This window comes from Microchirus variegatus (genome assembly GCF_963457635.1).
Source record: "Microchirus variegatus genome assembly, chromosome: 14".
Classification (NCBI taxonomy): Eukaryota; Metazoa; Chordata; class Actinopteri; order Pleuronectiformes; family Soleidae; genus Microchirus; species Microchirus variegatus.
This window is the reverse complement of record NC_139815.1, coordinates 12,903,081-12,961,449: the sequence shown is the minus strand read 5'-3', so window position 1 is coordinate 12,961,449 and position 58,369 is coordinate 12,903,081. Positions and strand designations below refer to the sequence as shown.

Here is a 58,369-nt window from a genome sequence, read left to right as displayed (position 1 = left end):
AACACTGAATTTTTTTGCATTGAAATTAGACTTAAAAACCATACAATTTCAAGCACTGTTTTTTTTTTGCCATTGATTTTTTTTCAACGTTGAAATAAATTCAGTGTAAAAAAAATTAAATGTCTCAAAAAATTCTGTTGCAAAAAATTTGATGTCTCAAAAAATTCAGTTGCAAAAGATTTTATGTCTCAAAAAATTCAGTTGCAAAAAATTTGATGTCTCAAAAAATTCAGTCTCAAAAAATTCACTTGCAAAAATTCAGCTGCAAAAACGTCAGTTAATATCCGGGTCACCAGAGAGAAGCAATCGATCCCTGTCTCAATTCATCCAACACCAAGCCAATCATCTTACGCTCCATTGGCCATACATGAATTACAGTTTAATACTAAACCTCATAACTTGATTTGTGGCGCCACCACTGGCGGCTCCTTGTTGTCTATCAGACGAACTGAGTAAATGCAATAAGCGCCTGGCTGACTGCAAAATGTCATCATGCTGACTACCCTGTCATCACAAACAGCACAGCAAAAATTAGGATATTACAAACCAGTAGCAAAAATGTTATGATGTTTTAAACAGCTAAAAGTTACTGGTCTTTAATTAGGGTGATCATATTTAGAAAGGAGGCCACTTGGCTCTGCTTCGAGATACTTAAATTATACTTGGATGAATTGAGACAGGGATCGATTGCCTCTCTCTGGTGACCCGGATATTAACTTTTCGTTTTCGCAAGTGAATTTTTTGAGACTGAATTTTTTGAGACATCGAATTTTTTGCAACTGATTTTTTTGCAACTGAATTTTTTGAGACATCGGATTTTTTTACACTGAATTTATTTCAACGTTGAATAAAAATCAATGGCAAAAAAAAACAGTGCTTGAAATTTGATGGTTTTTAAAATTCAAAGTCTAATTTTGATGCAAAAAATGTATTAAAGCATCATTTGTCAGCCTTTAGGATAAGGCACTCATTCAGTCATGGGTTTACGGTGACGTCATCCACTATTCTCTAAAGCACTGATTAGCTTATAAACGCGATATACGTGATTGCCTTTTTCAACAGATGACTGTAGGTGTTGCGAATCAGTGCTTAGAAGCGGATGTGAAAGCAAGACCAGCTCAAGCACTCATAATTTTGTCAATTACTGCCAGTGCTGATTTTGACGAAAACACTTCATCATGGGGGATATTACCACCACAACCATTCTTGTTAACGACAACATAGAGATGTGCACATTTAGAGTGGATTACTCACTTTACCCTTGTTTATGTGCAGAATAATTGGATATGATTCATCTTCAAAACATGTCCTCCAATTTAAGAAGGAGAAAGAAGGTTTTTTTTTTTTTATCCCATTCACACATCGCTTCATTAACATCGTGCCAAAAGGTTGTTATGGAATTATTGGCTAATAATGTCAAGAAATTCTGCCTATTGTACCTTGAAAGAAAAGAAAATGCATATGTGTACTGTATGTTGCAGAGTTGAACACATTGTGCCCCTGCTTTGCCAGTTTGTCAGTAAATGAACACAACGAAACATTATTCAAGGCATATTCAAGGCAACTTTCAATGTTTTATTTACATAACCGTGAATTTATTATAAATTATTATTATTATAAATGAGTTAAGAGTAAAAAAAAAACATAAATTGACCATAGATGCATTTTAATTCTGCCTCTGTCTCTTTTCGCAGCTATTTCAACCTCTTCTTATACTGCAACGAACATGATCTGTGTGTGTGTGTGTTGCATTAGCTTGTGCAAGAGTGTGTGTCTCTCTGTGTGTGTGTTTGTTTGGACTTCTGCCTTGTCCTCAAATGAACTGTTGAGATGATCTCCAGCACATCGATTTCAGAACAGGTCATCTTACACTTGGCTTATGTTTCGAGCCAAACATTGGCACCGTCCAAACCCTTGTTTAGTTTAGTTTATCCCCCCAGCAGTTGTCATTATTCAACACATTGGAGTCAGAGCTCTGTTCTTCAGGTTTGTGCTAGGTCCTTATCTTGCTGACCTCTGACCTTTCCTTACATACTTTTCCTACCTACCACAATACCTGAACATCAAGAAAGAAATGGTTTGTCTTTCAGATGATCCTCACTGTAATCTCTAAAATGTTTTGTTTTGTGGTCATGAGGTTTTATTTATTTTCAGCATCATTTAATGACTGACAAATACAAATATCGTGCTTGGTTGCTTGTAATGTCGCTTTTGTATTGTGCTATTTTGCAGCGTGATGATGTCATCCTCCTATTACGGGAATCAAGATGCATGTGTCCACATTCCTAAGCTTCACGAGCACAATCCATCCTCAGGATGTATCAGAGACCCTCCTCTCATATTTATTTTTTCTTTTACACTAACCAGGGCTCATACATCCATTTATTTGTATCTACATGGTCAGAACAAGGGTCTGGGAGTTTGTATGTTCTCCCCATGTGTGTGCGTGGTTAATTGGACACTGTAAATAGGTGTAAATGTGAGAGTTGTTCGTTGTTAATAAATGGTTGGATGGACTGGTCACCCTGTGTCAGCTGGGATTGGCTCCAGTGACCCGCAAACCCTCATGTGGAGGATAAAGCAGTAGATGATGGAGGGATGATTTCACATGATTTCTTTTTCTACTGGTATTTCATGCTTTGATTCACTGGAGCTTCTCTTACAGACATTAAGACATAACTACTAGTGGCCTAACTCTAACTCCAACCCTAACCCCAACCCTAACTCCAACCCTAACCCCAACCCCAACCATATGGCATGACATTAAAATGTAATCATTAACATTATGGGGACTTGACTTTTGTCCCCGATAAGAAGACAAATCCCCACAATGTGACTGTTGAAAGAGATTTAAGTCCTCACAACATACCTGGAAGTCGTATACATACAGACACACACAAAGCCAGATCTGATCATATGTAGTTACACGCATCCAGAAAGCATTTTGATACTGTGACCGGTTGTACTTGACTGAGGATGTTACCTGAACGGGACCTCGTTGGCAAAAACCACGGTGCACATTGAGCCATGTTGAAACAGCCAAGCAAAACTGATTCTCAGAATTCATGCTGATCAACAGGATTAGCTCTTACAAACACCTGAGCTGTGTTGTACTTCCCCCCAAGCCGGAAGACAAGGCTGGCGAATAACAACATGCTTTGGGGTCAGCGCGTTCCGTTCTTTCCTGGCTGTAACATGAACAACACATACAAGTAAAGTGGAACCAGGGAAATTAATCCATCATAATGAATCAAAACAGATCCTGTAACAAGCAAACAAGGACATGACAAAGAGAGAGAACCTAGCAGCAAGGACACATTGGATGGATATTAGTTTCTTAAAATTCAGGAATGTTGGATATTGTTTTATTTGCATTAGCACTTTTCTAAGTGCAGATTTTTATATATTTTTTTACATACAGTTACAGAATATCCTGTTCGAGGGTGAAATGAAAAAAATGTCATTACAGGCTCAACCCAAGGTACTGGACTCAACAAACAATCCAGTGTTGGTAGCAAAGATGAAGTTTCCTCTGATTCAGCATGTTAATTCGTCACCTTATAGGCAAACACTCCATACCTCACTGTTGTGTGCCTCTTATAATTCTGCTGAATCACATTATTTAAGCCCCAGTGCATAATTCAGCTATACTGCCAGTGCCTGTAGTGCATGTCTGATGTCTCACCACCCAGTTGCAAGAAGTATTTATCCTGGGAAAATGCTGAATATCCTGTTTTAGAATTCTTTTCTGAGGCACCTTGTGGGACCAATCATGATGTCACTCAATCTGATTTCCCATAACTGAAAGTTCAGAGGGGTGAAATGTTATTTCACGCTGTAAATCAAGTGAGAAATAGACACATTTTCCCTTGGACTGGTTATTAAGTATATTCTTACTTATTGAATGACATTTTATGACCATAATCTGTTGCTGTTGTTTCCTCCTTCAGTCTTGGCTTAAAACAAATCACGTAACTGCAGGAATGTTGTAGGCGCCAAGATATATAAAAAACACAAAAAAACACTATACAGATACAAAGAGAGTTGCTTAGAGCTGATAAGCTTGCATTCTCAATATCCTGAATGACTCATCCGCCGACCAACAGCCTGTAAATCTCACGGCACATACCAAAGACTCAACGTGAAAACTTCAATAACTAAGGCATTATTTGACTGAGTTGAGCAGACAGTACCAGTCACTCTGTACATACTATGACACACTGTGACATACAACACCCACAACATAATCATTGTTCTGCACACAGAAAACAAGTTGGCGCTGTCTGTCTGATGCTATACTGACTGCAATTTGAAGGTCTTGAATCTCCAAGATCTCCTGCTAACTTTTCATCGTTGTTGTGTTTAGCACAAATTGACACCTTTTTTAAAATGTTGGTTCAATGAATGTGCTCAGTTGAGTTTTTTCACGTTTACAAAACATTCAATGGGTGCCAAATTCAAAATGGCCAACTTCCTGTTGAGTTGAGGTCATGGTCTCAATAGACATTTTTGTTCGTCTTGGGCTATGGCATGTTTCCACCAAGTTTCGTGAAATTTTGAGCAACTTCTGGGGGCACTACTGAGCCCTTTTTTTTAATCCCAGTTCTGAATTGCGTGCCAATGTCTGTTTTCACCAACATTCAGTACCTCAAAAATGCGATCTTTTTGGAAGGAAGAAAAATATCCAGGAATTCCAATAGGCCCTTGGGCCACTGTGTGAGCACTCGGGCCCTAATTACTTATCAGAATAAGATCACAGTCCAGCACATATACCAATACACTCATTCAGGTAGGACTGACTCAAACATGTGGGTGTATTTGTAAAGACATAACAAACCAAACTAATTTTTCATTTATAAACATAAGATAACAAGTTTTGCATGTGGTATAATTAAGTATAACCTGACTGATTCACTGATTCACTCTCATAACAGTAAATAATAATGCATCCTCCTCCTAAAAATGACTTCCAGTGTATGTCTATACTGTGACAGCTCCTGGCCAACAAGGAGACTTGTGTGTAATGCCTCTTAAACTTACATATAAGTTTAAGGGGCTTTACACACCAGTCTATATTACTTATTACTTCTATAACGTATAATATATATGTATATTAATCCACAACGAGGTAACTGAGTAACATGAACATTCATAAACATGAGTGTAACCCACAGTAAGTGTGGAGTGGGAAGTTTACATTAGAATATATTTATTTATCTTTGAGAACAGATATATTTATATATGCATTATTCTTACAGAAGAGAGCAGACAGTTCCATATGTATATATTATATATATATATAAATGTGTGTGTGTGTATTCTTCTATTATTTATTTTAAGAAAGAGAGTGTTGTGTTATGTTTTCAGCTACCTGTCTATCTCTTCAGTCTTCAGTGTTTAAACAACTACAATATGGACCCCAGGAAGACTAGCTTGTCTAACTTTGGTGACAGCTAATGGGGATCCTTTTAAATAAACAAATAAACAAATAAACAAATAAACTGTATGTAACATTATATTTATGGGGGAGTTCACTCAGCATAAGCATCAGATTGATTCTTCTGTCTTGGTAGCAGTTATTTGGTCATGTTTTCTTTTTTCTTTTCTTTTATAACATGTCAGTGACTGGGTAGTGACGACAGACCACACCCCGGCGCTTTTTGTATGTTACGCGGCTGTGATTGGTATGCAGACCAAAGTGAAGAGGACGCAGAGCGCAGAGCGCACAGAGACAGAGCGCAGAGCGCACAGAGCGCGCACAGGACGCGCTGGATGACAGGAGGTGTGTATGTTTTCATCCTCTGACCTGCTGCTGTGATTCCTCGACCTCAATCACTTGTGGTCTCGTCAACATCCATTGCAAAAATAAAGTAAGTTTGTTTATTTCTTCATTCTTAGGCCTAAGTGGCTCATGCGCATGATTTAAAACTGTTACCGTGTGCGTGGTATTGGTGCATGGGTCTCATATTGAACCGAGCAATTAACAACATGAACTCGGCAAAGACTCGGTGTCTCTCAGTCTGTGGTGTTATTTAATTATTTATTTATTTATTTTTTTAATTGTTGGGATGTTCGGTTTGATCTGACATTAAGAATTAATTTAAATGTCCACATATTTGAGACTTATAACAATACGTTTCTAACACAGAGCAGTGCATGACTGTATGTCTGTGCCATGTTTTTTGTAATGAAATGTGTAATGAAATTTAAAACCTTATTTTAAACTTTCAGGACTTTATGGCCAGACAAAGGCAAAAACAACATAATTTTCTATTGTTGTTGTTATTATTATTTATAATAATATCATTTATATCATTGATATGTTATGTGCCAGCTACTCTTTCAACACACCCCTTATTTCTTTGTGAGAAGCACATGTTGATTTTTCTCAGTGTGGCCACTTGAGCAAATCTGTGCTTGTAAAAAAATATGATTAATTCTTGGCCTCACACACTTAAAGTCCATTATAAGGTGACCATGGCAACTGGAGAAATAATGTTATTATTTTTGGTGTATTATAACATGCACTTTTGGAAACATGTGCTCAAGTCCGTAGGTTGTAATAATCGCTAAATGTGACTAAACATATTCCACAGTGTGTTTCCTCATTAAAAGTAAACATGATGCTTATGTAAACATTTTTATACATTTCAGATGATCCGCACCTTCATGGCTTCTGACTCCCTATCTTTGTTTTCCTCTCACTTGCAGAGAATGTTTTATCCTCTGCGAGCCTCTGAAAATGAACTCCACTCCCTGTGACTCTGCTGTGACCATTTATCACCTGATGACAGACCACCAACTGAATGCCAATTGCAACTGCTCCTCTCCCCCTTCCAACTGGACAGCAGAGGGCGACATCCTGCAGCTGCCCACATTTACCACAGCGGCCAAAGTCAGAGTGATCATCACCTTCATCCTCTGCGCCACATCTGCCTTTTGCAACCTGGCCGTGCTTTGGGCGGCGCACGGCGAAGGCAAACGTAAATCCCATGTCAGAGTGCTGATAATCAACCTGACTGTCGCCGATCTGCTCGTGACCTTCATCGTGATGCCTGTGGACGCAGTGTGGAACATCACAGTCCAGTGGCTTGCTGGGGACTTTGCCTGCAGGCTACTGATGTTTCTTAAACTGCAGGCCATGTACTCCTGCGCATTTGTCACCGTGGTGATCAGCCTGGACAGGCAGTCAGCTATTCTCGACCCTCTGGCTATCAGTAAAGCCCGCAAGAGAAACAAAGTCATGCTGTCCGTGGCGTGGGCCATGAGTGTCATGCTGTCAGTACCTCAGGTAAAGCTTTTAAAGCAACTACAATGTGGGTCAGGAGACAGGACTTTTGACTATTACAAGTCGTTTTGATCCAAAGACAGACCATCATGGCAAAAAATAGCTCAAGTGAGTGGAGACAGATGCCCTCGCCTCCTCCTCCTCAGTTCAGAGCAGCTTCTTGCCAGCATTTATTGGCCTGAAGCTCTCGTGTTTTATACAGACATCACTGGAGGCACAGAGAAAGAACATGAAGCTCTAGTGACGCAATTAGTTGCATTAATTTAGTTTTGATGTAAACATTGAAGCTAACATCAGCAAAATATTAATAATAAAACAAAAACGTGGTCCAGGAGGAGCAGCAGCTTGTGGCCTAATACAAATAAAGGAAGAAAAAAATATTGTATGTATTGATTTAAAGGAGACATATTATACCCTATTTCTCCAAGTTAACCTTGTTCCCTGGTGTCCTAATGAACATGTCTGTGACATGCTTTGGTCAAAATACCTTAAGGATGAAGCACCACAGCAGTTCAATCACCCTGCCAAAACAGCCCTGTCAGAACGCTCGCTTTTGAGTGCCTGTCTCTTTAAATGCAAATGAGACACAGGAAACTACGTCAGCGGTTCCGGCAGCTAACAGGAAGTTAGCATTTGGAATGTCTCATTGTGACGTAGCAATGAGGCGAACCACAAAAACACGAGCGAGTCCTCCAGATATGATAGGACCCCCAGAGTTTCCTTTAAACGTATTTATTTGTATAGCACCAATTCATCACATACGTTATCACTTTACATATTAAGACCTTGCAATCGTCATAGAGCAGGGGTCTCAATCTCGAATAATCAAGTGTCTAGTATGGACAGTGGAGAAAATAAAAAGGCCAACTTTTTGAGAAAATACATTGAAATAATAATATTTATGACGACATTTCACATCATTTATCAATAAAAGTGTTTGTTTTGATATGGAGCGATAAATAGTAAACGTGTTTATGATGCGAAATTAATCTATGAATAAAAAAAACATACAGAAATAACTAATTCACGAGCAAAACACTTGGCAACAGTAGAGAAAAATCTCTGACAGAACCATACGTCCGTCTGTCTCGACTGTTGTAGTAGAGAGAGGAGATAAACATTTGTATCCTGAATGATGTCAAACACATTCATACTTTCATATGCATGAACGATAACGTTGTTTCCCCCCCCTACTTAGATATTTCTTTTTCACAACTTGACCATCGTTCACCCCGAGGACTTCACTCAGTGCACGACGCGCGGAAGCTTTGCCTCTCGCTGGCACGAAACCGCCTACAACATGTTCACCTTTTCCTGCCTGTTCCTGCTGCCGCTGGTCATCATGGTCACCTGTTACACGAGGATCTTCTGCGAGATCTCCAAACGACTGAAGACCAACAACTGTGAGTGTAAACAGGGGCTGACGCTCAGTGGCTCGGTTAACGTCACCGAGTAAGTGTTATGTAACATAACAGCTGTGTGGCCTGAAATATAGGCTGTGATTGCTTTAAAGCTTTGGATGTTTTGAACGTTTCCCTTCTATAGGATGAAACATAGACTGTTTATAAAATGTCCTCCAGGTTGGCTGGTTGTACAAATAACTTCATTTGAATTTGGAAAATAAGCTTACTTCTACTTATTTATAGAGTCGGTAAGCATTTTCCTATGGTCTCAATTGCTAGTTACTGGGCTTCTTCAGTAGAACGTGATGTCATTTTTTTTTTTTTTAAATGTAGTTCCCATTTAGAGGAAAATAGACAATAAAGCATGCATTCTGGTTTTAAAAAAACTGACACGGTGCTGAAAATTACAATAAGGGTTAGTCTTGCAGCAGGAAGACTACGTCCACTCCAAAATAATAATAATAATAATAATGCATTATATTTAAGGCGCCTTTCAAGACACTCAAGGTCGCCGAGACACTCAAGGTCGCTGAGTGACCTTGAGTGTCACTCGGCGACACTGCCTCCTCCTATTATTTAGATCCTGGATTTTTTACCTCAGTTCTACCATGATGTTGACATTTTTGCGAGGTGGAAAAAGTACTAAAATATTGTACTCAAGTAAAAGTACCAATACTTTAATGAAATATTACTCAGGTAGAAGTACAAGTAGTCATCTGAAAATGTACTCAAGTAGAAGTAAAAGGTAGTTCATTTGAAATGTACTTTAAGTGGGGCAGCGTTGGCTCAGTTAGTTGCTGCAGGTGACCCTGGTTCAAATCCCGCACCAAGCGCTCTTTCCTGCGTGTCATTCCCCATCTCTCTGCCTCCCATTTCTATCATATACTATCATTAAAAAGGCAAAAAAAAGGCCCAAAATATATATATAAAAAAAGAAATGTACTTTAAGTAAAAGTTACTTAGTTACTTTGCATGGGTGTGAGGGTAGTAGAAATATGACAAGGGCTCAGAAATCGTATCCTAACTATTTTGGAGCTCACATGTCCGGCGCGACACAGGATATTACGTCACTTTTGGTGCTGGTGCTAATCACATCATCATTCGTCTGGTTCTGGAGTATATTTTCCCCCTGTAGGTCTTCATTGTGCTGAATTTTTATTTTTACTCAGTAATAGATAGGATTTATAAAGTAACTAAGTACAATACTTGAGTCAATACGTACGCAAGTAAAATACAAAATCCTGATTTTAAATTGTACTTAAAAAATACACAAAAAAAGTATTCAATACAGTAACTGGAGCAAATGTATTTTGTTACTTTCCACCTCTGCGATTTAGTAATATGTTTTCATAGCTTTTGTTTGAATATCTCAGACGACGAAGTTCAATCTATCAACATTGAGGATCTCCTCACACTGATCTAATGCTGCTTTTCCACTACATGGTACAGGCACGACTCAACTCGCCTCAGCACGGCACTTTTTCTTTGCTTTTCCATTAGCAAAAGTACCTGGTACTTTTTTAGTACCTGCTCTTGTCATCGACGTCATCTACTACTGTCTGATCCGTAGTGTTGTCACTGAAAGAAGAAGAAGAATCAAAGCAAACAATGTCGAACTGTAGATCAGTTAAAATAAAACATTTAGCAAGGAAATGTCTAAAATCTCATCATGCTGTATTTCAGTCAGACAGAGAAGTACTGAACGACTCTGTGAACAAATCTTTTCAATTAACTGGTTCTAATGATTCAGTTTCCTCGAAAAAACAACTGCTTTTGTGTCACGTGTTCAATGGAAAAGCAACTAAACCGTGTAGAGTCGAGCCGAGGTGAGGCGTGGCGGGTACTGGAGTACTGGAAAAGTGCCATAAGGTAACCATATAACACTCGTTACAGTGACAACTCTAACCTACAGTTTAAGGGTTAGTGGAAAATGCCGACAGTGTGACTGAAGACTTGGTTTAATTGCCATTTATAATAAGTAGTTATTGTAGAGTTTGATTGTGCTCATTCCATCAGTTTGTGTTACAAACTAAAATGGAAAACTTTTGCAAGATGGGACAAAGAGCAATAGTCTTTTTCCACAAAATCTGACCACTCTCTGTCCTGCGTAAGCCCGGTCTAATAAGTGCTTTGTTTTGTGTGTTTGATCTGCCTCCAGTGCCCTCCAGTGAAGTGCATTTGCGATGTTCAAAGAACAACATCCCCAGAGCTCGGATGAGAACATTAAAAATGAGCATTGTGATAGTGTTGTCTTTCATCATCTGCTGGACTCCATACTACCTGCTGGGTCTGTGGTACTGGTTCTTCCCTGATGACCTCGAGGGGAAGGTTTCTCACTCCCTGACCCACATCATGTTCATCTTTGGTCTCGTTAACGCCTGCTTGGACCCGGTCATCTACGGCCTGTTCACCATTCACTTCCGGAAGGGGCTGCGGAGGTTTTACTGCAACGCTGCCACGGCATCCGACCTGGATAATAACACAGTTATGACTGCATCTTTCACCTGTGCTGCCAATTTTTTACCACTGAGACGAGAGGCGAGCCGTGCCAGCCCCGAGGAGTTTGCACTGTGCAACAAAGAGTCAGTAACACCAGGCCGCGGCTTTTTATCAGCGAACAGTTTTACAGAAAGAGCTCTAAACCAGTCGTGCAGCAGCATTATATGAGGAGATAATGAAATATTTCAGTTTCAAGGGTTTGGAGCACGAGGGGCCTACGTTACATCTTGGGCAAAAATAAGTAATATACATCATTTTTAAGGTCTTGATGAGCTCTTTCAAATGGTAAAAATATGGTCCCAATAATAGTTACTTTTAAAAATAAAGGCTGACAACACTATGGCATAAGTGAAAACCTCCAATTGAGGTTGGAGCTAAATAGGCATAAGTGCAGTGAGCTTGGCGCACAAAAAGCATAAGTGAAGTGCATTTAAGACTTTAGTGCACTAAACAATTCAATACAAGAACTGCACTGGCAACCTAATGCAGAAAAATGGCAAACTAGAGGCAAAGACGAATGTATACTGCAGAACAAGTGCTATTAAGTATGATTGAAGAATTTCATATACTCACAAGGGAAGAGGAGGAACTACATTGTTATGATGGTGAGTAAATAGCTGTATAATGGCTGTATACAATTATTAAATGATAAATCTGAAAACAAAATATTGACTAAATGCCTATGCTGACTATTCACCAGCTAGCTAGATAGTTAACTTTTGAACTCATGAACTTTATAAACAAACCCAATGGCGTAATTGCGAGCTACCAAGCTAGCTTGCATTAGCAAACTAGCTAGCTCCGAGTTAGCTTGTCCTGATCATTTTGTTCAGTATGTTCTAGTGCTTAATTACCATACAAACTGTAAGCTAGCTAGTTTATTTAGCCTAATCTGGAAATAAAATAAAATAAAATTTAATAAAATAAATAAATAATTATTTAAAATATGGATTATGTGAAGCCTAATCTCTGTAAAAGTAAAGATTGTTCAAATGTGTTTTTAATCAAGTAATTGCAATCAATAAAATGTTTTAGCTCTCCTGTAAAATTCTGCATGTCACTTACGCCCCCTTGTGGTCCAAACCCTCGGTTTTTGCTTTTGTTTATCTATTTATTCATATTTATTCATTGTCAAATTGTCTAATGTGTGGTTTCGTCTTGTATTTCATGTGACATTTCAAAGAAATGAAATTACTTTATACTGTATTTCCTGTCAGGTTTATCTGCTCTGTAAATTGAAAATGGTTGTCTTCTTAAATTAAACGTATTCAGTGAGTGTCTAATGTCCATGTTTTTTTTTAGAATGATAACAAAGACCTCTCTCATTGCTCCAAATCAATTTGCCTGTCAATTTGGCCGACATGACTCATTATCAGTGATTGTAGGCAGTCGCTGCCTCAGGGACTCTGCTGCCTCACGTCAATACAGAGACAGAAGCATGTGTGCATAAGAGATTTGCACACAAATGATGGCGTTGCTGCAAAATACTGTTTACAGTCGCAGCAATGTGTGTGATTTTCTCTTTCCTCTGGGCTCGCTGTAGTCTGGATTGACGTGAGGCAGCGACTGCCTACAATCACTGATAATGAGTCATGTCGGCCAAATTGACAGGCAAATTGATTTGGAGCAACGAGAGAGGTCTTTGTAATCATTCTAAAAAAAACATGGTTAAATATTCTTTTGTTCAGAACAAAAAATAATAGAGATGACCTTTAACCCTTTCCAGCCAGCTGTGATACTGGAAGAGATCTGAAATAAAATACAAATACCTTGAAATATTCACTCACTTATAATAATATATTTGTTTAAAAATGATATAAAAAGATTAGGTAATAAGGGTAATTTTTTTTTCATTTTATAATTTAATTTTTAGTTTTTAAATTTTTTTAAAACACATTGTATTGTCTTTTCAGTTAAAACTGATGGAATTTTTCAGTCCACAGGAATCATTATTGAATATGACGAGGAAAAACATTTTCAATAGTTGAAAATGTTTTTTAATAGTGAATATTATTCACTATTTGTGAAGTTTAGCTGATTCATGTCTTTATTGACTTAGATTATTGTCTTTATTGACACATAGATGTGTTGATTATTGTCTTTATTGACATATAGATGCATATATTCTTGTCTTTATTGACATGTAGATTTACAGATTCATTTATTTATTGGCAGGTCTCTTTTGAAAATGAGAACTTGTGTCTCAATGGGACGACCTGTACAAAGATTTAAAAAATATTTTAAAAATGCTTAGCTGTTCAAATGTGTATTTTCTGTCAGTTATAAGTGAGTCCTTTAATATTAATTATGTTTTTGTCCATATGATGTGAGGATACACAAACAACATGGCTCTGTCCAAATATCTAAGCCTTCAATCCACAAAAATAGTGTATTATATACTTTATTTAACTAGACAACTTAATTCACCCCAGTGGCTGATAAGGAGTGTAACTTAAAGACTGAAATCAACAGTCTCCGTCTCTGACCAAAGAAAACCATCTGACTGAACTTTGTAAATCACAACAAAATGAATAATATCGGGTTTTTAATCATGAATCATTTTGAAACCAAATAATTAAAATCCCTGGGCAGACGATGTTCAGACGGGTAAACATCCACGCAAAACACATGCCAAACACTTTAAATAGAGCACCTGTGTTTTCATTGTGTTCTCCATCACACGTGGATCTTTGGCATGAACACAAAAAGCCTTTTTAGCCATTCAAATTCAGTTAATATCAGCATTGGTAACAGTTCCCTGTCACAGAGAGATGCCACAGTATAATTTGAAACAACTGGTGAAGAGAAAATATAAAAGATTCAAAAATACAGTTGTTTTTTTCAGTCTCAGAAAAGACAAATTACTGTAATTTGTTCTGACACCAAGCTAAACTGAAAGAGGAAGACAAGGCAGACTGATGATGCAGTCCCACATTACTGATGATTACAGATTAATATGCACGCTGTAGATTAGCATCTTCTGACTGAGAGTCAGATTACAGTTTATTATGTATTTGAATGGCTCAGAGATAAATGATATTCTAGGCTGTCAATGATGCCTAGGTATCCTACATATTCTTAATAAACCTGAGGATTTTCTACCTTTGACTTATCGGAAACATATAAAACTCATACTCAGTGATATTTAACCGAGATATAATTTTTATCATAAGGAACTAGAAAAGCACTCGGAGAGCGCAGACCTCCGCCAAGGCAGCTCAGCCCCCCCAGGACTTTGAAAATCTACTCTTAAGGCCACATTATACTTCTCCGACTGCATAATGCGTTATCCGACTGCATAACCACGGAGACCCCTCGAGCCTACATACTGTCGTGGTGACAGATACGCACTGCAATTCCCCGCCCGATCAGTAGGGGTCGCTGCGCAAGGTTGTTGTGCTTTTGGCTACAGTGAGCAATGGCGTCCGAGAGAGAAAGACTGTTGTTGTTGAAACAGTGGCCGTTTCTCAATTTTCTGTGTGACGGAACGCAGTTTTAAGATAATTTGAGGCGAGAAATTGGCCATTTAGAGTCTAAACATGTGCTGTGTGTGTTAAGATATGACGTATTTAGTTGGCAGTAAGCGTTAGCTCAGCCTGTCCTGAAGACCAATTGCAGCCCTTGCCGTCTCCGTTGTCCCTTGACAGAGTGACGGACACTTAAAAATATTTTGTGCAGTCGGAGACGACGTAGGTTACGCTACGTAGAGCACTTTACGCAGGAGTAGGAATTGGGCTTTAGCATTGATATTTTGGCAACATATAAAATTAAAAAGTTGTAGGCACAGTGACTGCAAAATACACCCTTCTAGCGCACCTGGGTCGGACAGCGAGTGTTGCAACCAGTGAACTCTCTGATCCTCATGTGGAGGATAATGCGGTAGAAGATTGATGGATAAGGAATTAAGGGGCCAAAAGGAGAAAAAAACTAAGCATAAACTTTCACATAGACAGTCAGAATCCTTTTTACAATTTTAGTTGTTTTTAAACTCATCTCGGCAAATGAGATTGAAACATGACATACGAAACCCCAAAGATCCCAAAGGCAACGAGGTGTAAGTTCAGCCCATGACATCAATCCTGGCTTTACACAGAAACACATTTCCTGATCCAAATCCAAGGAAACAATGTGAGTGTTTTGTTTTTTTTAACACAGTCAGATTCAGCTCCGCTCTGTTTCCGTCATGCCACTTTCCTGTAGCTGCTCCCATGTTTGTGTGATGGCTTTGTTCCTCTCCTCCACAGACAGTGCTCTTCATATGGACACATAGGAAACACATGAACCAGGAAAAGGAAGAGGATTTATGAAATATTATGGATCTCACCTATTATTCACCATTATGGATCTCACCACAGTGCTAGTAAGCAACTTAACTTAACTTTAATATTAAAATGTGAATTGTCAGTGCTTAAACTTTGAGGTGGGAATCATAACAGCACATGCTCAGATTATAGAGGCGTAAAGACAATACAAACCGCTGCTGGAGGTAGAGGTTGCAGGATTCTTCTAGAGTGACAAAGCTGAACGTGTCTTGTTTCACAGAATCTGCAGGTAAAACCATATACGGCTCGAAGATGTCCAACTCTCCAAAACGGAAGAAGAGGAGCTCGGTGGCTGTTTTGTAGCTGGAGTCAGCTGTGACACATGAAACCCTTTCATTAACATGTTTGTCCAAGTTCACGAAAGAAGATGCAGCTTTCCTGCTCTAGAAATAAAAGTGCTAAGTAGAAACATATAAGGTCCTTTGGCTTGTCCTCATAGGAGAACCCTTTTGGAGGGTTCCACCAATAACCCTTTTAAAACCTTTTATTCAGGAAAGGGGTTTTAAAGGGTTCTCTGGATCAAAATGGTTCTTACTGGAACCATTAGTGTTACCAAGAACACAAAAAAAAAATATTTCGGGAAAGGGTTTTTCAGAAGCAAATGATTCCAGGTAGAACCTCAGCCCTTGTAGAAGGACCCTTTTGGAACCCTTATTTCTAAGAGTGTATTTACTGTACACATTAAACCAAAGCAAACGTTACCTCGTATGAAGAGCATTTGCTGTCTGGTGTTCAGAACATAAACTGGGATGCAGGAAGAAGCAATCAGATGCGTTTTTGGAGGTTTGAAGAAGCACAAGTTGGTTTTGTTGATGACATCTTGGATGAATATGTTCCCATTTCTTTGAACCACAAGGAACTAGTTGAAGCAGAAGGAAAAATAAGACTGCAGGGAGACTGAGGATTACTTTTTCTCTTATGAAGAATTATGACGTGCCTACCATGTTCTGAAGGAATGGCACTGGTGTAAAGATAATTGGGAGGTCTCCACTGGTGTTCGGCCTGAAACATCATCGGAAATAATGTATTATAATGTTATAATATGTAATATAATAATAATAATAATAATAATAATAACTGCATTTGATTCTCCAGGTAACCTTTCAGCAAGAAGCTCTGTGCAGGACGGTATCCCTCGTCCTGTGGTGACTTTGTAAATCTCTCCACTTTTACACACCACAGAGAGATGGACTTTATCGTCGGACACAGGGAAGAGATCCACAAACTGCATTCTTAACAGGGGACTGTCTGTGGCCGACATTAAAACAATAGACAATGGGGAACCTGGAGGAAAGACAGGACAATGACGGACAGGGAATCAAGAAGGACAACAGTGCATCAGTCACTGACAAATACAAGCTGCTTTCACACTCCACAGATCGTCCAGAGGGTGTGAACGTAAAAGGTTTTTTGTTCGAGATTTGCCCGCTCCTGAGTATATTCTCATCTCGGCTGGATTATTGTAATTCCCTGTATGTTGGTTTAGACCAGTCATCTGTCCAGCAACTCCAGCTGGTCCAGAACACCGCTGCTTTTCTTCACGCTCCATCTCAAGCACTGAGGTCTGATAAAAGACTGCTTTTATATGTTGCCAAAATCAGGCCTTTTCTGTAGCTGCCCCTGAACTTTGAAACAAGTTACCCATGGAAATTCAACATTTTAAATCACTTTTAAAGACCTCCTTTCTTCTACTTGGTCTTCACTTCAGGATAATAAATAGTAAACTCGGACACTCCTATGTAGTTTTTGACCATTTTACTAATTTATTATGCCACTGTTTTACATCTATTGTCATTGATTTTATGTTTTACACCTTTCATGTTGCTGTGCCTTTAAATCTGTGAAGCACTTTGGTTGTTTTTTTTAAAAAAAAGTGCTCTAGAAATAAAGTTGACTTGACTTGGAAATGGCTGTCCTTTAAGTGAATATTTATCTAAAGTAGACACATGATCAGGAATTGAGGATGAATTAAAGGAGCAATCAGATTCATTTGACATATATAGTGTTTGGACACTGGTACGTGTTCTCCTGCATTTCTTCTGCACTATTCATTTATCATACGTCCTATTAATAAAACCATTAACTCTTCACATACAGACAGAATGGTGTGTTTGTTCTTGTACTGTATGGGTATCTTTATGAGGACCAGAAATACTTATAAACCATAGGGAGTGAGGACATTCTGGCTGCTCCTCATGTTCTGTTACCCCTTGAAATGGATTTTTGAGGGTTAGAAGAAACAGACTTAGTTTAGAGTTGGGGTCAGAAATGGGTTTAGGTTAGGGTTAGGCTATTAGTTGTGATGATTAAGGTTAAGGTTAAGAGGCTAAGGCATGTATTATGTCTGTCGGGTTAGGGTTAGGGTTACTATGAGGGTTAGGGTTAGGGTTGTACTACAAATGGTAAATAAACATCAAGTCACCATAACATAAATGACATTTTAAGGTGAAGACATGTATTTAAAGTTAGGCTGGGGTAAGGGATATGTTAAGGTTAGGATTGGGTTAGGTCTCCAGGACATGAATGTAAGTCAATGCAATGTCCTCTGAAATCATGGAAACCAATGTTTGTGTGTGTGCTTTTTATTCCTGTTAAAAAAGTCAGATCTACATCACCACAGCATCCACTCACCAGTTTGTCTGTCCCACACACACACCAGATCATCCTCAAGCCCAAGAGCTACGTAGCGAGTGCATTTGCTAACAGCAGAGCAGAGGATTTCCTTTGCGTTGGGCCACACCATGTCTGGCATGGGTTCATTATCTGCTGGAAAAAAAAATATTATCGATTATTACTTCTAGGGTACAATTAAGGGAATAGGCATGGTCGTGAGCATCCAAGAAAGAAAAAAGTCAACCTGATCTGTGTGTTGGCGTTTTTTGCAGTGAATAGTGAAGAAGATTGAGACTTCCTGTCCACCACACACAGACGGCGACGGACCATTCCGCTGAGAAACGATCAGAGGGATAAAATCTGTTGAAATACTCAGCAGGGGTTCACTCTCGTGTCTATTCACCTAAAGTTCTTCACATTTGTTATTTGTTATTCTTGGACAGCTGAATCGTTTCAGTGAAATGAGTTACTGAAATAGTACTATAGGCCAGATTTACATGTTCCTCTATCATGGAAAATACATTTATGTAATAATAATATTATAATAATAATAATTATTATTATTATTATTATAATAATAATAATAAACTGTTTGTGTATAGCACCTTTCATACAAGAATTGCAGCTCAAAGTGCTCAAAAAGCAAATACAACAATGAAGCACAAAAATCTCATTTAAAAAGCAAATACAAAAGTAAAAAACAACACAGGGTGGAATAAAATAGAAAAAGGCTGGAGTGAAGAGGTTAAAACCCAGTTTTAACTTTTAAATAAACTAAAAATGGACTGGTGATCTGTCCAGGGTGTGATCCACAGCTGAGATTGGCACAACACACCCCCCGCGACCCTCGCATTGAGGATAAAGTGGTAGATAATGGATGGATGGAATTTTCTCCATCTCTTTTTCAGCTCCCGTGTGTTCCAAAGTTTAGGGTCTTAAAGGTGAAGTAAGTAGTTTATAGTGCCATCTAGAGGAGAGGCTGAAATTTACAACAAAGAACTGCTCCTCTGCTCACCCCCTCCCTTCCCTGAGCTCTACGGTATCCTCAGCCGGTCAAATGTCGTCCTCGTCGTCTTACGCCGTGTCAGCAGATGAGGTTCGTGAGGACGAGCTACCGCGGCCGTAGCAGACGAAGCGGAGAGAGTGGAGGCGGGACTTCCGCTACAAGTAAAGAGACGCTTGATTTGTTCTCTCGCGTTTGTCTATACAGGCTCCCGTAGAAACATGGCGTCGTGGCAATGCAGTAGCGGCCCGCGACCATGTTATTTTACATGACTTTCTGAAACACTACGAAAATGAAACAAAGAATATTATACAGCGACTAGACAATGCAGGAGCACATAATATGTATACAAAAGTGGACTTTGGGTCATATAAACCCATAAATACTACACAGAGTCCCTTTAAGTAACGTAAAGGCGACACCCCAATTTTCTTTCGACTGAACCGCCAATAAACCAGTATAACTAACAAGGGAGTTGGCAATGTAGCTTGGTGGAAAAGCCAGTGGAGGGCAGCTAAGATTGGACTAATGTGCTCTGTCTTCCTGATTCTGGTTAATAAACGAGCAGCAGAGTCTTGGTTGAGTACTGTTAGATCCCTGTGCTGCTCCTCCTGCATTACATACCTGGCAGAGACTGTGCTTTATTGTCCACAAGGAATTGTCCACAAGGCAGGAGAAAGTGCTGGGTGCATCTTAAAAAAAAAAGGAAAAGAAATAAATACAAAAACAACACAAACATCTGATGTAATGGAAGAAGTCTTTCAGATTCAGAGACAATATTTAAAAAAAAAACAGGTGCTGAAACGTTTGTGTAGACCTCACCTTGGACTTTCGCTCGATTGTTTTGATTCTGCGTCCGTTTTGAGCGAATATCTCCTGGCGTCTTCGTCTATTGACAAACAGTGTGTTTTAAAGTCTGTAACATTCACCTCGTGGAAACCCTCCGATGTCGAGCCTGTGTATAACATTAATAGAGATACAGTAGAGTGCAGTAATGAAAGCAATACAATACAAGCCACCACTGTGGCATCAATAAAATTATACCTCCTCGGATTTTTGGGAGTTTGATTTTAGTTGCCGTTGGCAATGAAGACCATTTTACATCCATATCTCTTGAGGACTTTGATTCCTGCAGATTAAAACAGGGAGAAATGTGATATACAATATAATACATTATTATTATAAAACAATATTATAAAAATAGTATTTACAAAGAGAATTTAGAGATATAGCTGTGGTGTGCTAAAGGGAGAGGAGGGAGCAATGCAAGATTTTAAAGACGGCAAAGGAAAGGGATTTGTAATTCTATACATAAAGTTGTATCTAACAGCAAGTGAAATAAACAAAATATTTTAATCCAAGTCACAAAAACAAAGAAATAGCACCGTTTTACATATTAATACAGTGGTTCTTTCTCCTGGGGCTCCATGAAAACTTTAATGATTCATCCAACTCTTTTTTGACCATAGGGGGGCGCTATAGTGCCCCTGAGCAACGCAAGGGTCCGGGAACTATGCCAATATCGCATTTTTGCCAGACCTGACCTCAGTGTAACATTTGAAGCGTTTCTATACACATTAACCCCCTCAAAAAAGCCACATATATAAGTAATCGAACGAGTTCTCTCATTTACGCAGGGTGCAAATTGCCAAAATGGACGCCAAAATTCAAAATAGCCTGTTGAGTTGAGGCCATGGTTAGTGTCTACTTTTTTGTTCGTCTTGGTCGTGAACATCTTCCCACCAAGTTTCGGGAAATTCGGTGAAACTCAATTTTTCCTTGATTTTTCACCATAGGGGGGCACTATATAGCCCTTGAGCAACGCACAGTTCAGGGAACTATGCCAATATCGCGTTTAGCCATTTTTTGGAGCCATGTATGGCTCGGGCCCTAAATATAAACTCTAAAAATACCAACTCTTATACATTAGAAATGCAAACGTTAAAATGGTCACTGACAAAAGTTTTGATCACTATCACTGAGTGTGACGATACCTGCACAGGTGTACCAGCCTTCTCTAACTCTTTCAGCCAGTTCTCTGAGGGCAGGTGATGAACCTCGAGCCAAACATTGCTGTTGCCTGAAAGACAGCATGTGGACAGCATTCACGTTCAAATACAACGTAAACAGCTCACAAACGCTGACGAAAAGCTCTTTACTCACAAGTGATCGTAGCGGCTGCATAGTGTCCTCCTTGAGACAATTCAAACGTAGAGCAAACGTGCTTCTTGTTGATGTCGTCCTAATATCGACAGGATTGGATTTAACATTTTTTGAATGATATTTTTAAAAAAAACGAGCAGGATTATTTAGGATATATAAGGAGAAAAGACAGTACCCACCATGGCGTTCACAACACTGAGGAGGTGAATGCTTTTGGAGTGGTAGGCGAAGATCCGAGCTACACCTGCAGCAAAACATGATCATTTGTTTTCAACACAGATTTTCACTTTTTTTAAGTTTTCTCCATACAAGGACCTTCCTGCATGGAGTCTGCATGTTCTCCTTGTGTGTGCATGGGTTTTCTCCAGGTTCTCCGGCTTCCTCCCACAGTCCAAAAAACATGCGATATGGGGATTAGGTGAATTGGTCACTCTAAATTGACCGTAGGTGTGAGTGTGAGAGTGCATGGTTGTTTGTCTCTATATGTGGCCCTGTGATGGACTGGTGATCTGTCCAGAGTGTGACCCACATATCGCCCTATATCAGCTGAGATTGGCACAACACACCCCCCCGCGACCCTCCTGTGGAGGATAAAGTGGAAGAAGATGGATGAATGGATGGATGGAAGTTTTCTCCATCTCTTTTTCTCCAGATGTCATTCTCTCAATCAAACTTTATTTATATGGCACTTTTCATACAAGGCAATGCAACTTAAAAGTGCTTCCCAGTATAAATATACAGTATAATCAAAGAAAGCAACCCACTGGACAGATGTCTGGTGAAACAGTGAAATAAAAAAAAACAGTGATGGAGCTGTGAAGAAGTGGGGAAAAGAAGAGAGGAAAGGAAGTGAAGTATCATGGAACTCACAAACAGCGGCGAGGGACTAAAAACACTAACGAGTGAATCAGTAGTTAAAATAAGTAAGTTAATAAATGAATAAATACAATAATCATATGAGATAAGAATGTAAAAAAGGGGGTTATTCTAAAAGGTAGAATAATAAAGTGTCAGACCCTGAAATTAAATGAAAGTAGCAAAAATAAAAGTAGTATAGTCGTATAATAAATCTCAGGTAAAAGCCAGGTTAAAGCAGTGAAACATGAAAACACTCTCTGCAGCCCTCAGATCTTCTCCTGTTCCAAAGACAAGGACCACAATAACAGAAAGACGTTTTAGTTCTGACGTTAAGTAAAAATGAAAAGACCTGAGCGTTTCTCGATGGTTCAGGCCTTAAAAGCAAATCTGACAAATGACAAAACTAATAAAAGAATCTGCAGATCGATTCTAAGAGAAACAGGAAATGTTCACTGGGTCATAATTCACACTTTGTACAGTTAAAATCTTTGCTGGAGAGGGACAATAAACATAATTATGGTCAGCTTTGGAATGGAACAAAGTACAAATACTTTGTCACTGTACTTAAGAACAAAATTCACATATTTGTACTTTGTTTTTTTATATTTCTAGCAACTTTTAATCCACATAATTTCCTCCAACTATCTGTGTTACTCGTTACTACTACTCACTTTTTTAACACTTAATTCTTAATTCCTTCTAAGACCTATACATTTTATATCAGAAAATGACCTTTGATACTTAAATACAGTAAATGTCATATACTTTAAGAGTTTTCACTTAAGTAATATTATAAAAAAAAGTGACTTTATACTTACTCCCTTTTAGGTACTTTCTATAAGACTGATATAGTGATGGATCACATATTCATATGTCACTCACCCATATCATCAATCGTGCCAAGCAGATAAACAGCCTCAGTCATGTTGGTCATCTGAACAGACGTGACCTCCATGGAGTCATTCAGCCATTCAGCATCGCAGCTCAGAGACGACGCACACCACACCCACAGACCCTGACTGTGACCCAGGCTCAGGTACAGGCCGTCGTCTGAGCAGGCGAAGCACAGGACGCCGTCTGGAAGCTGACAGATCACAGCGAACACTCAATTCATTCATTCACCCTCTCCTCGTCATTATCAGATAATAAAAAAACAACACATCTGTGAGGAAGTGTGCACCTGTTTTGTGGGGCACAACTCCAAAGCCTCCTCGTCTGGGTTATCTGCTTTGAGAGGTTTCACCATTTCAGCGCCTGGTGCAACTTTGTCTGTGAGGACATAAAAAAAAAGGGTTATCGCTAGAGTCGCTTTTTAATGTCATGTTTTTTTTTCTATTGTGTGCAGATTCCCCACTTTAAAGCACTGACTCATCCACTGGAGAAGAAACTAGTTTCCACTCAATCATTAAATGGTTGTATTTTATTTTTGTTGGTACTTTTGTGGAAGTGGGGGGGGGATAAAAATGACTGACTGACTCATACTGGTTACAGAACACTAACTGTACCTGCTCTTTATTGGATTTTTCTTTAACCTTTCCTGCAGTTAAGTACGGGCTCTGTTACTGGCTATTTCTGCTCTGTTTAAGAATAAAAAAAAAAAGATAAAACTACTACTAATAATAAGTCTTTTATCCTTTGATCATTTCACATCAAAAGGGACTATTTGTTTGATATAGTTTATGAATTGGTTTATCACAGGATATCTATAACCTAGAGGATATTTACTATTATGTATAACTATTTATACCATTAAGTACGAAATACATCAAAAATGCAATTATAACATAACTGATGTGAAACCTTTACTGTAAATAATATCATAATAATAAGTGTAGGAAAGGAAGGAAACGCTATCATGGAACAGTTTTGAGGGAAAACAGATTAAAAACACAAAGGGGTAAACTGAAAAAAAGCAGTCACAGTTAAAGGATAAGTGAATCAAATAGTTAAAATAAGGAAGTTAATAAATGAATTAATAAAATAACAAAATTCCTGCAATTTGTCCGTAAAACATCGTCAACTGAAAGTACATCCATCTATTTATCTATCTTATCATTTAGCCTAAAGGTTGCAGCAGCAGTCTTACCTTAGATTGGCCAAAGTTTCGGAGGTTCACTCGCAGGCAGGAGGCTGTGTTTCCACTGTCGCCATGGTAACAGTGTTTCTATGGACGCTTTGTTGTTGCCAGGTAAGAGAGCCCCGCCCCCACACACACTTCAAAGAATCTCAAGATGTCAGTGAGAATAATACTGTTCTGTTTACGTCAATAATGAGGTGAACGCATGACACATGGTGATAAATGGCCGCGTAAAAACGTGAACAAAATGAGATATCTTTTTTTTTCTCATTAAAGCATTAGACATGGAAGAAAGAATAGTGTAATGAAATCAATAAAAAAAAGTAGGGTTTTTATATCACCGTCTGAAGCCCATGAAATCCATGTCAGTGCTTTTAAAGTCCACATTTAGCTTAATTGACCTTTGTGAGTCGCAGTCATGAATAAACGACTTCTGATATTTGTCAAAAGGGATCGTTGTAGAAAAAATGAAGAAAAATCAATGTGCTTGACATAAGGACACATGAGGCTCCTTCTATGAGCAAAGCTACCAAAACATCAGCTTTTTTAATGTGTACGGTGGTGTATGCCACAGCTGCCCTAAATTAACAGCATTTGTAATGATCAAAATCATTTTTTTTATGCATCTGTAATGGTTAATACACCAGTATATAGAAGCTATTTAATGCTAAAATATAATTATTATTTTCAAATGTACTGTTTTACAAAAAGAAATAGTCAAGCTCATTATTATTTCTTGATTAAAATGCCAAATGATTTACTTGCATTCCTGAACAGGTGGTTGTATGTTATGCTTCATTAATAGATCAACTTTGGGTATAAAAAAGTGGACTCAGTTTGTTGTTTTTATGACGTACTGTATATGTACTGTGCTTTTGGAGCTTTGAGCTTCGGAATCTATCAAAATAAGCAAATTGTGTCATTTTAAAATGTTTACCTTATGCATCAGACAGCTTTTAGTGTCCGGTGGTTTTAGAATGAGCGAATGAACGTCACATTACGCTCTCATCTGTATGAGTTTTGGCAGATGTGGACTTTCTGTATTCAGCAGACACAGGCTTATGCTCTGTGAAACTGTAGAGTAGGTTTTTGTTGAGATGTGAAATACAGATGATGTAATAATCCTGTCTTCATGAGGACATGTGAGTCTTACTGCACAACTCCTGCATAGTAACTCACACAGTAATAATAATAAAAGTATGCAGCATGCAAAAGCCTTCACGGCAACATTGTTTTAATTCTGTGCCCTGTTATTCATTATTTATTATTATTGTGCAGCAGCTGCTCTGGTGCTGCACCCAGGTTTGCGGCTCACAAACCAATCCGATCTGATACGATCTCAGAGGATCATGGGGTTTTCCTGTTTACGTTTCCCGTCTCATCAATGATTCTTCTTTTGTCTTCTGTCTCGTATTCGTTCCGTTTTTTTTCCTCTCAAGTCATTAAAGGCTAATTAAAGGGCATTAAGTGAGCAGAAGTGTAGTAGATTTGCAGAGACATTAGTGTGATTAAGATTACCCGAATACACACGGTGAATGAAGGAGCAGTAAATAATCCCTTTGATGCATTTTTATTCGTTTGAACTGTGCACAAAAAAGAGAAAAGTGTACATTTTTAAAATGCAGTTGGTGGTGTTCTGACTCTCCTTGAGCGGGTACACGGTACATAAACACACCGGGACGCAGTGGTGCATTGTAAAGGCTCAGCACCAGTCCAGTAAAACAACAATTTGTTGTCACTTGTGATAAAGAGTCGCACAGATAAATAGATTTCATTTAGTGATTATTTTTTTGTACAGAAATATTCTGCCCAGTGATTCCTCCGTCATAGTCAGTAACCCACTTTGTAATCATGGTTTTTCTTGAACACTAATGTACATTTTTCTCCCCGCCACTCATTTCCATAATTATCGTCCATTACCTGAAGCTGATTGAGTGCTGTTATTTTGAACGATACTCTTTAATCTCTGAAATAATGAAGCAAGTGTTCCAATCAAACACGGATTATTAAGACCAGACCATTGTGTGATGATTTAAAAACAGTACCATAAGGATTACAAATGCAAAAAACACCCCTAAGTAAGGTGTCGCCACAACAGCAAATCAAAGTGTAAAATACATGATGACATTTTTTTAAAGGACAGATTTGACAGCTAAAACTAATGTAAGGCAGATAACAGACGCGTATGGAGAAAAACTCCATGTTGATATTGGCAGTTTGAGTTTGTTTTCTCTTCCCCTTAAATAAGTATAATCTTAAGGCTTCTATGTTATTTACTTTAACCCTTTAACACCGACACGTTTGGGCAAGCGATCTTTGCGTTACCGTAATTACAAACAAAACGGTTTGTGCTATCGGAAACATTCCAACGGTTTCTGAAAGGTGAGGACTTGCACTTCTAAAAAACCACATGGTTATTACGGTAATTTCACTGGCACACTCCAAGCTGTGGTTGTTTTGTACTGCTCAAATTTAAAAATTAAAATGAAAAATCTCCCATTCAGCCCCCGAAGTGACATGAGGAGAAAAAAAGACAAAAAAAAGATGAAAAAAAATGTATTATCTCAAGTTTCAAACTCGAGATTTCCAAAAAATTATGAAAAAAAGTGTTGTCAATTTTTTTTTTCCATTTTTGGAAATGAAAAAAAATTCATATTTTGCAAATCTCGAATTTGAAAGTTGCAAAAGATGATGAAATTTTTTTGTAAAAATTGAAAAAATCAAAAAAAACATTTTAAATATCGAGTTTGAAAGGCAAGATCTCGAGTTTCAAACTCGAGATTTGCAAAAAATGATGACATTTTTTTTTTCGTCAATTATTTTTACATACTTTTTTGAAAATTAAAAAGATTTCAATTTCAAAGTTTTCATTTTTGGTCTTTTTTTTTTTTTTCTTTTTTTTTATGTCATTTTGTCATTTAAAAAAAAAAACATTTCATGTCACTTTGGGGTGTGTTTTTTTAAAATGCAGTAAATTGTAAATAGCCAGGTGTTGAAAGAACGGGCAAAAGCGCTTACTCAAAAGGACATTTCCTGGCCCTTTTATGTGCACAATAAGCAAAAACAGACACTTTGAGGCTTAGGTGTTAAAGGGTTAAAGGGTGATCATTCAGTACAAGAACAGCAACAACGTGACACATTGAATATTGAATAGAAATTTCACGGGCTTGTCCCCTTCCCTTATTTAAAAAAAAAAAAAGAAAAAAAAAAGAGTTTAGCGCAAAAAAAACAAACCTAAACATGTGCTGGGCTTACTATTTAAAATACCACAACTGGCTTTAATGAAGCAAATACACATTCTTATGTTTAGAATATGTGGTCAATCGGCCATCGAGCTCCTGTCTTTTCTTTGCCATTTCAATTACATTAATATTCAGAGGAGCATGGAGTTACGAGGAAAAAGCATATTATATTACCTGAGCCTCTCCTATACTCACCCTCCCCACGCCGCTTGGATATACAAACACTTTGATCTAACACGATCTGACACTTCCAGCTGAGGAGACCAACAACACATGATAGAGGAAGATGGCTGGAAATAAATACATCAGTAGTTCTAAAAGGAAAGAGAGAGAATCACACTCCTTTCCAGTGGGTTTTAAATACTTGGGGGAAAAAATAGACTTGGTGCCCGATTAAAACTGAGGGAGAACAACAATGGTCTCTCCTCGTCAAAAGTTATTGCAACAGCCGTGAAGGCCAAGCATTTTGGTAAGTTCACCAATCCTTGAAGAGAAATGGGTGAGGTGAATAAATACTTAAGATGTACAGAAGTGCATTTAGGGAAACAGGATATACAGTATATGAAGGGCCGCATCCAATATTAATCAATTACTATCGAAAACATGAAAACATTTGGGATTTTTCAGCCTCTTAAATGTGATTATTTTCTAGTGTCTTTGCTTCATCTGAAAACATCATTTCGAGGTTTGGGAAACACCGATCAATATTTTATGGACCAAAAAAAAAGACTCCATTCATGATAAAAGCCAACCAGATGAACCCACATAAACAGTGTGGCGCCCCCTATATTGCAAAAATATCTTCATGTAATGCATTTTTCTTTTTTTATACAATTAAACCCTTTTTCTACTTGTGAAATACGTCAGATGTCATTTTCTTCATGATGCAGCAAGAGAAACTGCATAAGCTCCATAATAATGTTTAAAAAGCTGAATGTGAGAAGAAATTCATTCTCTCTGCTTCAATCACACGAGTCAACTTTGATATGAACTTTCTTTCTTTAAGTAGAAGCACATCATTTACCTATTATCTTGCCCATATTTCCATTAAAATGACCGACACCGACAGTGGTTTGAACAAAGTCAGACAAAAAAAACGTATTATTAGGGAACAACGGTGTCATCACACGCACTGATGCACAAATCTTATAACCCCAAGACCGTCTTTGTTTCTTTCTTTGTTGGACTTGAAAACATGTAAAAGCACAAAATGATTCCTTTAATAGAAGAACGAGAAGAAATACCAGAGTGAAATCTACCACATAATTAGTGCTCGCAGTTATCTCGTCGTCCGTGGCTCCTGGAGTTCGACAGTTGGGCCTGATGCTATGATGACGTCTGGGAAATGTCATAGTCTATGATGAGCTGTTTGATGTAGGACAGTTTCTCGTGGAGATACTCGCAACGTTTCTTCTCTTCCCGGTAGCCGGGGAACTTCTGTGGAGAAGAAAAACAAGCAATGTGTGATTTGTTGACCCAATGGTGTGAAATAGTCATTTTCATTAGTCAACAGCTATTTTTTCTCAGAAAATTGTATAATACCTCAGGTTTGACACAACAAACGTCAAAAATCATCATTGCTTCAAAAGCTAGTCATTATTGAGTTATTTATTGAAATTATTGTCACCATAGCTGGATGTCAATCCAAATATGGTTAATTTAACTCAATTTAGTAACACTGTGCAAATATTAGGAGACGTTTCATTAAGTCTCCTCTTGATAAAAATGTAAATAACAATAAAATAACTAGAAAACAAGATGCATTGATGTTTTCCGTATGTATTATGCATGGATGTTACAGCCTCTCTAATCACTGCTCACAGATCTGCAGCTATTTTTATCTCCTCACTGGACGTTTACATACATGTCACAATGGTTTCCATTGTCACATCTTGCTTTAATCATCACATCATCCCAGCCCAGAAACAACATACAGTATATGGACACATGAAAATAAATCTTATTTGTGTTTACACATAAATTAAATGTGCATAAAACCAGGTGGACGGAAACTACAGTAAGCTCTTGTGAAAATGGAAAATTATGCCAACTATTCAAACGGAAACGACAGTTGCAGACTCACCTTACGATACTTCTTGTACTTTTCTAGTATTTGTTCTTCCATTATCTACGTAGGAGAAAAAAACAATTAATCAAAAAAAATAATACCCGTGCATTGTTCCTGTGTTTGTAGGAGGTTAACACAGATGAGCATAAGTACCTTATGGTCTTGTGTGCCTGGGGACAGGCACTTGATCTTCGAACCCAGCTGCACAAACATGTGCGTTATGGTGGCGATCCGGGAGTGGAGGTCTTTGTACTCGTCGTACTCGGCGCAGAAATCTTCCTGGTACTGCTTCCGTTGCTCCACGCTCGTGATGGGGCCGTAGGTGCTGCACAGAGACACTTTTAGAGTTAGTCAAATAAATTCTAACATGTTATAAAAGCAGAAAAGGACAAACATAAGTTTCATCCTGCTAATACATTTGCCCACGTTTCCTTAAATTTAGAAGTACCTCCTTTAGACACCAGATGGCACCATAAGGCCACAATATTATGCAGCCCACCTTTAACATAGACTTTTGTTTAGCTATAATAACTGAACAGCAATTATGCAGTCAAATGTCACATCATTTAAGCAAATAAAATGACAAAATAAAATGATTTTAAATCCCATTTACACTCACAGAACATAATCTGGCTTCTCCTCAGAGTCGACTGCATTTGTGATTTCAGCATCTGTAAAAAGAAACGACAGGACACGGGAAAACAACCTTCATTTGAGTACAAACAACCACACATTAGGGTTTTTGTCACTGTCTGAAACATGAGCAATACGGGGTTGTTTTTCCAAAATAGTCACAGTATGAGTGTGTGTCTGAGCTTGTGGGTATCAGGAGACACCTTAGCTTAGTGACCCAAAGCACTGCATGAGCTGTTGTTGAGTCAATCAGCCACATAACACGCCGAGGACTCAAGAGAGCAAGCTTAAGGGAGCAAAACACAGACATGCTCATGAGATAATACTGTATAAATGCACCAGTGAGCGATGAGACGCGATCACTCACACAAACTCACACACACATCTACAGCTGCTTTTGTGGTTAGCTTCAGGCCGTCTTAGTGCAGAGCAGTAAACACTTGATAATAACAACAAAAGGTGACCACAACAGTATGAGAGAATATTCAAACCAAGCATATAACCCTCTTATATCAGTGTTGTTTTCAGCTGTAGTCACTTTTAGAGATCAGTTAGAAGGTCTTACCGTCTAGTTTGTCCCCTTTCTGCTTCAGATCAGGACTTTTCTCCAACCAGTCACTGCCCTTGTTGTCTTTTAACCTCTCCCGCTCCTTGTCTTTGTGCTTTTTAGGCTTTTTCTTTTTGTGGTGGCTGTTGGAGAACGGCTGCCGAGTGCAGGCAGTAGTGTCGCCCTGCGCTGGCTGATAACTGCTTAAATTGGGTTCTTGACCTCTGCTCTCTGAGACAGGTGCGTCAGCGGCGCTCGACAGCTTGTGCACGACAGGAAAGTCATTGTTGTCGCCCGGTGAGGCGTTCTGGATACCGGCATGGTTAGTTGTCCTTTGGAACTCAGTCTTTGTGTGGAAGCTGTGGTCGAGGGTAGGATTTGCATTGTCGTGTGATTTACCGTTTAAGAGTCCGTTTGCTGTGGTTGGTTGCTGCTGCAACCTCTGCTCCACAAGTTTTTGCCTCTTGACGGCGAGCCTCTCCAGCGAGTCAAAAGGCACAGGGCGTTTCTGGGAGAGGACGAAAAAAGACAGACGGTAGTGTTTACACTCTTGTTATGGATTACACAAACCAAGTGTCAGTCTGATGCTCTCACATCACTCACCACCACACAGTAAACAACAGCATCCCACAAAAACCAATACGCCAAAGACAACGAGGTCATTTTCTGTAAATACACTCACCTGCCACTTTATTAGATACACCTGTTCAAGTGATTTTTAAATGCAAATATCTAATCAGTCAATCACATGGCAGCAACTCCATGCATTGAGGCATGTAGACAACCTGCTGAAGTTCAAGCTGAGCATGAGAATGGGGAAGAAAGGTGATTTAAGAGACTTTGAACGTGGCGTGTTTATTGGTGCCAGACAGGCTGGTCTGAGTATTTTCATCTCTGAAGCCAGAACATGTCAAACCAGATGGGGCTACAGCAGCAGCAGACAACCACACTGGTTATTAGTGTCCTGCTGTCTAATAGAGTGGCCAGTAAGTGTATATACTTATTTCCATAAGTACAAACATGTACAAAAAAAAGGTTAATAGAAAAAACAATATGGTCATTTACCACTGCAGGACTTTTCAGCGTGTCAAGATGTGGTGTTGTATCCTCTGTGGATTTATGTATCGATACGTTTGCTTGAAGACTTCTTGACTGGTTGCTAATCTGCTTCCTGTTAAACAGAGAAAGAAAATGAAGGATATGAAGTTTAGAAACGCTCATATTTAACTGGTGTCACTGCAGAGTCGTGTGGATTCGCAGGGGGGAAAACTAATAAAGCCGTGCATGGAAATGAAACAGACTCTGTGTGAAGCAGGTACAGACAAGTTTTGTCTGCAAGTCTTGATAATGCACGAGGAGTGTGGGAATGAGCGAGGAAGACGTGGAGGAGGAGGAAGAGACAACATAAAAAAGCTGGGAACCACTGTACTGCACCACAGCTGTGAGAAACAATCATACTACTCACTAGAAAAAAGAGAAAATTATGTTGTGTTCTTTTAGTGTTTTATGTGATTTATGAGGGCAACTGCAGGGCTGTTGTCAGTCATGACGATGACTGTGTCTTGACAACTAACGAATATGTACTCGGCATATTCAAAAGACAAACGTATTTAAACGTGTTTGCTGTAACAGTTTCCACCAACCAGTACAGTCTGATTGATTATGGGACAATTATCTGCGTTTTGAATGTCAAACATTGGTTTGGTGGTCTGGCATGCTACCACCACGCTAAGGGTGGAGCGACAGAGGTTCACAAAACCTGGGCAACAACGGGAATGGAACAGGAAAACGGCATCAAATTCAAATAGTATTTGAATGTTAGTGATGCAGCTATTGCCACCCAGCCTTCACCACCACGATGGAAACACAAAGCCAGGTCAGGTTTGACTTGTTCCAAACCGTACTGTGGTGTGGTGAAATGAACTGAACCGTACGGCTTGGTGGAAACACAGCTGTTAGAGATGAAGTTCCTACATCGGTGCATGCCTCTGACCCACCTGGCCTGCAGCCTGATGATCAGCTGCCTCTCCTCCTCACTGTAGCCTGGCCAATCCCTCTGCACATACCTGTAGAAGTCGTCCCTCAGCAGATAGCTGCTGTCTTTGGGATTCACCTTCGCCACCTATGACACAAAACACCACAACACATGTTAATCTCAATTAAATTAAAGGCTTTGATTTCTGATTCAAATCTGCAGCGTTCAGGATTACATTTAAGTTTGAAATCTTTTAAATTCAGGTTTCATCCCCTGCACTTTAAATGAACCAGAGTACCACAGTAAAATGGTACGGTACAGGTAGAACTGCTCCCATGACAGACGGCTGATTGGGGCAAACAGGATAAACGTCACTCCCTTTGCGATCGGCGTAATCGCCCGCAGGTCTATTCTCATACAAAGATGTCTTGTTGGGACAAACGGGGCAAGAAAAAAGAGCTGCTGATGTCCTCCATTGTTGTCCATTGTTTTGTTGTCTGTTGTGTTGCGTTCAATGTCACTGTTGGCCATCGAGCACAGCCAAGTTAAAGTACTGTTGTCAGTCGAAATGCAAGTCTGACCCAGGGCTTTACCATTCCAAACCAAACTGTACCATGATGGAAACACAGCATTACACTATGGTGAAAGATTACAGTGGAGTAATTAATCCATTAATGGACTAATGCACTTTCAGAGTCGCAATTAATTTGACCTTAGACCACCAAATTCTAATTAGTTCATAAAGGCTTTCAGGAAACACAGGATGACATGATCATGCATTTAGAAAGCTACATTACAGCGATAAGAATAATATACATTAAATTCCCTGATTTATTTTTGCTAATCATCATAATATGGCGCCTTGAAATGAAATGAAAACCAAACAACATTAATGACCTCAACATTAACACTGTCACTACCTACCAACTGGGATGTTAAAGTGGCCCATACAAATGACTGAAAAGCAAAACTCTTTTCCCTCTGATGAGTGATCTGTCTCACAGCTACTCTAACCTCCTCTATAATCGCCGACGGCCTTTCATGGAGGACAAGTGTCTTTGTGAGCATCCTAACCCAGTGTGAACAAAATCTCTGCAGAGACAATTACAGCCTTGACCTAATTACACACAAATCAACAAGCACAAGGATAAGTAAACACATAGACCAATGATGATTGCACAAACGCACTCATTCAGGGAGTTACTCACACATGTATACAGTGCAGTCATGTCAACATTAGATCACATTTAAAGCACAACTGGCCTTCTGGTTTCTTTCAGCACATAATTACATGTTTGCTGAACTGTGGGTCTCTCTCTTACTTTTTCAGATCCTGATTCTCACATACTGGAAAACAGTTATATTCAACCCTGACTAAAGTCTGCCCATTTTGTGTTTGTTTGTCGTGTGTCGTTTTTCAGAGGAAAATGTTCAGAACTCTGCTGCCAGAGTCAGAACAAACCTTGACAACACATCACCCCCCACCAACCACGCCACCAACCCCGCCACACTGAAACATCTGCACTGACTCCCTGTTAAATTCTGGATTATCTTCAAGCTTCTTCCTCCTCTGCTACAAGTCTCTCCATTCACTTGCTACACATTATCTTTCTGACCTCCTCCATGTGCACCGGAGACCGAAGTCTGCTGACCTCGGCCTCCTCTCCATCCCCCGCACCTGCAGGCAAAACTTTGGCAACTGCTGCGCCGACCCATTGGAACTCACTCCCTCCATCTTTTAAATCAATGTTGAAAAGACACTTTTTGCTGCAGGCTTTTGCCACTGGACTGTTTTTTGTTGGTGTTTTTGTTACGGATTTGTCTTTTGTCCTTGTACAGCGACCTTGGATTTTGTGACAGGCACTTCAGTTATTATCATTATTACTGTTGTTGTTGTTGTTGTTGTTGTTAAAATGTGGTGTGAAGCACCACTATGTTAAAGTTCTTATCTCCTCTAATTAAAACAATTTAACAGTACTAAATGAAGTTTACTATGTGCCAATACCCGGTCTTAAAGGAGTCATAGTATACCCTATTTTCTTTAAGTTAAACTAGTTCCCTGGTGTCCTAATGAACATGTCTGTGACATGCTTTGGTCAAAATACCATAAGAATGAAGCACCACAGCAGTTCAATCACCCTGCCAAAGCAGCCCTGTTCACAACGCTCTGTTTAGTAGTATCTCTTTAGGTCCACCTTAAAGAAAATAATAATAATTCAAACGAAACTTAAGGGACAAGAAATTACATCAGGCAAAGAGGCTACTGGGAGCTAACAGTAGTTAGCATTCAGAAAAAAGTGATCATTTGCAGGCTCTAGCAGGCACATTGCTGTCATATATAACATGTATCCACTGGACAGATAAATCCTCTGAGTGTGGAAGTTTGTGTAGAACTGTTTTGTAGATTTTTCACAACAGCACACACAACGTGCATTTACAGACATGTACAAATGTGTTGAGGCTTGAATATGTCTCCACACAGATGCACAAACCAAGTGATAAGCCATCGAAATGTCACTGATTGGTTTATGACCTTACATTTTCAAGGATCAAGTTAAGTATTTGGGCTTTATCAACTATTTGACACAAAATGGATGTCGTGCCGTATTGAAGACTAGCAATTGATTGAGATCTTTCCCAATGTTTTAAATCAGGCAGAAAGTAAGGTAACAGTGATTGATCTATGATTCACCCACACATGTGCATACACACCTCGTCCAGTATTGTGCTCAGCTCAGCCTTGTCTTTGGGGCTCACTCGTACTCTTTCCAGCCATAGCAGCAGCTCTGGTTTCCTGTAAGGTTTCAGAGCCAGCAGGTGGATAATGCGTTCCCTCAGGGGCTTCAGGGCTGGTGTGGCTGATCCACCGCTCCTCCTGTTGTTGCTAGACTGCTTGTCTGATGCAGGAGGAGGAGGAGTCGTCCATTTGTGGAACTTGACACATTTACCTGATAACAGATAATGGACAGGATTTATATTGATATTCAGAGTAATTCATCACTAATGATTTGATTGCACTGCTAAAATCTCAACATCATATCATGTCAAAGTGACATTGGTGGCAGATGCATGGGTAACAATGGGTAATATTGGTGATAGTGTGATAACTGAGCTTATATTACAGTAATACCATGTATCATTATTATATATTTTAAAGGTCCCATATCAGTAAAACGAAACTTAAGGGACAGGAAATTATATCAGCCACAGAGTCTACTGAGGGCTAACAGCAGTTAGCATTCGGAAAAGTGATCATTTGCAGACTCTAGCAGGCACATTGCCGTCATATATAACATGTATCCACTGGACAGATAAATCCTCTGAGGCTGGAAGTTTGTGTAGAACTCTGTGCTTCACAAGAATAGAACTTTAAGCGGACTTTGCGGACTTCTGGTTTTCGGATACTGTTGCCCTCGCCAGCACTCTCACGTGTTTTGCGAACAAAGCGGAGGAATTTAGCGTCTTGTGACGTCCCAAGGAGCGCGGAAGTCAACATTGCGTGTTTTATCTCCTGTATTTAGACTGAGGAGGACCACAAAAACATAAATGAGTCATCTTTTTTCACACTTAAGTGACTGGTGGTAGTATTAAAATGATTTAAAAAGTTGATTTTGCATAATATGGGACCTTTAAGTAAAGCACTCGCTTGACAATGAGAAGTTCTGTAGGCTAACATCAGTGTAATACCCTCACATTGAATGTTGGGAATCAGACTCAGTAATTACCATATTATATAATTTTGAAATCCATCCTCCCTTGTGTCCCACACACTTAAACTGCACTGCAATTTTCTTTAAAAAAAAGAAAAATTATTCTTCAAAAACATTACATTCTCAACAAGTCATGAGAAATGTAATACATCAGACCTTTAGAGAAACATTTGGTCCACAGCTGCAAGTCAAAAGTGCCACTGGGGTTCTTAAAACTTTAAAGCTTTTCATATTTTCAAAAAGCAGATGAGACAAAAGCTGTGACAGACGAACTTCAAATTCTTTCCACTGCCCTCACCTGTTGAACTCCTGTACTTGTGTCTCTAAAAACAACAGCTGAATGACTTCAGTGCAAACATGATATTTTACAAATCGCCTTTATTTCTGAATCGCATGCTGCTTGGTAGCCCTCAGCTATTTGTATTCAGATGCTGTCACCACCCAGCCGATCACTGGTTACAGCATTGCTGTAGACAGATGAGGCATGTCAGAGAAGTGAAAGCTATCTCCCTGCACTAATCCCATCCCATTACAGGTTAATCTGAGGTTTCAAGGTCAGAGAGAGGCTGCAGGGAACACGTAAAGAAGGCTTTCCTTTCATCCACAGAAATATGCCCTGCCAAGACATATTAACTCTACAACCAGCCATTTATCATGATGGGAAATACTCTGAATTATTTCATAATTATGGATTATGTCCCGTCAGAGGCATGTGCTGTAGGTTTTGGCATGACTGGTAATGTGCAGTGTGTTCCTGAGTACCTCCCGAGACTGAAAGGAAAATTTAGAGTGCAGTTATTAAAGGGTTCCCTCTGGGTCTATATGTTGAAAAGACATTTTCACCTCAAGACTTGATGTTACACAACCCACAAAGTCTAAATTTGGTTTGAGCAGCCAAGTGTTTCAGCTTCTCTGTGGCTCCAGCAGTGACACAGACATTTAGAATCAGGTCAAGAAACAATATTGCCTAACTGAGGCAATAGCTCAAGAAAATAAATGGATATGTTCTCAAATGATTAGTATAATGTAATGTATCCTTAATAATCACAAACACAAGTTGAATTTTCACCTGGTTTTATAAAAACCCAATTTGTAATAATAATAACTCTTTCAGTTTCAATAGGTTTCTTGCACAGTCGTGCTCGAACCCTAATTAGCAGATGTTTGTGATTTGCTTGGAGCTAAATGAGAAAACTCTCTGCAACACCTTGCAGCAATTAATTTGTTTGTATTGTTATTTCTTTGGCTGTAAGAGCCTCATATTAAATATCTGCCGAGCTTCTGACCCTTATAACTCTGAATGACAGTTAAAGGTCCAGTGTACAATATGTGGGGGGGTTTGTTGGCAGAAATTGATAATACTACCCAGAAGTATTTTTGGTTAAAGTGTAAAACCATTTTAAACTATAAATAGCTGTTTTAATAGCCGTGTTTCTACAGCAGCCCGAACTGAAAAAAACAAGCCAGTGCATGCGTTTTGTGGTTTTTAAAGTTTACTATGCAAGCATGGTAGAAAAGGGAGCGTTGACCTGAGAAGTTCTCTGTTTGTTATAATCTGGAATGTCACCATTAGATGCAACTAACACACTGACCTTTCAAAGGCAGATAATGCTGATTGTGATCATTAATTATTTTCACAGGAATTGGACCAAATTTGAAAAAAACAACATACAATTCAATTGAGTGGATTTTTGTTCCAAGTTTGGGTTTTATAAGCAAAATATGACCATCCCATCTGGTTCACAGTTCACAGCCAAAACAGAAGGATATCTGGTTTTCTGCTTTTGCTGTATTTTTCAAAACAAGGCAAATGTCCCCATTACTTTTATTGATGTTATTATATTTCTATTTTAGTTTTTATGCGCCATCAGTTTATCCACATCTACTCAGCTGACCGATTTCCAAGCTTAAAGCTGTTTTTCAGATGCGTCATTCCCTCTCTACTTACTTGGATGCGTGGCTTCAGGTTTGATCTCAATGGCAGAACGGCTCCAGCTGTCCTTCTCCACCTGAGACATCCTCTCACGGGTCACCTGGTACGAGTCCTCTGTGGCACAGACGGTGATCTTGTCCTGGATGATGCCTTGACCTTCCAGCTTCTCATGGCCGTCGCTACAAGACAAGAAATACAGTCATTGAAATGCAGAGATCTTTCTGCTGTCTGTATGATTAAACACTGTAGAAACTCGAGCAGCATGGAATCCAGCATAAAATGACAGACAGGTCGATGGGAACTAGATATAGAGTTGTAGTACACGAGGTGTGGGAAAGTCCGTGGAAAAACCACCAGGATTAGCTCGTGTGCAGACACTTGAAAAACAAGGATCATCTTGAACAAAAGCAAAAATGATAATACACGAACATGCTCAGACATTAATGCTGTAAATGGATTGATTAATAGCTGTGTGGTGTTGCAGTGGCTTGCAGTTTTGCCTCACAGCAAGACAGTTACAGGTCTGAATCACTGTCTCACATCTATCTCTAAAGCAAGTTGTGTCTGTGTGTCTGTCTGTGTGTCTGTGACAGGCATATCTCGCTGACCGTTAGTCAGATCACCCTGACTTTGGATATGGGTTGATCATGGCCTGATGGTGTACATCCTTGATTTTCAAATTTTTGCTGATTTATCACTTTACACCAGGCAGGCAGCAGCTCATCAGCAGCAGCTGCCCTGTCTGGAGCAGGGAGGTGAGTGAAGAGGCTGTCCTCACTGTGGGTGAGACATTTTTCACACGGTTCACCGCAGAACATGGTGTTATACTGAAACGATGAAGTAGGTGTCCATTCACCAATACGCGAGCACACATTTATTTTGCATTAGCATGCTAACTTGGCAAACCTGTTTCCAAAGGTAAGCTAGCGAGGCTACGGTTAGCATTAGCATAGGGCTAACATAACACAAACACTGTACAACCTCAATAGGTACAACGCGGTTCGATTAGCATTAGCGTAGCTAACTGTTGTGACTATCAGCCACGGCAGTTAGCACTTACGTTCCTTATCATGTATTACTATAACTGAAAAAACTTCTTCAGCTCCCACTATAGGAATACATACTTCCTACGGGCACTGCAGTAGTTTTTATTTAACTGTCTCTTTTCTTGTAACTATTAAATGTACTTTTACTTGTGCAGAGCTATTCTAAAGCTCAAATTCCTCCCACATGACCATTTTTTTTAATTTCATATTTGACCACAGATAATTTCCCCACCTTATCCTCTAAATACCTAAACAAACATGGGGCAGAGAGAAAAGTTGCCCCTGCACTGCACAATTATGTTGCTGTTGGCAGCAGTGGCCGAGTTTCAGTTCAGACCACAGTTAGCTGCCTGGCAGCAGGACGAAGCAATGGAGCGTAATCCTCACTTTCCAAGCATGGAATCCAAGCACAGCACCCCATAAACAAGGTATCATATACAGTAGTCTCCGTAATTAGAGGGTCAGCCCAGAAATATACAGGAAATTACAATTGCCCCATCCTGTTTAGAACCGTTTCTCACGATGCCTTCAGGGACACGGGAACAGAGTGAAGGAAACAAAAAAAAGGTGCTGACCACCACCACCACAATGAAAAGGACAAAAAGCTGAACTTAAAAAACATATATTTTAAACGTTTATTTAATCCAGTTTTCCTCATAATTCTTTGCTGATTTAAGGGCAAAAAACTAACAAGTTTTTTTCTGTGGAACATAAACATACATGAAAATGAACAGTTTTCACCTGATCAGCCTTTCATACCTTGAGACATACTGATTGATGCAGTCGAAGCTGGCTTGAGGTTGATCTTTGCTGTCGCTGGATAAGTAGAAGGAGAAGATCCGTAGAGCAGACAGCGACTCTGCAGTGGGAGCCGGGATCTTAATGTACTGTGAAGAAAAATGGAAGAAAGTCAGATTTTATTCAAAAAGAACAAATTGATTTCCTTGTACGTTTTTATCTAATCACACTTTTGCTTGTATAAAGACATTAACCCAGCACTCAACACTCCCTGTGTGCACATTAACATGTGTTAAAAGAACAGTGATACTGTCTTTCACTACCATGGTGTCTGACAGCTGCTTTAACTTGCCAATAATTTTGAGTTCATGCGTTTTTATCTTTCAGACTGTCGACCTTTGGTGAGGGAAAACAATTATCTACTCAGCAGAATTTTTTGGAGACAAACCCATGCCAAATATGTTGTAGCCAAGAACGCAGAGTCGTCCAAAGTCAAGGTTTTTGCAATCAGCATAAATCAATGAAGGTTTTTCTTTTCTTACAACTCACAAGGCCAGATAATAACAAAAGCTACCAGCTGCTAGAGACGTGAAGTGTTTAACAGAACAAACAGTATGTTGACAAATTAGAAAGGTCTGGTGAGGAAGAATATAGGATCACCATATTTTTTATTATTATTATTATTATTATTTGCAACCATTTATTTATCATTGGAAAGTCATAAAAATGTCACAGGTATTAAAGCGGACCTAGAACGGAGGTTCCAATTAACGCTGTTTTTTTTGGTGTGTATCTGCATTCATTACCTCGTTTATGAAGCCCCGAAAGTTCGAAACAAACAGTTCAGCCAGTGCCGAGAACGCTGTGTTGTAAGCTCAAGCTCAGCAAGATGTCTGAAAAAACCCGCTCTAGTTACGTAAACAGCGTATCTCCTGAACAGCGAATCCTCCTGCTCCGGGCACTAGTCCGGGCACATCCGATTGCGTACATTGTACATTGTATGAGCGACAGTATCTTCTGACTCCGTGTCCGACTCTGGGTCAAAGGCGTAAAAGGCACTGCGGCAAGGAGTCGTGAAAAACTATTTTTATGTTTTTTTTATGTTATGTCAACCATTTGTATTTAGCTAGGTATCGCTTGCAAATATCCTTAATCTCAGTTTGACTTCCTTGCCAAATAAGGGTATGACAAATATTGTATGTATGATGTATCTGGCAAATATTAGGATTATTTGACCATCAGATTCAAAAACATTGTGATTATAAATCAAAGGTTTGGTCAAAAGAGCTCACAAGACAAATTAAAGTGGCTACATTCTAATTTTATTTGTAAGAACACTATGCGAGAATATACGTGTCAAATGTACTGTGTACTACATACTCCAACTCAAACTGATGTGTTGAATTAACAACTGTCTCTCAGTGTACAGTGTATCAGACAGCTGCACGATGTGACATTAACCACCCTTTACTGCTGCTCACTGCTTTGGGAGGTGAAAGGCAATTTAAATACCAAAGGGAACATGACACAGCGTGATTCTAAATTTGCACAACAGGCTAATTTTTATTCTTGCATTTCCATTGCATTATTTACTTTGCACTCCGCAAGTGGTGCCTGTCGCTCTTTGTTTCCCCAGAATCTAAAAACATTTTATGTATATGGATGAATGCAAAGGTAAAAGCACATGGTGAGACAGACAGAGAGAGAGAGAGAGGATAGAGAGTGCTACTTTGTGCCAATCTGTAACTTTAAATAAATCTCTTTGGGTAAACAGTGTTTTTATGAGTCCGCTCCACTGAGGCCTCCATGACATCTCATGGCAGACTCAGTGGAGCGCAGCTGAGCCAAGGCTGCAACCTCCAGGGCAGAAAAATGCACACACGAACACACACTGAGACATAATAACAGATCAGGATCAGAGAAAATAAAAAAAAGAGCCGGGATCTAGACTGATTTAACCACTGAAAAAGATGTAATTGCACCTCCATTCTGCAATACTCCACTGGTGCATGCATTTAGTTTTATGCGAAATTTACAACACCACACTTTGAAGAAGTACACTTTTCTGAGCATTTGGTGCTACATAAGAGACAGTGAAGAGAGATATTGATAAAGACATTGACAGTAAATTAATGAGCAAATAACAAATATATTTTCACCCACATTGTACTAAACTAAACATAATCTTTGTAGCCCTGGAGCTTTGACGATGTTTGAACGGTTCTTCTTATTACCATGATTGTTATTAGAGCATTGCAAAATGCTTCAAACTTAAGTTGAGGCCAAACTTTATAGATAAAAAAGGATCAGTGAAAGCATGTTTTGAGTGCTAATATCAAGAGCTGTTTCATTTTGCACACACTTGCATTTTGCTTGCACAAACAGTGTCTCATTTCATTAAAGTATTTTTTTTTCTTGATGAGACTATCTATAAGTTTGAAATAACTAGGAAAAAATGGCAATATGCTCAACATTCAGCAGGGCTGCTCATTACCTCACCTACGATGTTTGGATCAAAACCAGACTTTGGTTCTGTTCTCTTATCAGTCTGCTGCAACCTTTATCTCATTTAAAGCTAAAGTCTATTAAAACAGAGCTTCCATAGCACTTCAAAGAGTGACGGCAGCTTGCATGCAGCTGCACAGGTGAATCTCCTCCATTCCTAACATGACTTCCATTTCATGGGTCCTGTTCTGGATTATGTAATAGTTACCTGAGCGCTGAGCCCTTCAGCGATACACTCACAAAGCTTTCACTGGATGTTTGTGACTGTGGAACTTTTCATTAGTTGTGGTTAAAAAGGCAGTGAAACTGCTTTGAGTCGGAGCTCAATAACATATGAGGTCATGTGATATTATGGTGATGTGCAAACTGTGATTTGAAATAAGAGAACAGAAAAATTGATTAGAAACAAATTATCATTATTGATTTGTGGCCTAAATGTAATGAGAATGGTGTTGTAAGAAAAATCTAAAGAGAGAAAGTCCTCCACAGTTTTCCCAAAGCATCACTATAACCTGTCTTTTTTTAAGCTATGCTGCGATGAGACAGACAGACAACAACTATAAGGGTACTAGAATCATTGCTCGCAGCTCTGAACTCGACTAACAAACAAAAAACTAGGCTTTAGCGAGGGTTTGGCATCCTAAATTCCAGCAGAATTCATAATTTTACTTTACTGCTCTTTTGTAAAAACTTTCCATTCATTAAAACAATGCAAGTTTTTCACACTCGTCTCTGCAAGAGCTGCAGATATAAATGGACAGAATCAATGAATTAAAAGGTCAGTGTTATTCTCACTGAGGGAACGTGATACAAACGCTATGCCACTCTTCCTTCAGAGCAGCAATAATAAATAATTGACTCATGTGTTCAGGGCTTGGTGCCGTTACAGGGCTGCAGCTGCTACGACTGCACAGACATGCAGAGCATCCAGGAGCACTCGCTGGCATTCATCCAGTGATTTTGGTTTGTATGACCCCAGCGGGCAGATTTCTTGACCCCTACTGTGCAAATTACAACGAGCACTGTGGTTCCCAGCCACTGGGGCCCACACTAAAGCCCGGTGCATCCTCCTGAGAAGCACACATGACAATTCAAGCCCTGAAAGTTGCTCATACAAAAGGACTTGGCACTTAAAGTGCTCAACTGACCATGAATAATGAAATATTTATCGTCTTTCTTTAAAGTTAAATATTCAGGCAATCTGTGAGTTTCTCTTGATCTTAGCACTTGTTAAATGAAGCGTCAATAAAACAACAAAATAAGTTTCCTTAAAGTTAGCAAAGTGGTTAAAAGAGAACATTTCTTGACGTGGGTTTATGCGTAAAATGTTAAGGGCAAAGTTGCCCTACATTTTCAAGTGACTTGCACTCTGGGAAATGCTCAATGACCCCAGAGTTCAAACCCAAACCCAACACGTGCGTCAACACATAATTCATTGCTTTAATGCGAACTGTGGCCCCCTTTTTACTGGATGACTCCACACATTCACTTCCAGACGATTCAGTCTGACCCTCAGGGCCGTCTCACTCACACCAAACATTCTACTTTTCCTTTCTAGGTAATGCATCAAAGACGGTCTCTGTTTTTTCAATAATCTCTCCATTGTTTCAACAAAAAGCAAAATATGAAGTGTTCCCTGGCTCTCTGCCGTCTGTCTCCATCATCAATCTCTCTTGGAGGTGTTGCCTGTCGCTACACCTGCTTTCCTCATCTGCAAACTTCAACGCACTTTTTGTCTCAACTCAGTTTTAGCCTTTTACTCACATCCATTTGACTAACAAAAACTAAAAAAATATATTTTTAGATCTCTTTAAGATTTAAATAGTAGCTTTAAAGATCTACATTATGGTTTCAGTCAGGCCGGAGCTCAGGACATCATCGTTTTCAACACATGCACTAAGGTTTGTGATGCTGGAATGAATACAGCATCTCTTCCACATATTTACAGTCTTATAAAATACATGATTATGTCTGCAGCAAAGTTATATATATATATATTTTTAGCTACTTTTTTCTTCATAGTGAATAACGTGACTTATTGCACCTTCTGTCCAACATGCAATGAGTTCAGTGCAGTACAGCCCACACCATCATGGAGACTGACCACTGCCCCAAATTCTTCCCACAATAATGTATTCATTTTCACATTTGGATGTCAATTACTTCCTTAATTCACCACTTTTGTCGTATAATAATTAGATTCGTGGCTTAATGTGAACATACTACATGTAAGGGAATGCAGCAACAGCACAGCGTAATGACAATGACAATCTTACAAATGTCATAATTCTAACCTCTTAACTGCACATTGTTTCAAGTCCAATGTGTAAAATGTTGGTGAATTATTTTTCATTTGGCAGAAATTGAAGATAAAATAATTATCTGTAGTTTTTACACCAGAGTGTATGAATGGTTGTCTCCCTTAGTTCCCCTGGCTTGGTTCATTCCATCTCTGTTCCTGTGACTGTATTGTAATGTATACTTATTTGAACAAACCTATACATTTTTTTAAAGTTTGTGCACAGCACACATGCGCATACTTATCCTCCTTTTTGGTTTTTACAGCACCATGTACAGGCCTGGCATATGTATTTAAAGTCATTGTGTATGGATAAAGAAATCTTTTTCAAAAACGTCTCGTTTCCATATAGATGAGGCCTAACTGTGACACAGACGCATACTGCTGTCAAAAGGCCACACTACCTTACATCAGATGCATAGATTCAACCTGAAAACCACTGGATAACTCACTAAAAAGGTCCAGACTGTCAAGTTTAACACATTAAAAGCCAAATCTATGTGTGGCAACACTTTCTCAATGAGCCACAGTTCACTCAACTGTCATAAATGTTCACACATTTCCAAATCTGTTGGCCAGTAAAGGCAAATTTTCTTGGCTTTATCAAACTATAAAGTCGACTGAACAAAAGCTGTGAGAGACTGCTGTCAGTGCACAGGGCTTATGTTTCCTGCTAGCTTTTGGGTGAATGTGGGGTCTGGGTGTAGATCTCATGCAGCCTATTGTTTCCACATCCTCTACAGCCTGAGTAATGGCCTTCTGAAAACAGGCTGTCTTTTGTTCTGACCTCCTCAGCTCCAGAGTGGCACTGCTTCCCCCTCTCTGGTAGATAGGAGGTGCAGTTGAAGGCGGAGGAGGGAGTGAAACCTGTCGCCACCACCAATGGCTGTTATCAGCAGGAGGCAAGTCACTCTGGGGCTGGGTGATCATGCAAACTATATGTGTGTGTGTGTGTCTGTGTTAATCCAGTGTGAGCAGAAAGGGGCTCAGCTCCAGCCCCTCTCACCATGTGTGTAATCAGCATTAGAGTCTGAGCACTGAGACATAAGAACGGCCAAAGTCTAGCCATCAGCCAAAGATCTCCGCCATGATGGCTCTAAAGACTCCCATAGACAAGAGCTACAAAAACACATGTTCATGCAGCCAGCCACCGCCGTCATCCACACCACACTTGGTAAATACTGCTTCTCATCATCTCATCGCAAACAAAAGAGCCCAATGGTTCCCAGGGCCACAAGTTGACACACGCCATTTAAGACAAGTCTCCTCCACAATGGAGGACAGTGATACAAAACACAATGTGCATCTGTGTCTCTGGCACAGTGGAAGAGGAAAGGATGGGGGCAGCAGAGATGGAGACAAACATTCAAAAAGGGATAACCCAGAACAACAGGCACATATATGCTTGAAAGAATTTTTAAAAATTAATTTAAGACAATTATATATATATATACACACAAATTGGGTACTGGCAGATGTACGGAAACTATAGAGTAAACCCAGAAATTGGTCTCAAATATTACAGTATCCGTCAGACTCCTGTGGTTAGCCTCAGTTCCTCCAAGTGGTACAATGCAGTTCCGCTCACCACGCTACGGTTTGGAGGGGTACACCCTGATCTGATTTGTGTTTCCACTCTGGCGTGTGTGGGCCAGATACATAAATTACATAGCTATTTACGTAACTTGCGGCAGCTACGTAAATTAGCGTAACGTCATACCAGTGCCGGGCGGCGTAGCTCGCCAAAGAAAAAGAACACGATACAGGAAACAAAGGGCAACAATCAAGGATCAATCCATCATTCTGTGCTCTTTCTTCTCGACGTGTAGCTGTTTATCACAAGAAGAAAAGTTTATTTAGAGAGAAGACCGTGAGCTGCAGGGAAGAAACTGTCGCATGTAAGTGATGGTTCTACGGTGACCCATCAACAGGCTGCAGTGTGCCTAGCTCCAACAAATGGTACCACAATGAACTGGTGCCAAAAATGTACAGGTCAGTTATTTTGGTAGCTGAAGTGAACTGCATCGCTTGGTGGAAACAGGACTTAATATTCAGTATCTGTCAAACTCTTGCGTTTGATGCGCATGGTTCCACAATCTGTCAGTCAACACTCAGAGACATGCAGTGTTTTCTCTGTAGCTGAGGTCTACATGCTGGAAGTGAGTGATTAATGTGGCTGCCTCAAGTGGTAGACGTATGTAATCAAGACAGAGCCTATAATCACCCTCCGCTCCTTTTCATTTGCAATTGCACAGAGTAACCAAACTGCTGCCAGAGCTGCAAGCTGGCAGTGTTGGGGAAGACGGGGCTGATAATGAAGCAGGATGATAGGAAGGGGTGTGGTGCCACAAGAATCCCCCCGAGGTTTCCCTCTGCAGAGCCCGCAAAGATACCTCGAGCAGTTGCCTCAGAGCCAAACAATCAACTTCAAAAAATATGGGTCACTGTACCTGTCAGAATCTGCTCTTTTTTTTACCCCCCTCCCATAGTATGTTTCTTTACATGCAGGGCCATGCCGTAATATGCGTATGTGAGTGGGTGCGTACCCTTTTATCCCTTTTATCCCTCATTAGCTTACTGTGTGGGTTTTCACTCGAGGGAATTAGATGGGACACGTTCCTCGGTGTGCTCCAGATCTCCAAGCTTCCCAAATGAACCGATGGCACATTTCTCCAGAGCGCTGCTGCAGCTGCTACTGGAGCTTGCACTGCTACTTGTCTTCACCTCACCCTCACATGTTTGTTAAAGGGGACATATTATGCAAAATCAACTTTTTAATCATTTAAATCCTTATATTTGGGACTCTGTAGGCCCTATCAGTCAGCAAAGTGTGAAAAAGATGACTCACTCATGTTTTTGCACTCATTGGGACGTCACAATGCACTAAATCCTTGGAATTGTCTCGCGGAGCTCTGCTTTGTCCGTAAAACATGCAAGAGTGCTAGCAAGGGTTTCCAAAAACCGGAAGTCCGCGATAAGTTCTACTCTTGGCTCCACAGTGCAGCACAGAGTTCTACACAAACTTCCAGCCTCAGAGGATTTATCTGTTCCGTGGATACATGTTACAAGATACAAGAGCCTGCAAATGAACACTTTTCCAAATGCTAACTGCTGTTAGCTCCCAGTAGCCTCTGCAGCTACTTTGCCGTTTAAAACGTCATAATCCCTCAATTTCCTCTTTTTGTGCAGAGACAGATTAACATGACCTGTGAGAACAACAACAACAACAACAACAACGTATACAGGATAAATACATTGAACAGATTATGGGAATACAGTGAAAGCTTTTACAGAGTGAGAAAGCGTGCACATGTTAAAGTTACTTATCCTACTTTTTGTTCACGTGTAGCCCTGACCCTCCAAAGATCACATTGGTCATATTAGCACAATATTCACCAACATAATACAATGAACAAGTTGCTATGGTTTTTACAGTGCAGCTTCCAAGATGATTCACACATACATTTAGTGTGCATTTTAGAGCCATCAATGAAATTAGATAAGCTGCGTCTTTTTAAAGAAAGTTAAAGCACTGACAGATAAAAGACCAGATTTTAATGTGTGCTTATGTTTAAATAGCTTAATGTTATTGATGTGCAGCGTCTTTGTTCCACTGGCTCCACAGCTGGAAAGTTTTTGTCATGTTAGGCACAGTCAAACCCTGAGTGCAGGTCACAGCAACACCTGGACTTACTGTAATGTGTCGAGCTACAAAAACTCCATTCATTTTAGGTTGGCTAAACAGGGTGACAAACACACGGCACTACATTCCCACCGTTATTGTTATTCAAATCTGAGGAGAAAACACACAATGAGAGGGGGGCTCTGGGGATCTCGCCATAGATGGCGTAAACACACAGGCAGACAAAAACCTGAACTCAAACACACATGCTTATAAAAAAAAGCAAAGTGCAAAAGAAAAATACCCTCATTCCCTCGGTCTTTTATACATGCAAGCAAAACAAACACACACACCGCACACAGCGAGTCCTCAGGGGATCCACTCTGGTCTGGCTTAAGACGGCTACACAATAGACACAGAGGGCAGGACAGGAAAAAGGAGGTGGGACATGAATAAATCATGTCTTTTGGCCACACAGGACACAACTAACAACTTTTATACCAGGCATGTCAATACATACAAATGTCAGCTCTCATACAAATGCACACACAAGCATGCACAGAAAAGTAGGACTCAAATGTGTAAATAGGATGGGAAATTAGCTTCCCAGAGTTCACCTGTGTAGCTAACAAATTGTGCAAACAACAAACACACACACAAGCACATCCAAAAATAAAACACCCATTCATGACGGTCTGAGTCATAGAGATGGGAAATACAAATGCATACCAAAGTCATAATGATGTGTCACACTGTAATCAAGAGCATTATGACTTGATTATTACCTCTAGAGACGCTAATTTGGTTAATAACTCTGGCTCTTTGTGTCATGTTTTGGGGAGTGGTGTGAAATTCCCTGCAATCCCTCGGCCACATTGACAGTCAGGCATCGCAATACTTTTCCAAGTTCTGTGTCAGCAGAGAGTTGCACACGCGTTCTGCTTCATGCGTTCGCATCAACGGTTCCATTTAAACTTATGCACATGATCTCAGACTCCATTCATTTCATAATGTCGTCATATGTCAATAAGGAAATCCACAAATGCTTGAGCAGCACGAGCATGTCTGCATGGACAACATAAGTAGATGACAACATTTACAATCACGCAGAGTATATTGGTGTCTGTGGATGAACGGTCACCTTATCGAACTCCCACTTTGTCCTTACACAGTAAAAGTAAAATATTAAATCAGGTAAATTATTTTGTGACTCAACACAGACATTTCCCTTCTTTTTCTAATGGTTAAAATCTTATTTTATGTTACAGCACTGCGAGCAAAGCTTTTTTTCACTTGAGCTCCCCACATCCCTTTTTGTTCGCTCAGTCGCTCATGTCATCACAGGAGATGCATCCAGGATGCATTTAAATGGCACAATCATAATTGTAATAATTGCATTTAACTCTAACCAACTGTCTGCATGCAAATCAGACCGTTGTTGCCGAGTAACAGTAGTTTGTCCAGTCATGTGGACTAAATCCAGACACCGTGCAAGGTTTATTTGGCCGACTACGTCTCAGAACAAACTCCAGTCCATCAGCTTAAAGAGTGAGCTGCAAAGCCTTGGATTGGATTTGCAGCTTTTCGACAAACTTAAAGCCATACATTTCCTTGTTGAGGCAGAGGAGCCCCGAGAGTGTGCAGGAGAAAAATAAAAATAAAGCCACACCCACCAGGTTATTGAAATAATAAAGGACAGACAGGAAGCCCACTATCACAGCCCCTGACATTCATTATTGAAGTGTATTTCCCCAAATGAGAACAAGGTGCACACAGCTGATCTGTGCCACTGAAGTCTCCTCATTTGACTAACTCCTTTCACCACTGTTGACTCTCTCATCGTGTGTGTGTGTGTGTGTGTGTGTGTGTGTGTGTGTGTGTGTGTGTGTGTGTGTGTGTGTGTGTGTGTGTGTGTGTGTGTGTGCATGTCTTCCCTCCCTCCGTTCCTCCTTTTCCCAGCACTGCTCGCTGACATAACAAAGCCTCTCCACAGTCTCCAGCCTGACCCAGTAACCTCCATGCCTCCGATCAGCTGGAGACAACCAGCTCTAAGCTCTGATCTGTGCAGTTTGTCCGCAGCAGTGTGGACGGACACGCGAGTCCCAGAGATTCTCTGTAGTTAAGAAACTAAGTGGCGCACACCTTTAGCGATATGCTGCATATCAAATTCCGTTTCTTGTATTTAAACAAAACAAAGTGAGCACTATTATAACAATAAAACATTACAAACTTACCCCTTGGTTGCCTTTGAAACAAACTGATGGTTCATTTGGTAACGATCCCTAAAATGAGAGACAAGACAGAAAAATAATAAGGTATTTCATAGTGGTTCACAAATAGTGTTAGTTGCACACTTCCAGGACATCTGTGAAAGGTTTCCTTTGACGATTTACACTCTGCAATATATCCAATCAGACGGTCACACTGCAGGAATACTTAGTTCATTTAGACCTGCAGACAATGGTCACGACAACCTGCTAAAGTTCAAAACTGAGCATCCGAATGGGGAAGAAAGGTGATTTAAGGGACTTTGAACGTGGCATCGGTTGTTGGTGCCAGATGGGCTGATCTGAGTATTTGAGGAACTGCTGGTGTGTGGTGATGATCACACATAACCATCTCCAGGGTTTACAGGGAATGGTATAATAGAAGGGCAACCACTTGTTGACTCATCTCTGAATGCACAACATATCAAACCTCCAAGTTAGCTAGCATAAAAGTGACACTTTATGAGGAGTCCTGTGTGCCTAATAAAGTGCAGAGTGAGTATAAATTTATTTTTCTAAGTTTATTATACAACAAAATCCGACATAACTTTGTAAATAAACAATGTAAAGTCCTATAATCCCATTACTCATCTTCTAGGGAGTACAATTATCATGTAATCTGTTTGAATTTAAGCTAACCAGTTTGCTGTGTTGATGATGGACTCAGCTGGAGCTAATTAAGAGACAAACTAGTCTTATCTGGACTTATCGTAGAGATAAGTAGACTTTTGACTGTTGGGCTTCAGAACCAAACAGCTGACACTGACGACGCTTTTCACTCAAAATGTAGTCAACACAGTGAAAGAGGGGGTTAACACTGTCACACAAGTTAATGATAAACTTGTTTTTGAGCCTCTCTCGTTGACTCAGTCAAACAATAACACGGCGACAGAGAGTTATCTTACAAAAATGACAAACACCAACAAAGAGAGCAGCGTGAGTTTAAGAAGCAGAAGAAGAATAACTCAACTTTGACTGACTGACACACACACACACACACACACACACACACACACACACAGAGAGACAGTAGTGAAGTACCTTGAGGTTCTGATAAGCCTCCAGCGCCCTCAGTGCTGTGTCTGTGAGCTTCACATGGTACAACGTCCTGCTGCTGCCGCTGCACACACCGCCGCTCCTGCTGCTTTTTCCACAGCTCAGTCCATAACGCTGCTCCTGCCTCAGTGAAGCCATCGCTGCCCTTTTTCTCTCTGTCGTGCAATTAAAGCTGCTTTCGCCCTCTCCATTCCACACACGCTCCGCACGTTGACGTCACTGCGAGGGGGGCGGAGCCACAGCGACAACAGCTCCGTGACCTGAGGGCAGACTGCTGCGTGCACCGGTGCACAGTAGTCAGTCACTGACGTTCATACACATACACACTCGGGTTACTGTTATTTACTAGGTTTTTGTGTACTTGTACTTTTTAAAGTGATTTTTACAATTTGGAAATTTATTCAAGCAAGTTTTTGGAAGTACTTCACACAAAAAAATAATAATATCACACAAGGAAAACTTTGGCTGTGAATGATGAGGACAGGTGAATCGATGCATATTAAGAGTAAAAGCCCCTGTTTGATGATAGCATACTGACAAAAATACATGAAATTTTCATGCCGTACATTTTTATTGTTTTTTTTCCATTAGAAGTCACACTTTTATTCATCAAAACAGTTGCAAAATGTATAGAAAATATAGTCAAGGCATTGACAAGATTAGAAATAATGATTTTTATTCAAAATAATCATTTTACCCTTTCGTCAAAGAACCATCAAAACAGTTTTCAGCTGTGCTAACATCATTGCACAAGGGTTTTCAAGGGTTTTCTAATCATTCAATAGCCTTCTAATGCGATTAGCAAACACAATGTACCATTAGAACATTGTAAATAGGCCTCTATACACCTATGTACATATTCCATTAAAAACCAGACGTTTGCAGCTAGAATAGTCTTTTACTACATTAACAATGTATAGAGTGTATTTTTGATTCATTTAATGTTATATTCATTGTAAGTGTTTTTCCTTCAAAAATAAGGACATTTCTAAGTGACTCCAAACTTTTGAACGGTAGTGTATATATTACTATAACTTAAAATCAGCAGGGGAGGCACATCTTTGTAACTCAATGTCTCCAACTTCTTCTGTTCTGTCTCAGTACAACAGCGTGATTCTCTATTCACATCTACACTCACCAGCTGCATTAAATGCAAATATTAGCCACATCACATTGGGAGCAACTCAGATTGAAGCAGCTCTTAACATGGTGTCTTTGTTGGTGCCAGACAATCTGCTCTGAGTATTTTAGAAACTGCTACAGGGATTTTGACACTCAACCATCTCTGGGATCTACAGAGAATAGTGCAAAAAAAGAGGAACTATCCAGTGAGCGCGAGTTCTTGGGGCAAACATACCTTGTTAATGTCTTCGATGAGATTATAGGGGAAAGGCCGGACTGGACTGAAATGATAGAAAGGCAACAGTAGCACATGGATAAGGAATAAGGAAGCTTTGACAACATCAAACGTGACTTAACCAATAACAGGTGAAACACTGATGGACCTGCAGTTAGATGCTGCAAATGTTATAAGGCACATGTTGTCATCACACTTCCTCCATCAAACTTGAACCTGCCCAGAGTTAATGCTGGTGGTGAAGCATGGAGCAGGTTTGTTCACGAGATGGAGGCAAAAACAAAGCCATGACTCCATAAACAATCAAGTTAACTATTGGTCAACCCCATCACAATCAAACATGGACATCGATGGCAATGTTGCAGCAGTATGAATACATCTTGCAGCCTCTCACGTTTATATTAATGACATGGCAATAGAAGTGAGAGAACTGTGTTATGTAATCATGCTGGCTCTGATTTGACAATGGTGGTAGACATCTACGTCAGTCGTGAGCAAACGAGTCGATCAACATTTTCTGATGCGCAGCAGCATATGTTAAAAGTTAAATAACAGTGTTGTGTGTCTTTAATGACCCACTAACACTTAACTTTCATTGATCAAACAAATCACAATTAGGATTTCTTTGCCAACATATGACAAAGGCCTGATGATGAAAGCTTTCACAACAATGGTTCAACAAAAGCTCAATTAAAGGTTTTAAACTTAATAAGCGCCTTGCACAGCAGCCATTGTGACGGATGACAAAGTTGCAAATAATCAAATGAATGATGATTAAGTTCTATTTTGCTGTTTGTTATTTCCTGCTAAACATGCCAATGCTGTGCCGTTTCATCTCTTACAACATTACACATTATATTGTGAAACGATGCAAGATGGCGCCTCCCGTGTGGCAGCCTGTTACAGCAGCTCTCGCTATTTTCTAAACTTTTTTTGTTGGTAATGCATGTTTATTATTTATTATCTTTATTGTCTTTGCTGCTGTAACAATGTAAACGTCCCCAATGCGGAACAAATAAAGGACTATCTTATAGTACTATCTGCAAAAGATTTTTTTAATGCAAATATTTTGGCTGTACTGTTGTTGTTGGTGAGTTCAGTTTGTTATATGAACATTATTCCTGAGTCTCTGTGACATATTAAGAGGATTTTATGGCCAGTTGCTTTAGATTTATTACATAATACACCTTTAACAAAAGTCTGACTGTACAGATGAGCATGTCTGTGCATAGGCATAAGTGACAGCTATTGAATCATAAAACAATTAATGCTGCTGTAAATATGAATTTAACCATTAGAAAAACAACTCTTGCAGCAAACAGTGTTAATATTTCAGGCTATAAATGAATGAATGTATGGGCCCCTGGACGCAGGTGCACTGGGTGCATTTATACTTGTAGTTAGCATTGTCCACTTGTGGATTCAGGACAGACGTTAACGTCAGGTCTGGACAAGGGTCTTTGACTGTCTGTCCAGCTTTCCTTTCGTCTATTAGTTGAGATCCAAAACAGTGAATCAACAAGCAGCGTATTACACTCCCTCTGTAGACACTGTCGACCTGTTTTCTATTAAGCCACGTGTCTCACAGGCCCAAAAATATGAGCGCGCTAAAACAACAGCAAATCTCAGCAGCAACTTAAGTGTTTGCATAACTGTGACAAAGCCAACAAGTGATGGCAGTAGTTTGCAGAGCAGATGAGTCCGTCACGTAAGCCTATTTGGCTAAATTGCTAAGCCTCGCCCTGAATGAAAGTACAGGAAAGGAGAGTTTACTCAGGGTCAACACACAACAGGTGGTGCTGATCTCCATGTCACGTCAAAAAAAAAACACCTTCTGATCATTGCAGTTATCATGTACTTTGAAAACACACATGCGTTGTGTCTGTTAAGGTCTGTACATAGACTATGATAATACTTAACAATTCCTCTCCCACTGATGCATGCAGGTCTGACGTTGCTCTTCTAACAGCTAAGCAGTGGGAGATAAACACTTTCAGCCCCTCCCTCTTCTTTATCTGGCTCATCTGTCTCATCCACTCATTGTCTGTTGTTTGCCATCTGCTGCACGGGAGACTAGTAATGCAGACCGACCCCTGGGAGTGATGTTTCACACCTGTGGTCAATGACTCAGGACACCTGCAACTGGCAAGAAGCAGAGCATTGTATTATTGGCTTATAATTGTCCAACCCCCGTCTTTAGTGCAGAGCAGCCAGTGTTGAAAAGCAGACTCCGTCCACTGCATCGCCACCAAGGGTTAAGTTACATCACAGTCTAATGAAGAGAGCACGTGGTGAATATGTGGTCTATACAGGCTGGTCTCTGATAAAAAGGGATGACCTACAGATTGTTCTCATCTGCAAGTTTAAATAACATAATAAAATGTGCTTTTCGTCCTTAGATGACAGATTTATAACACATGCACTTCATATCCTCAAGTTTATCCTCATTATAGCAGCTTCGGTGTATTTTTCCACATGCAGCTTTAAAGCAAAAATCAAAACCAATGATCTCTTTTATCTCATGCGTTCCTTCTCTTTGTTAAAAACGCAGTGTCGAGACTACAGTATAGCCACGCGAGAAGTCAACCTTTAACACTTCGAATAAAGCATTTTGGATATCTTCTTCTGCTACAGCAGCTGATGTAGCCTGACACCGCACTAGCCTTCAGGAGGTCGGCTGCAGATCTGTCTAACAACTCACGCAGAGATTTTGCTTTCCTTTTCAAACGTGTATTCTTCACTTCCCACACACTGACCCAAGTGAAATCGCTTGAGGCAGTTCGTCTTTCTGCAGTTTTACTCCCAAGGCCTGTAAACACACTTTGATATGTAAAATTGCAGTAATTTCCCTTTAGGCCATTAAACATACCAACAAAAACCATTGGATAAGACCCACAGGAGGAGTACAAGGACGTTTGTCATCATGATAATATCAGCAAACACAAGGTTAAGGTTAGAATTATGTTTCCAATAAAGGCCATGGATGTATCACAGGATAATCTTTAATTTGCCAGTGTACCATTGAAAGGGATATTGTACCACAATATTAGATATTTTGGTGGTAAACACAGGAAACCCTCTGGTCTCTTGTCCTTTGTTTCTGGGATCCATCCACCCACCCCAAACCTGTAAGATCTCCAGCAGGAAGTTGACTCAAAAGCAGGACACAAACAAACACAGATTGAAAAAAAAAACATTATCCGTTTACATGGTAAAAAAAAAAGAAAAAAAAAGGGGGGTTTGTGCAGAGGCAGATACTTAGGATCAGCAGAGGTAAGAAACCACTGTGCTTGAAGCGTAATCAAAACATCTATAGTCTATAAGATCTATACTGGAAATGAAGGCCTGATCCATACAAAGAAGCAAATCGAAACACTGTAGTACATATGCCAGGCCTGCGTGTGGCACTGTAACTTTCTCACAGTGCTACATGAGGAAGATGTTGAGCATGCGCAACGTGAAGGTGCATCAAAATAGAAAGATAAATAACTATACAATGGGAGGCCAAGTCTCTAAAGTGCAGATAACAGCGACAAGACCAAATTGGCAAAACAACTACCAGTTGCTTTAAAGAACTCATATTATACCCTATTTCTCTAAGTTAAACTAGTTCCCTGGTGTCCTAATGAACATGTCTGTGACATGCTTTGGTCAAAATACCTTAAGGATGAAGCACCACAGCAGTTCAATCACCCTGCCAAAACAGCCCTGTTCAAAAAGCTCGGTTTTGAGTGCCTGTCTCTTTAAATGCAAATGAGACACAGGAAACTATGTCAGTCACAGAGGCTCCGGCAGCTAACAGGAAGTTAGCGTTTGGAAAAGCCATCATTTGCCGACTCTAGCCGGGACACATTAGTGTTATATATAACATGTATCCACTGGACACGTAAATCCTCTGAGGCTGGAAGTTTGTGTAGAACTCTGTGCTGCACTGTGGAGGATATATAGATGGATAGAACATTAAGCAGACTTCCGCTCTTCCAGATACTATTGCCCTCGTCTGCACTCTCGCGTTTTTTAGGGACAAAGCGGAGCTCTGAGAGACAACAATTCCAGCAATGTCTCATTGTGACATACCAATGAGCACGGAAGTCAACATCTCACATTTTATCTCCTGTACTAAGATTGAGGAGGACCACAAAAACATGAGTGAGTCATCTTTTATCACACTTTGCCTACTCATAGGGCCTCCAGAGTCCCAAATATAGGGATTAATTGCATAATATGTCCCCTTTAAAAGAAAACAACACAATAATCACTTTTCACTGTGATAAAACCTCACCGAAACAAGTTCTCCGAAGGTCATTGATTCGGTAGCAACTGGGAGGAAGAAAGGGAGAAGGGAAGGAATTTCAAGGCTGTGTGTTACTTGCGAGGCATGTTGGCAATAGAGCGGTCCAGAACTTCTTCTAAGTATCTCAATCTCTCACTGCACGCTGCAGCTCCTATAGATACAGTACTGTGATGTGTTTTTTCCCAAGAACAAACATGAATGAAATATTTCTATTGAGAGACTTGGTGAGCGCTTATCTTTTGCTGTGCGTACACGTCATGTTCCCCCTCAGCTTGGTTTTGCATAAGAAACCAATTCAAGGTACTGGCAACATGGCTCAAACTGAAAACTCCCCTAAAGCTGTCACAACATACTGCAAGTTACCATCAAATGAATACAATGCATATAGTTATTTGTCAGGCTGTAAAGTACAGAGGCTTAGCTCAACCTGACTGGCCCTGCTTCCAAAAGGTTTGTAAAGAAAAAAGAAAGATCAGAAAAACATCTGGACCTGGTCATAGTCAACTGGGACTGCAGAGTCTGTGGATTATGTTCCCATCTGAGCCTTGTTTTTACTGCCTTCAAAGTGGAGATGGGCGAAAACTTTCCCACAAAGAAAAACAATCAGACAGAAGTCAGCTTTTCATTCCCTCTGTGTGTATCTCACGCACACACACACACACGCATGTTGCTAAGCAGATCCAGGTGTTTGGTGTTTTATTGAGATCACATGCAGGCTCTTTACAGTCTCCACTTTTACAGCGACCGTACAGGTGTGGCTCATCATTCCACTCCACTCAAGAAAAAAAACGACAACAGTCAAAGTGAGCAAGAGCTGCTCTGTGTTGTCCTGACCTAAAAAAAACACAAAC

The 58,369-nt window shown here is 39.7% G+C and overlaps 3 protein-coding genes across 3 annotated transcripts; 1 reads left to right on the top strand and 2 right to left on the bottom strand.

Annotated features, from left to right (window-relative positions):
• Positions 1–6,742: 6,742 nt before the first annotated feature.
• LOC310936481 (gonadotropin-releasing hormone II receptor-like) lies at positions 6,743–11,358 on the top strand (the record flags this gene model as incomplete). The annotated part of the gene is made up of 3 exons (XM_083900554.1): positions 6,743–7,291; positions 8,487–8,691; positions 10,850–11,358. The coding sequence occupies 3 exons, from the start codon at positions 6,743–6,745 to the stop codon at positions 11,356–11,358; spliced, it is 1,263 nt and encodes a 420-aa protein (XP_083756680.1).
• A 3,993-nt stretch (positions 11,359–15,351) lies between these two features.
• On the bottom strand, positions 15,352–23,203 carry wdr93 (WD repeat domain 93; the record flags this gene model as incomplete). The annotated part of the gene is made up of 11 exons (XM_083900553.1): positions 23,032–23,203; positions 21,471–21,535; positions 21,292–21,370; positions 21,137–21,208; positions 18,370–18,459; positions 18,144–18,278; positions 16,613–16,796; positions 16,454–16,514; positions 16,215–16,371; positions 15,666–15,825; positions 15,352–15,442 (listed from the first exon to the last, which is right to left on the bottom strand). The coding sequence occupies exons 1-11, from the start codon at positions 23,102–23,104 to the stop codon at positions 15,352–15,354; spliced, it is 1,167 nt and encodes a 388-aa protein (XP_083756679.1). The 5' UTR covers positions 23,105–23,203.
• Positions 23,204–28,783: 5,580 nt separating this feature from the next.
• On the bottom strand, positions 28,784–52,005 carry LOC310936769 (RNA polymerase II elongation factor ELL2-like; the record flags this gene model as incomplete). Its single annotated transcript, XM_083900911.1, has 12 exons — positions 28,784–28,905; positions 29,552–29,596; positions 29,690–29,861; positions 30,156–30,207; positions 30,735–31,224; positions 31,782–31,887; positions 32,714–32,838; positions 35,404–35,639; positions 38,350–38,513; positions 40,140–40,267; positions 50,779–50,826; positions 51,853–52,005. 12 exons carry the CDS (start codon positions 52,003–52,005, stop codon positions 28,795–28,797), a joined length of 1,830 nt encoding a protein of 609 aa, XP_083757037.1. The 3' UTR covers positions 28,784–28,794.
• Between the last annotated feature and the right edge of the window lie 6,364 nt (positions 52,006–58,369).